Here is a 69,225-nt window from a genome sequence, read left to right as displayed (position 1 = left end):
AATACTACCTGACGAATAATGAAGATGGTATTTTAACAACTGAATATTTTGGAACTGTATTTTAGGAAGGTGAATATGTGTGCATTGAATTTTGAATGCTGGAATTTCGTTTTCAATCTAAATATACAAGCCCAATGAATTGCAGAGGAAACTAATTCAAGTGTTGTTATTGCGATACGTTTTTTATTCAATTTATGTAATTCAACATGCCATTTTGCCTTGAGGACATTTGGCACTGTTATAATTCCATACAAAGTTGATCGTGAAGGTAGGGCATTCCATGACAGGTGGGGGTTGGAATACTTATTTGTCGACCATAAAGAAAAACCTGTCTGTCTTGTTTGCCAGGAGAATCTGGCAAATTAAAGAATATAACAGAAGACATCATTATGAGACAAAACACCGTGACAAATATGAGGACTTGGATAGACAGAAGAAGCAACAGAAGTTGGTAGATATAAAGAAAGGCCTTGTACAACAGCAAACAATGTTTTCTTAAGCAAATGCACAGAGTGATGTAGCCATAAAAGCCACTTTTATCGTGGCTGAAGAAATAGCTCAATCAGGCTGACCATACACAGAGGGTGATTTTCTGAAGAAGTGTATGCTTAAAGTTCGCAATGTGCTCTGCCCTGATAAAAGGCAAGCATTTGCGAATGTCAACAAGTAGAAAAATCTGTAAAGGAAATTAAATTGCCTTGGGATACACATACTGGACTGACAATGGATGGGGTACCTGCAATGTGCGGTGAAAGGAGCAGATTGATATCGGAGAGCAGGTGCATCTCAAAAAATTTGAATATCGTGGAGAACTTCATATTTCAAGCCTTTTTTTTTAATCTTGATGTTTACATCTTACAGCTCATGGAAATCAAAAATCCAGTATGTCAAAATATTAGAATAAACAATTTATAATACTTTTCAGGTCGATATTTCTGTATGTTAATTTATGCACTCAATACTTGATCAGGGCTCTTTTTGCACGAATTTCTGCATCAATGTGGCATGGCATGGAGGCAATCAGCCTGTGGCACAGCTGAGGTGTTCTGGAAGCCCAGGTTGCTTTGATAGCCTTCAGCTTGTCTGTATTGTTGGGTCTGGTGTCTCTCATAGATTCTCTATGTGGTTCAGGTAGGATGAGTCGGCTGGCGAATCAAGCACAGTAATACCATGTTCAGCAAACCAGTTACTAGTAGTTTTGGCACTGGGGGCAGGAGACATGTCCTGCTGGAAAATGAAATCAGCATCTCCATAAAGCACTGGCACCCTGTCCAAGGTGTACCCCGCCTTGTGCCCGATGCTCACTGGGATAGGCTCCAGGTTCCCCGTGACCCTGAAAAGGAGTAAGCGGTAGAAGATGGATGGATCTCCGTAAAGCTTGTCAGCAGATGGAAGCATGAAGTGCTCCAAAATCTCCTGGTAGTCACTGCATTGACTCTCGACTTGAGAAAACACAGTAGACCAACACCAGCAGATGACATGGCACCCCAAATCATCACTGACTGTGGAAACTTCACAGTGGACTTCAAGCAACTTGGATTCTGATCCTCTCAACTCTTCCTTCAGACTCTGGGACCTTGATTTCCAAATGAAATGCAACATTTACTTTCATCTTCCCCGTGATTGTGGTTGTGTACTGAACCAGACTGAGAGATTAAAGGCTCAGGAAACCTTTGCAGGTGTTTTGAGTTAATTACCTGAGTCTTCTCAGGTCGACATTTCTGTATTATAAATTCTTTATTCTAATATTTTGAGATACTGGATTTTTGATTTCCATGAGCTGTAAGCCGTAATCATCGAGATTAAAACAAAAACAAAAAAAAGGCTTGAAATATTTCACTTTGTGTAATGAATCTAGAATATACTAAAGTTCCACTTTTTGAATTAAATTACTGAAAAAAAATTAACTTTTCCACAATATTCGAATTTTTTGAAACGCACCTGTATTTTCCCCAAAGGCTAAACCCGAGAAAATAGTACACATTTCCGAATTTAATTTTTTTTAATTGATGTTTTGAAACCTTGTAAACAAAATAAAAGTTTATTAACACAGAATGCATGATCATATGCTTAAATGCCACAGGGGTTAAATATTGCAGTTTGAATGGGTTTCAATGGGGACATTTTTGATCTTAAGGTCCTGAGTGTAACTACTTTGTGTACCTAGTTTAAAATAGATTTATGAAAGCAAATGAGGGTGAAATATTAAAAGTCCAATAAAAACACAACACTTTTGCAAAATTTATGCTGTTTGCATTAACACAGACAAAAAGATTTTTAAAGAATTAAAAAGAACAAAAATGTCCATAAGGACGCACAAGGGTTAAGATAGCCACTGTACCCTAAACTTACTATTCCATTCATTGTTTATTCATGAAGCATTTATACTGGAAAAAATACCTATAAGGCACTGTGACCTTGTTCTGTGCAATAACCTTCCCTTTGCGCATTTGTGCACAATGACAATTTCATAAATGCTTCAATGCCATAATAACAACGTTTTTTAACGCACGGTAAAGAAAGCATGAACAGGGAGGACATTTATACCAGTGATAGGCTATATGGAGTATTTCACCTACCTTCAGGTCCTGATGAGCGCCAATCACACAGCATTGTTAAAAAATACTCCGTGTTGCGAGGAAGACCTCAGAAAAGAAGTGACCATGCGCGAACCAACATATTAAATTAGCGCTTTTTAGACAGTATACGTTAAAAAGGTGACACATTAGTTCATTAAAAACCACAACTACCCACATAGCAATTTCAACGTAAGCTATAATTCTGAGCGCGGGTCAGCGGTGGCGTTAAGGACGCTTTACGCCCTTCGGTCTCAACCAAATGCGTGGAAACAAAGAGGGGGTCCGGGATGCTTGGTGTTTGTATTTCTTTCTATAATATCAAATTCCTGAGTACTGTAAAGAAAACAAAAGTGTAACATTAGCAGGTACCGTTCAATTAAGTCTAACACGATGCTGTAAGAGTGCAGACAACATAGATTTTCCTTTGTTGTGCACCCCTTCGCTTCTTCTATTATTGATCCGTCCGCTTCTCAGTGGAGAAACGTAAATATAAACAAATGCCTATAAGCGCTTGTGGTTATAATTTGTTTCTAAGACAAATGTAAATAGTAAGAATATAAAATGTATTTCTCAATCAAAATGATTTAAAAACAAGTGGAGATTTTGTTGTTTTGTTTGTTGTTTTTAAACAAAATTAATTTTATTTAGAACTTATGAGAGGCAGTTAATTCTGGGTGGCAAAGCTTCATTTGGAATACTGTTAAGAATTTAAAATAGTAAATGGTTTTTCTACACCTTACTTGGTCACTGCTTAATTCCTTATGTAGTATTTCATAGTGCAGTGTTTCTCAACTGGTGGGCAGGGTTGGGAGGATTATTTTAAAAATGTATTCCTTTGCAGTTACAAATTACTTCATAAAAAATTTAATCAGTAACGTAATCACAATGAAAGTAATGTAATCTAATTATTATTATTGGATAATGCTCACATATGTAAAAGTCAAAAGAAAAGCAATATGATCTAAAATACTTTTATTTGGAGCTTATTTTAGAGCTTAAAAACATATCAATGTTTGTATTTGTTTTAATAAAATAAATAAATAAAAGATCACTGACCCTGATAACATTAATGTTACTGTCTGGGTAACATTACATCACAAAAGCTAGGGTGACCATATTCTGGTTTTCCATATTGTCTATATTGTGTTATTGTCAAAAGATTAGTGTCTTTGATTTTAAATGAAAAAAACATTAATCCTCATAGTATTCCCATTTTTTATTTATTTTTTTGTTACAAAATATACCTGTAATCTGATTGCTTTGTTTTTTGACATATCTTTAACAGATTACAATTACCATTTTTTTTGTATCCTGATTAAGTAACGTCATTACCTGTATTCTGTTACTCCACAAGCTTGCTGGTGGGTCACATTCCCTTCATGTCTGGGTCATCTATGAGTTTTTTCCTGGGAGGAAAAAAAAAGTTGCTAAATGCAACTAAAATACAACAAAACAGAAAACAGTGGGAAAATAAAGCAAATTATTGGTTTAAAAAATAAAAATAGATAAATAAATAACATAAAATATAAAAGGGACACTCCCCATAGCTGTTGTTATAGCCAGTAAAAAAAAAAAAATCCAGATCTCCAATGACACCATTCAGATGAGAATACATGATATGCCCAAGGCCAAAAAACAGCAGACGGTAACAGGTATTAATGCACAACAACTAGACAAATCAACTGCTTCAGATCATGCCATACTGATTTTGAGACACATCAGAATAAAACCACACCCTCAGGTTTCCTATTAATTTGCACAAGCCATTATTTCAGCTCTGTTCTTACTAATCTCGTTGTTACATTCATGCATTTATTAGTAGCCTAGTGCATTTTTCATATCGAGTGCATCATTTCAGAGGTGGGTAGCAATGGGCTACATTTAGGCCTACTTCATTACATTTAGGCTACCTGAGTAACGTTTTGAAAAAAAAAAAAAAAAAAAAACTTTTAAGAGTAGGTTTAACTGGACATACTTTTACATACTCTTACTCAAGTAAATTTCTAATCACAGAAATTTACTTTTACTTCGCTACATTCAGTGGGGTTCCTCCATTACTCGTAACTGTTAATAAATATATGTAGTTTTAATAATTAGATTACATCACGTATAATGAGGTTGCGAGTCTCGCAATACACTGCAGTGGTCTGAATGCGGCCGCAATCACCGCTCACTTTTTTAGCGGCTCAGTCCTGGAAGATAATGATCGAAGAGAGGGAAGAAGAGGAGGCAGGACACCCACACCTGCACCCACACCCACACCTGCACCCACACCCACATACACACGCACACAGAAACACCTACTAACACACACACACACACACACACACACACACACACACTCTTTACACATATGCTTACTTTCTGTTCTGTTCCATCGTCTGTTGTCTTGTTTATATACAGATGCTGTGTTGTTAACATGTGAAAATAAACACAGTCAACTGTTTGGAAAATGTTTATTTTTGGGGGTGTGTGTGAGATTTTGTGTTGAAAATAACAGGTTCTGTGTTTTTGTTCCCAAGTGTCCAAGTGCAGATAAGAGCTTTTATTAAAGAGAGGCAGGCAGACAAAACCAAATCATTAGACAATAGCGTGGTCAAAAAACAGGCAATGGGTCAGGAGATTGGCAAACAGGCATAAACTAGGCAAGGCAAAAGCGCATAACAAGAAACAAGATCAAAGACTATGAAACAAAATGAGGAACAAGGTACAAATGCTTGGTACAGTGATAACACTCAATACTTTGCGAAGTGCAAAGAGGCTCGCGGGGTTTAAATGACAAACATAGAGTTTCCGAGCACGCTGCATGCTACAGCGCTAGCTCGAGCGGAAATCGTGACAGAACAACCCCCCCCCCACCCCCCTTCACCAAAGGTGCTCCGGGAGCACTCCCATCCCCTGGCGGTCCTGGCCCTGTGGGCAAAATGTCTTCAGCTGAACAGGGAGACTGAGTGGCGTCCTCAGCTGAGCAGGGATGATGAGCGGCATCCTCAGCTGAGCAGGAAGGCAGAGCAGCGTCCTCATCAGAGCAGGAAGGCAGAGCAACGTCCTCAGCTTTATAGGGATGCTGAGCGGCATCCTCAGTCATGCAGAGAGGCTGAGAGTCTTTCTCCATCGACTCTGTAGCCTCTCGGTTGGCTGTGTCACCAGACTCAGGTGTATGCAGAGCATAGTTGGCTCTGTTGTCAGTCTCAAGCATGAACATAACTTGGTTGGCCGTGTCACCAGACTCAGGTGTACGCAGAGCTTGGTTGGCTGTGTTGTCAGTCTCAAGCATGAGCATAACTTAGTTGGCCGTGTCACCAGACTCAGGTGTACGCAGAGCTTGGTTGGCTGTGTTGTCAGTCTCAAGCATGAGCATAACTTGGTTGGCTGTGTCAGCAGACTCGGGCATGAGCAGAACTTGGTTGGCCATGCCAGCAGACTCGGGCGTGAGAAGAACTTGGTTGGCCATGTCAGCAGACTCGAGCATGAGCAGAACTTGGTTGTCTGTGTCAGCATACTCGGGCATGAGCAGAACTTGGTTGTCCGTGCCAGCGACCTTGGACTGGAACTTGGCGTGGGAGGTCACCTCATCGACCTCTAGCTGGAACTTGGTGTGGGAGGTCACCTCGTTGACCTCTAGATGGAACTTGGCTTGGGAGGCCGCCTCATCGACCTTGGTCAGGAACATGGCTTGGGAGGCTGTCTCTTTGACCTCGGTCAGGAATGTGGCTTGGGAGGCCATCTCTTTGACCTCTGACAGGAACTTGGCTTGAGAGGCCGTCACTTCGACCTCGGACAGGAACGTTTCTTGGGAGGCCGTCTCTTCAACCTCGGACAGGAACTTGGCTTGAGAAGTCATCTCTTCGACCTCGGACAGGAACTTGGCTTGAGATGTCGTCTCTTCGACCTCGGACAGGAACTTGGCTTAAGAGGCTGTCTCATTGACCTTGGACAGGAACATGGCTTGGGAGGCCGTCTCTTTGACCTCAGACTGGAACTTGACTTTATGCTGGAGCTCTGGAGATGAGACAACCTCTTGGGTCTCATGCTAGGGCTCTGGGGAGAAGGTCGCCATGTTGACCTCCGACTAAGGCTCTGGAGTTCAGACTACCTCATGGGTCTCAGGTTGGAGCTCTGGAGATGAGGTCGCCATGTTGACCTCCAACTGGGGCTCTGGAGTTGAGACCACCTTGTGGCTCTCAGGTTGGAGCTCTGGCGATGAGGTCGTCACATTGATCTCTGGCTGGAGCTCTGTAGATGAGACCACCTCATGGATCTCATGCTGGAGCTCTGGGTGGAGGTCGCTATGTTGATTTCCGGCTGGAGCTCTGTAGGTGAGACCACCTCATGGGTCTCCAGTTTGAGCTCTGGAGATGAGGTCACCACGTTGATCTCCAGCTGGAGCTCTGCGGGTGAGACCACCTCGTGGGTCTCAGGTTGAAGCTCTGGGGAGGTCTCCATGTTGACCTCTGACTGGAGCTCTGCAGGTGAGACCACCTCGTGGGACCACATTAACTTGAGCCACTGCTTCTGCTCCAGCTTGGGGTCTGCTAGGCTAGAAAAATAAAACTGGCGGTCCACAAGAAATTTTCAAGATAGTGAAAAAATCCATCATAAGGATCTGGGAGCTCCATGGCAGTCCATTAAGGAAACTGGATCAAATCCAAAGTTGGCACAGTTTCCTTGGTTTCCCTGGCATGATGTGTCCTCTGTTTTCCTGCTGCATCCATGGTGAGGCGAAGTATTCTGTCACATAATTGAACTTAATGGAGGTTAGAACGGAAGCATTAACCGTTTTATTAACGAGAGACAGACAGACAAATCCAAATCATGAGACAATAGGGTGGTCAAAAAACAGGCAATGGGTCAGACGATTGTCAAACAGGCATAAATTAGGCAAGGCAAAAGCACATAACGAGAAACAAAAAACAAGATCAAAGACTATGAAACAAAACGAGGAACCTGGTACAAATGCTTGGTATGGTGATAACACTCAATACTTCACGAATTGCAAAGAGACATGAGGGGTTTAAATTACAAACGTAATCAAGGGTGAATACAAAACAGCTGAGACTAATGATGACACATACGGGAAACAACCAATGACAATACAGGGGCAGAGAAAGGACATAAACCATAACAAATGCACATGTCGAAAGTAAACAAAGTCAGTGTCACTGAAAACACCAAAACCCTCGCGCATTGAGAACGCGCTTCGGTTTTCCGAGCATGCTGCATGCTACAGCAATAGTCCGAGTAGTTTTTTTATTTACTTCCATATGATAAGCAATTTTAATGTAGTGTTGGATTACAACTTGATGTCCAACATAAACTTTGAGTCCTGAAACAAAACCAGTTGAGAACCACTCTCATAGACTGAACGTCTTATTATTCTAAACTATTATTATTTAGGCCAGTGGAAATTATTTTTTAAAAACCTTCTTTGCGCAGAGGTGTCCAAACTTTTAACCAGTCCCTACAAGATTTTGCAGAGTGTTTTGTGATTGTTATGACCAAAAATTCTTGATTTTGCTGCAGCTTTGTCCAAAATTTCCGAAGCAATATGCAGAGTTTTTTGTGCTTTTTTTTTGGTAAAAAATTACTTGAATTGGAGAAATTGCAATTGCACGAAATTGTTTTGTACAGACTTTTGCATTGATGTTTGTTGGTAAATAAGATCTTTTAGCTGTACTCATGTTCAATGCACACGAATCAAAGAGGGCTTTGGCTTAATGCGTGTTGTGATGATGTCACATGGTGGAAAATCTGTGGCTTTTGAAAAATTGCAAGCTACTATACTTGATACTTGAGTTTGCTTGCTTTTGTGTTAATTTCTGCAATTGCAAAATCACAAAATCCTGGAGGGACTATGTAACTGGTAGTGATGAGTGTATAAAATTGAAGTGGGAGATCAATATAAGGTGAATTCAGATATATTGGAACAGCTTTTGAATTTCCATATTGTCTAAGATTTCATGCCATTAATAAAACAAATATCCCAACACATGATACACTGCTGACATCTTCAAGGTGTTGACTATTTACATATAAATGAAAATGTTTATATAATGTACTAATTAAGCAATATTGCATGAATATCAGCATGGCTGTGATTCAGCCATAGGCACTGTCAGGTCAACGCACGCATCCACCAAGAACTACGTTTCCATGAACACACTGTGGCCTACAAACATGGCTGCCCAATAATCACAGACTTTGTCACAGTCACTGTCCCCTGATTACAAATCTCACACACCTGAACACAATCACTATATAAAGGACTCACAAACATTCACTTATTCATTAATGTGCAGTGTGTCTCTACATCAGGGGTCTCAGACTCAAATTGCCCTGGGGCCACTTTGGTACTGTCATCTCATAGGTGGGCCGCAAGAGCATTAAAGTACTCCAAGAAAGTGCAATATTCTTAAGATGTACTTTTTAAAATTACCATTACCAACATATTTTATTAAACAAATGTAGTAGTCATAAACATAACCATAACAATACCATAACAATAACTTGGTACCAATTTCAATATCAATGTAATAGTTCACACACACACTCACACACTACACACACACATTTTTGTTTTGTTTTAATTCTTGCCAGACACCTGACATCGCTTCTTCTTACACAATTGAGATACCTTTGCCCTGATGGAGGTTGTAGTCGAAACCCTAAGTACAGCTTCAAGATGGGCATCAGTAATCCGGGACCTGTACATGCATTTATTAAAGTTCATTGTTGAGAAAAGTTTTTCACACAGATATGTGCTTCCAAAAAGGCACATTAACCGATTGAACATTTTTAACAGTTCTGGGAAGGATGGAGGTAAGTCTCTCAGAAATTGTCCAATGAGATCTGCTTTTCCCTGTGCCTCCCTGAATTTAGTTTTTAGTTCACTGTTACACTGCCAGTCAATAAGTTCTATTTGCAACACACTTGGGACACTCTCCACATCAACTAAGAAGGGGTCTGCAAACAGCTGGAAAGTGTCACGGTGTGCCTTGAAATCAGCAAAGCGCTCATCAAATTCCTGCAGTAGGTTGTCAATAGCAGATATATATTTATCACCACTGAACGATGTGCCCTCCTCCACAAGAGATCTGCATGATGGGAAATGGCTAAGGTTTTTTGCAGAAAGCTGACATTTCCACAATCTCAGTTTTATGGAGAAGAATTTCACATTTTCAAAATATCTTTGGATGTGGTGTGGCCATGCATTGGACACAAAGTTAGCAACTCTTCTGTCACTTCGAACTTCTCATTAATACCCCTTATTAAAATTGCGAGCTGAGCATTATCAGTTTTATCTGTGCTTTCATCAAGTGCCACAGAGCATGCAGTGAAAGCTTTAACTTTATCACGTAACTGATCATAAATGTCACTTGTAACTCTCTGATCCGCTCCGCCACCGTGTTAGCCGATAGCGCTATATTGTTGAACAAGCTCTTTATTTCTGGACATAAAATATCTGCAACTTTCATCATGCAGTCCTTCAGAAACGGGCCTTCAGTGAATGGCTTTGCGGCTTTGGCGATTAATTCACTCACCACATAACTTGCCTCAACTGCAGTTTCAGCATCCTTTTTGGTTTTATGAAAAACACTTTGCTGAGATGTAAATCCTCTCTGAAGCGGCGTGGCTCGTGTTACCCTCTCATCTCCCTCGTACTTCTCGTACTGCTCTCCGTGTTTAGTCCAATAATGACGCTTGATATTATATTCCTTTAAAACTGCAACTTTTTCGTTGCATATCAGGCAGGTAGCATTTCTATTAAACTGCACAAAAAAATACTGGGTAGTCCATCTTCATTGAAACAGTCTGTGTTCATCATCCACCTTACGTTTTGATTTTGACAGCAACATCTTTGTTCTTCAGCACCTTGCATACATTTTGCGTGCACCTTGCGTACATGGAAACTTTGACCTTTGCCATAACAAACGAAATGCATTTAAAAAAACAGAATTGTGTTTTTATTTAAATTATTTCAAAAGGGTAGCTTGAATTGGCATGAAAACGCTATAAAATATCATTAGATTTGGCGGGCCAGATTATATTATTTTTTTTACATCCCGTCATGGGCCAGACTGAGGGGGAAGACGGGCCTGAAGTGGCCCGCGGGCCGGGAGTTTGAGACCCCTGCTCTAGGCAATGTGTTAGTGAGCAGTAGTCATCCTTGATGGATCCACACTCCACACATATTCCCATGGATAGACTGGAGTTAATAGAACTTTATTTTAACTTGGGCCTCATATATACAGACATCCTCCATATTTTGAGTGTTAAGCACAGGATTGTTCTCAGTCTGATAACCCTAAAACGAATCCTGAAGAAGAATGGACTGTTTCGCCGGAAAATATTTGACAATTTAGCAGAAACTGTTCAATTCATAAGGGAGGAGCTCCAAGGCTCAGGGGCTTTGCATGGTTACAGGTGGATGTACACTAAGTGCAAAGGAAGGGGACTGTCTGTACGGAAAGAGGATGTCTGCCTAATTCTATCCACTCTTGTTCCAGAGGCCACGGAAATCCAAAGACGTAGAAGATGGAACAGATGATTCTCAGCCATTTCCACAAAATATTAACATCCAGCTTGGTTCATCTTCATTGACCCCAACTAAAACTGCATGTGAATTGGGTGTTATAGTTGATGACTAATTTCATTTCTTTGTGCATGTAGCCTCTGTTTTGAGGTCTTGTTTTTTCTCACTTGATTCGGAAGGTCAGACCCTATCTCACGCAATATGCTACACAACTCCTAGTGCAGGCCCTGGTTGTTTTCAAACTAGACTATTGGAATGCAATTTTAACGGGCCTGCCAGCAGACCACTGCAGATGATTCATAATGTGACAGCGCATTTGGTCTTTGATACACCAAATTGGACATATGTAACTCCTATATATATATATATATATATATATATATATATATATATATATATATATATATATATATATAAGCGCGTCTGCCAAATACCTACCCGTAGCCGTAAATTTTATATGATTTCGTAATTTCTACTTTTGTTACCTATGCAGGATTCAACCAAGGAGGCCTGGAACAGCCACCTGATACGTCCATCAACGAATGAACGCATTCCCCATGGTCGGCCTGATGTCATGTATACTATTCCAGAATTATATGACACAGTGGAATATTTGTGCCAAGTGTCAGAGGAAGAATGTATCAGGTGTGAAGGTGACTGCATCCACCGCCGTGACATTGCTTGTGATGATGATGACCCTCTGCACGTACATAATGGCACAAAACAATCTCTGTGTTCCTTTGGATACATACACTGCCATTGACCTCTACTTTTCCCTGTGAAAGGAACTGACTACACTATTAAACACCCCCCTCCTATCCTCCCCAGAGGATGGACACGCAATACATAGTATAGACATAGTTTAATACCTATAGTTCCTTTTATAAACTTTTACACTGTCATTAGTACGCATTGCTTTGCCTGTTTGTTTTTGTGAGTACACTTAACAGCAGGGCCCCTACCCATTCCCTATTTGTACACAGTTAAATGTCTAGAGTTGCTTTTTCAAAGCTATACACTGTGACATTGGTACTCACTGCATTGCTTGTTTGTTTCAATAGTTCTTATGCCTGTAGTTACTTTTACAAGGTGGTAATACTCCCTGCATTTGCTTGCTTGTACGTGGGTCATGTGTGCATATTTAATTTAATTTATAAATCTATACAAAGCAGCAATGTTATTGACTGCCTTTACATACAGGGTCTGAATTTGCATGTTTGTTTTGCAAGAAGAAAGTAAACGTGATTCCTGCTGTGTCTCCAATACATACCATTACTTGCTTGTGAAATTGTACACCCATCTGTCCTTCTCAGTCAGGGCATTTTTAAATGTCATTGTTCGTGTCAGAGTCTGTCTTTATTACAGTAACTTGTGGGATAAGGTGTAAAGCACCTGATAAACAATGTTCAAAAATAATGGGAGTGTTTTTTATGAAAGCATATTAAATGTTGCCTGGTAATACACTCTTTTGCCTATAGTTTCATAGAGGTGGCTTCATAGACCTGCTGAAACCATTTGTGCTTTCAAACGGGTGTGAAGTGACTGTTGTTTTTTTTTAAACTGTCCTTGTAGTGGCAGATGAAGACATGAATGTTAATAACTTTGAAATCAGGAAGATTAAAATCCAAAATGACAGTTGCTTAGACTTCAACTTTATCTTGCAAATTTGGTTTGTGAAATAACTCCTCTGGTCTTTTATCAGTGGACAGCTTGAAAAAGAAAAGCATCTGCAAACACAGCAATATTTTATTTATTTTTTGCAAAAAAAAAAAAAAAAAAGCATGGAACAAGAACAAAGTGAGAACCATCACTCCTAAATATATAACTAATTTATCCCTTTTAACATTTACAAATATAAAAACACATAAAAATAGGAATAGTTTTCTTTTTGCAAAAAACATGAATAGGAAAAAAGTGAGAACCATCACTCTTAAATAACTAATTTATCCCTTTTAACATTTATAACATTTACAAACATAGAAAAACACAAATATAAATATGCTGTCCCTCAGAGATTCCCCAGGCAGCCAAGCATCAAACCACCTACAACAGACAAACAGGACATGGATATGAACACACTAGGGATGTCACAAGACCAAAAATCTAGTAGTCGGTACCGATACCACCAAAAGTACACAATACTCGATACCAAAGTCGATACCATGGTGTGGCATAAAAATAAAATAAAAAAAAATTAATTAAAAATTCTCCTGGAGGACATCCTCCTCTGCCTGATACTGGCAAAGAGAGAGAGAGAGAGAGAATTTTAGTTATCAAACACTGTCTGACAATGAGTGGAGGTGCACTCCTAAACGCGCACGCACACACATATACAGACGCACGCGTGCACACACATGCACACACACACACACACACACACCTTATACTCTGAATGCAAGCATTAGTTTAAATTCACTGATATGGTGGCAGGCCAAAAAGATTTATTAAAAGCATGAACATTTGAATAATTATTAGTGACATTAGGCTACATTTAGCTGTCAGGACACGGGCTGAATGGCAATGCATGGTGGCCCATTAGGAGGTAGTTTATAACATTGCAATGTGTTAGCATCGTTAACAAATAACAGGCTATCGCTAACATTACATAGAGCATAACATTAGCTGGTTTCTCGGCTACAATGCCAGCTGCCTCAAACAAACATAATATAGGACTGTCTTTCAGGTGCTTCGCCAAATTCCAGGTGTTTCCTTGCTTTGTTTGAAGTGAACGATAGCATCGGTTGCACACCGGAAACCAGTACTAGCTTTCCTCTCTTTTCCACTCAACGAATCGGGGTACTTGTTGTTAAACTTGTTAAGCTAAGTTAATCTTCTGTTTTTTTTTCCGTGTGCTTGTAGGCGTTCTTCTTTTTCTTCACCACTTGTGGACCGACCAAAACACTTGTGCGTATTTGCTGCCCCCATCAGGTCCGGAAGAATTGCAACCTCAGTACCTCCATTAGAATTGGTTCCAAAGCTAGCGCAGAAAAACAAGTACCAACACCTTTTAAGAATGTTGGTACCGATTTGGTACCGACGTATCGATTCTCGTGACATCCCTAGAACACACACATGCAAGTACAGATGTACGGACTGTCACAGCCCTGCCTAGTTCCTCCTCTTCTCTGTGTGCTACCTGTGTCTCCTGCAGGTGGAGTTTGTGCTGGTGTCCTGAGTAATAGATAAGCACTTCCTGGTTTGGAGTTTTGAAGAGGCTCTCCATACATGGCATGGAGTCTACTGTCACTGCTGATTGCTTTACACTTTTATTTTACAAATCCAATACTTATACTGACTTCACTTAACCTCAGTTGTTATACTACTCATTTCCCGGACATCCTCGTCGAGATCATCAATGTCCCTACTACCCCATTACTACTATTATGCACGCACTGCCCTTATAAAATGAAACAAATTAAAGGGCCCATTGTATGCTCATTTTCAATGTTTATAATTTTATTTGGGGCATCTACTAGAATAGATTTACATGCTTCAGTGTTCCCAAAACACAGTATGTTTCTTCATACTGCATACCTCTATCCGCCCTATGTCTGAAACACTGTTAGTGCTCCTTTTGCTCCGGTGTCTTTAAAACACCACCTCTGATGAGCCCAGTGTGCTCTGATTGGTCAGCTCACCCTAATAGTGTTATGAGATTACATCATCATGTCACGGAAGAAGTGGAAGGAAAGACGTTTCAGGCAACTGAGAAAAATAGTTTCTGCGGGAGAGAGCTACTCCCTCTGGAGTGTACTTTGGGCTTTGTAACTGTGGAGACCGTTTACACGCACAAGATCTATAACACACTAAAGGTAAGGGAAAAAGATGGAAAAGCTTACGATGAGCCCTTTAAAGTATTTAAAAATCCCAGATATGTACCACAATTGTCAAATATCAGTGATCAAACCATCTCTCAAAAAACCCAACCTCGATCCTTATAACCTGGCAAATTACAGGCTTATATCCAACCTCCCTTTTATATGTATCATACCATCTTTAATGTTTCATGGACTCATGCATGTCATCTATATATGCCGCATGCATGACAATATGTTTTATCCTGATATCCCCTCTATCTCTCTACCAAGATGGCCACAAGCAGATGGGTTTCTCAATCAAATTCACAAAATGTAATTTTGACTTAAACTCACACCAGTCACTTACCACTAAATAATGTCCATGAACCACATGTTTGCATCAAGAACATTAATGAACTCTTCAGCCAACTCTGGGTATGACACATAGTTGTTTGGGACTTCCAACACAGCCGCATGTGTGGGCCTGGGGTGTTCTAGTAAACATACTCTCCGGCTCCATGAATCGGACCTGGATATTCTGGGCAACTAGGAGGTCTGCACCTGTTGAAGACATGACAAAAATAATGTGGCTATTTAAATGGTAGGGATTTAGTCTCAGTCAGCTAAGACTTTTTAGTTTAAACTTTTTAGTTTTAAGTCATACCACTGCCAACCTCAGTTCACTTGGAACCCGAACAGAACTCCGACCAGGGGACTTATTAAGCCAAGTAACTCTTATGCATCAACTACATTACTGGCATTACTACAACATCAACTATAGTACTGCATTACTACAACATCAACTACATTACTGGCATTACTACAACATCAACTATATTACTGGCATTACTACAACATCACTACATTACTGGCATTACTACAAAATCAACTACATTACTACAACATCAACTACATTACTGGTGAGTATTTCTTACCACTTAAATGTACAAAAATCCAAACTATCCCTTTAAAAGGACAATAATATAACACATTTGAATTTGTTTGATTAAAAAAATCATTGATTAATTAACAAAATTCTGTATTGGTGAAGGGTATTTCTTTAGCTCTTAACTATGTTTCTGTTATCTGAAGCCATATGATCAAATATTTGTAACTAGTTAAAACAATTACCAGTACAAAACCTGAGAAATTTCCTCAGCTGAAGTTCACCACAATTCCTTATAAACTTCTTGAGAAAATCAAGAATATGATTTTCTCTCTTGTTGAGGAGCTCATGTTGTAGCATGGCAACAACCTTCCTGGGTGTAGGAGTGAGGCTGGCCAGCACTTCATCCAATCCTTCTGGGGGCAGTAGCTATCCGATCTCCAATTTTGGGCACGTATTTAATTAGCTGGTCATCTGTCATACCATGGACAGCATGGTAGTCAATCTGGAGAAAAAAAAAACATTAAATTACAACACACATGAAACATCTATTTGCCTCATTTACTCTGCTGCAATGTTAGTCGACTTTGATGCAACAAGGGGTACTAATGCAGATACAAATGCAGAAGTGTCCATTCACTGAGATCGCATGGGTTGTTATAACGGATTGTTTTCTAACAAGTGAGGATCCTATCAAAAGCTGCTGTGATTATAGAGTCAGGTTTAGATATAGAAGTATAATAGTGCCAAATGTCCTCAAGGCAAAATGGCATGTTGAATTAAATAAATTGAATAAAAACATATCGCTATGACAATACTTGAATTTTTCTTCCCAGCAATTTGACACAAATCGAAAAAAAAACCCCACAGCAATATCAGTGCTTGAATTAGTTTCCTCTGCAATTTATTGTGTTTGTATATTTTGACTGAAACCAAAATTCCAGCATTCAAAATACAATGCACACATATTCACCTTACTAAAATACGGTTCCAAAATATTCAGTTGTTAAAATACCATCTTCATTGTTCATCAGGTAATATTTCAACATCCTGCACTGCGGCCTACAAACATGGCCGCCATGGACTACACTTCCCACACACACACACGTTCACCTTCTCCGGAATTCTAATCACACACACCTGTTACCAATCTCACACTCACTCACTCCACGCTATAAAAGAGACTTTTTGAACACCATGACTCTGCGTATTATTGAGTGCATTCTTGTTACCAAGTGGATGTTCCATGTTTCTCATTTGGATTCATGTTTATTGACTTTATTTCTCATTTTGGATTCTAGCCTTGCCCAGTTTATGCCTGTTTGTAGATCGCTTGACCCATTTCCTGTCTTGACTATGCTCTTGTATCATGATTTGGATTTGTCTGCCTATCTCTCTCTTAAACGTCTTTTACTGCACTTGCATCCGTCCTATCCTCCCGTACGTTCCGGAATGTGACAGAATTCTACGCCTCCAACATGGATGCAGCAGGAGAACAAGAAGAGCATCACGGCAGTGTACATGGGAATGTCTGGCCACCTTTCATGTCAGTCCAGTTTCCCCAGTGGACTGCCATAGACTCCCGGAGACAAATTTTGGATTGTGTGACTACCTGAGCCAGTTCTTGTTCCATAGCCAGATGTACTTTTCAAGCCTGGCGAACTCCAAGCCAGACAAGAGACAGTGGCTTGGGTTCATTGTGTGAACTGTCAGAGCATCTGGCCAGTACAGGGTCCAGTGCACTCAATAATGTAACTCAGTTTGTGGAACTATTCTTGAAGGAGTTTGGGCATCCAAGGCAGAGCACCAACTTGGATTAACTTTTGAGGGGAATCAGTGTGACGAACAAGCCTGACCTACCATTCCACACCTACTATGAGTGGATTGACAGGGCAGCCTCCACAGCTCAGCTTCAGCCCCCGGCCGACAGGGCAATGGTGGAGGTAATGCCAACCTGCAAGATGAGGGCTGCAGTAGAGAGGCCCAGCTACAGTGCCCCACATACAGGAAACTTGGGATCCATGGATCATATTTCTGCTCTCTGGGATGTTTCAAGAGCAGTTGGCGTACTCCCAAATGGCTCCACAAGAGAGCACCAGCTGGAGGTCAACATGGCAACCTCATAACCAGAGCTCCAACCTGAAACCCACAAGGTGGTCTCACCTGCTGAGCTGAACGTAGCGACCTCGGCTCCAGAGCTCCACCTCGAGATCCATGAGGTGGTCTCACCTGCCGAGCTCTAGCCGGAGGTCAATGTGGCAACCTCATCACCAGAGCTACAGCTTGAAATCCATCAGGCGGTCTCATCCTCAGAGCTCCAGCATGAGACGCACGAGACGGTCTCATCCCCAGGGATCCAACCTGAGACGCATGAGGTGGTCTCACCCACAGAGTTCCTGTCAGAGGTCGAAAAGACGACCTCTCAAGCCAAGTTCCTGTCCGAGGTCAAAGAGGCGACCTCTCAAGCCAAGTTCCTGTCCGAGGTTGAAGAGACGCCCTCTCACGAGACATTCCTGTCTGAGCTTGACGATGTGACTTTACACGCCAAGTTCCAGTCTGAAACCAACATCACAACCAACCAGGCTCTGCTCACGCCTGAAGCAGACATCACGACCAACCAGGTTCTGCTCATGCCTGGGTCTGCTGACACAACCAACCAAGTTCTGCTCACGACTGAGTCTGTTGACACGGGCAACCAAGCTTTGCTCATGCCTGAGTCTGCTGACACAACCAACCACGTTCTGCTCACGCCTGAGTCTGTTAACACAGCCAACCAAGTTCAGCCTGCAGAGTCGATGGATGACATCGCTCCGCCTTCCTGCTCCGCTGAGGACGACACTCCGCCTTCCTGCTCCACTTAGGACACCGCTCAGTCTTCCGGTTCATGTGAAGACATTTTGCCCAGAGGGCCAGGACCGCCAAGGGAGGGAGTGTATTTTGGCGCTTCGGGACAAGCGCCCTTGTGCGGGGGGGAGGGGGGGGTTCTGTCATGTCGCAGCAAACCAGTAACTACAGTTCCCATCCTGCACTGTGGCCCACAAACATGGCCGCCATTGACTACACTTCCCACACATATACACGTTCACCTTCTCTGGAATTCTAATCACACACACCTGTTGCCAATCTCACACTCACTCACTCCACGCTATCCATCCATCCATCTATCTTCTATACCGCTTATCCTTCCTTCAGGGTCATGGGGAAACCTGGATCAAAAAGATTCATGTTTATTGACTTTGTTTCTCGTTTTGGATTCTAGCCTTGCCCAGTTTATGTCTGTTTGTAGATTGCTTGACCCATTGCCTGTTTTGATTACTCTCTGTATCATGATTTGGATTTTTCTGCCTGTCTCTCTCTATTAAATGTCTTTTACTGCACTTGCATCCGTCCTATCCTCCCTTACGTTCCGGAACGTGACAATAGCAAAATGAACAAAATGTTGTTTTTTCAATAAGTTTGAAAATATTTGTTATAAAACTCCTTCCCTTGGTAGTTTTTTGGGGACTCTACCTTCCATTACTCTCAGATATGTTGCTCATATCAACTAAATCAGCTTGCCAGTGTTCATAAATGTTCTTTACAAAAAAACTGTTTCTTTACAACTTTGCAGATACTGGTTTATGTAGACTGTATGTGTCCTGCTCTGCTAACCAGTTTTTTGTTTTAGTATTATTAACTGTTTTACCTATTTTCTCAACAATAGCTCTTTGCAAACTCTCAACACCACCATACGACCCTTGGTTTGATGTCGTATAATATACAGTATCTCACAAAAGTGAGTACACCCCTCACATTTTTGTAAATATTTGATTATATCTTTTAATGTGACAACACTGAAGAAATTACACTTTACTACAATGTAAAGTAGTGTGTACAGCTCGTGTAACAGTGTAAATTTGCTGTCCCCTCAAAATAACTCAACACATAGCCATTAATGTCTAAACCGCTGGCAACAAAAGTGTGTACACCCCTAAGTAAAAATGTCCAAATTGGGCCCAATTAGCCATTTTCCTTCCCTGGTGTCATGTGACTTGTTAGTGTTACAAGGTCTCAGGTGTGAATGGGGAGCAAGTGTGTTAAATTTGGTGTCATCGCTCTCACACTCCTCATACTGGTCACTGGAAGTTCAACATGGCACCTCATGGCAAAGAACTCTCTGAGGATCTGAAAAAAAGAATTGTTGCTCTACATAAAGACAGCCTAGGCTATAAGAAGATTGCCAAGACCCTGACACTGAGCTGCAGCACAGTGGCCAAGACCATACAGCAGTTTAACAGGACAGGTTCCACTCAGAACGGGCCTCGCCATGGTTGACCAAAGAAGTTGAGTGCAAATGCTCAGCGTCATATCCAGAGGTTGTGTTTGGGAAATAGACGTATGAGTGCTGCCAGCATTGCTGCAGAAGTTGAAGGGTTGGGGGACAGCCTGTCAGTGCTCAGACCATACGCCGCACACAGCATCAAATTGGTCTGTATGGCTGTCGTCCCAGAAGGAAGCCTCTTCTAAAGATGATGCACAAGAATGCCCACAAACAGTTTGGTGAAGACAAGCAGACTAAGGACATGGATTACTGAAACCATGTCCTGTGGTCTGATAAACTAAGATAAACTTATTTGGTTCAGATGGTGTCAAGTGTGTGTGGTGGCAACCAGGTGAGGAGTACAAAGACAAGTGTGTCTTGCCTACAGTCAAGCATGGTGGTGGGAGTGTCATGGTCTGGGGCTGCATGAGTGCTGCCGGCACTGGGGAGCTACAGTTCATTGAGTGAACCATGAATGCCAACATGTACTGTGACATACTGAAGCAGAGCATGATCCTCTCCCTTCGGAGACTGGGCCACAGGGCAGTATTCCAGCATGATAACGACCCCAAACACACCTCCAAGACAACCACTGCCTTGCTAAAGAAGCTGAGGGTGAAGGTGATGGACTGGCCAAGCATGTCTCCAGACCTAAACCCTATTGAGCATCTATGGGGCATCCTCAAACGGAAGGTGGAGGAGTACAAGGTCTCTAACATTCACCAGCCCCGTGATGTCGTCATGGATCAGTGGAAGAGGACTCCAGTGGCAACCTGTGAAGCTCTGGTGAACTCCATGCCCAAGAGGGTTAAGGCAGTGTTGGAAAATAATGGTGGCCACACAAAATATTGACACTTTGGGCCCAATTTGGACATTTTCACTTAGGGTGTACTCACTTTTGTTGCCAGTGGTTTAGACATTAATGGCTGTGTGTTGAGTTATTTTGAGGGGACAGCAAATTTACACTGTTACACAAGCTGTACACTCACTAATTTACATTGTAGCAAAGTGTCATTTCTTCAATGTTATTACATGAAAAGTTATAATCAAATATTTACAATAATGTGAGGGGTGTACTCACTTTTGTGAGATACTGTATATTCTTCATCAATCATTCAGTCATTTTGGAGGTTCAGGACAATAATGACCAAACACAGGTGTAGTTTAAATATTTTATCTCAGAAAAGTTACATTACATGAGTAAGGTTTAACTTTTTATGCATTAAATATTCAGGCGGTCAAAGATTTTAGCATCAACACTTTCCTTTCTAAGCACTTTTAAAACGCACATATTGGTTATGTAGGTTAAGATTCACATGATACATGACTAGTTTTGCATTCAAAAGGTTGAGCCAACATGAAAGATAAAACTTGTTGCATATAAGTGTGTAAAGGATACACAGTATTTACATTGAACAAAGAATACCAATTTTTAGTAAAATCTCACATGTTGTTCATGAACCTTTCTAGTTGATAAACCGCTTCTATATCAACAGGAAGATAATTAGTAAGAATACATTGGTTGTCTATGTACTTTATATGTTCCTTCCATTTTAGTTTTATGTCAAAGTATACTCCCAAGAATCTAAAACACTCTACTTTCTCTAACATGGTTCCATACATTTCCACCTTGAATTCCTTACCTTTCTTTTTATTTGTAAAGATCACTGCTTTTGTTTTTCTACTGAGAAATTAAATCCCCATTTTGTTCCACACTCTTCAACTTGATTAATTCCCTCTTGTAATCTCCCTCTTGTAATTTATAAATTCACCAGCTACTTCCTCTCTTCCATATAGCTCCATCATCTGCAAATAGGGACCTCCCCATATTCACTGGGAGCTCTGAGTATATATCATTAATCATAATGGAAAATAAATTTGGGCTGATTACACTCCCTTGTGGTGTCCCGTTTTCTACATTATCTTGATTTGATAAGACTAGCCCTATCTTTACCTGTATAGTCCTTCCATCTAAGAAATCCATTATGCAATTGAACATTTTCCCTCCGATTCCCATTAGATACAATTTAATTAAAAGTCCCTCCCTCCACATCATGTCATATGCCTTCTCCACATCAAAAACACTGCTCCCACTATCTCTTTATTTATTTGAGCTTTTCTTATGTCATCCTCCAATTTATTGCAGGATCCATGGTATTTCTTCCTTTTCTGAATCCACTTTTACAACTAGCCATTATATCTGTACTCTCCAAAAAATACGTCTTTCAATTATCATGCGCTCCATTAATTTACGTGTGACATAAATTTACGTGTGACACTTATACATGTGACGTGATGCAATTGGCCTATAATTCCCCGATCTACTTGGATCTTTACCAGGCTTCCTTATTGGGATAATTACTGCCTCTTTCCAACTTTTTGGTAATCTACTTTCTTCCCACACTCTGTTATATAACATCAATAATTTCTCCTGACTTTCTGGACTTAAATGTTTTAGCATACTGTAACATAGTTTGTCTTTCCCTGGTTCAGTTTTACCTGTCCTATTCAATGCCCATTGCAGCTCTCCCATGCTAAAAGGGGCATCTTGTTCTCCATTGCCACTATTTATCCTGCATAATGCATTCATGTCCTCTCCCTTTGTTCTTTCTCTACCTCTTTTTCCCTCCTCTGATAAATTATTTGGAACTGTTTATTTTTAAAAAAGCTTTGGTCATCATTTCTACCTTTTCCATGTTAGCTACTGCAGTTTAATTTCCTTCTATCATAACTGGATAACTCCATTCCCTTATAACCCCCCCCCCCCCCCCTTTAATCATACCCCATATTTCTTCTATCAGAGTGGTGTTTCCAATTGAATCACAATATGTTCTCCAAAATTTCCTATTTGCCTGTCTTACTGTCGTCCTTACTGCTTGAGCTTGTTTAGACTGAACCATGTGCTGAAAATTATGCATCCTTTTAACTAACCTGAATGCTTTATTCCTATCTTTAATTACTTCCTTGCATTTATCATCCCACCACATGTCCTGCTGAATATTTCTACTGAACATTTCTAGTGAACATTTCTGCTGATCATTTCTAGTGAACATTTCTAGTGAACATTTCTGCTGAACATTTCTACTGAACATTTCTAGTGAACATTTCTAGTGAACATTTCTGCTGAACATTTCTACTGAACATTTCTGCTGAGCATTTCTTCTGAACATTTCTGCTGATCATTTCTAGTGAACATTTCTGCTGAACATTTCTGCTGATCATTTCTAGTGAACATTTCTGCTGAACATTTCTGCTGAACATTTCTTTTTTTCCCCCAAATATTTTATTGAGAAGAAAAACAAACCTACTAACACACAGCAACAATCATTCACATTTTTTTTATTTTTATACTAACAAAGGAAAACAAACTTAAAAAGTACAAACACCGAAAACAAACCCACCCCCTGCCTCCCACCCCGGCTCATCATGGCTAACCAATAACTATCGCTGGTTATATAGATATTGTAAAACCGAACAACAGGCACAAAAATTTAAGTGGGAAGTGTCTGTAACTCCATAAAATATGCAATAAAGGGTTGCCATTTATATAAAAAAAAACTTGTCAGTACAACCCCTCATCGTATACCTTATTTTCTCGAGTTTTTAAAAAAACATCACGTCCTTTAGCCACTGGGAGATAGATGGGTATTTAGCAGACTTCCAATGCAACAGTAGGGAACGTCTTGCTATAAGGGATGTGAAAGCGATAACATCCTTTTGTATCGAGCTCAATGGAACTGAGGCATCAGGAATCCGAAATACAGCAATCATTGGGCAAGGTTTTAAATCTACCCTGAGAATTGTGGACATGATGGTGAAGAAACCAGACCAAAAACCATGGAGATCAGGGCAGAAGAAAAACATATGGCCAAGATGACAGGGAGAGCCATGGCATTTATCACACTTGTCCTCTACATCCGGATATATTACAGAAAGTCTCAACTTGGACAGATGGACTCTGTGTAAAACTTTGAACTGGATAAATCCCAGACGAGCATAAGAAGTGGTAGACTGTACCCTCCCTATAGCATTTTCCCAACACTCCTCACTTATCTGTACTCCTAACTCCGTTTCCCACGCATTCCTAATTTTGGTGCTCGCCTCACTACCTAGCGCCAGAATAAAATCATAAATCCTAGAAATCATTCCTCTCTGATGTGGATTGTTTGAAAACAAGCTTTCCCAAGCCTGTTCAGGAGGCGCAGAGGGGAAATTAGGAAAACATCTAGAAACGAAATTCCGAATTTGAAAATAACGAAAGAGATGCGTCACAGGGAGGTCATAAGTAGATGACAGATTGGCAAAACTATCAAAGACACTATTGACATACAGATTTCTATCTTGTTTAATGCCCTTGTCATACCACACTGAAAATGCAGAGTCCAAACATGATATAGGAAATAGATGGTTGTTGTCTAAAGGACCCAAAGAGGATGCACCTACAAATTTAAAGCACCATCTAAATTGATACCAAGTCTTAAGTGTGTTGAGAACTTGATTATCAGTATATAGGGAGAGTTTTGTAGGTAGAGAGGAATAAAGTAAAGCAGGTAAAGAGGATTCCCTTCAAGAAGATAGTTCCAATTTACACCAAGAAGATCCAGGAGATTTAACCAGTAGCAAAGTTTATGTATGTGCACAGCCCAGTAATAGAATTGAAAATTGGGTAATGCAAGTCCTCCACTAAGTTTACATTCTGCAATAAAGATTTACGAACCCTTGGTGGCTTCCCACCCCAAATAAAAGTACTAATTATCTTATCCAATGAATCAAAGAATGATTTTGGGAGAAAAAGAGGAACTTGCTGGAACAAGAAAAGAAACTTCAGTAATATATTCATTTTAACGATATTGATCCTGCCAATTAGAGAAAGGGGGAGGTTACCCCAACTCTGAATGTTGGATTTAACCTTTGAGATAAGGGGAGTGAAATTAGCTGATAAAAGATTAGATAAAGAACATGTCACATTGATACCTAGGTAATTAAACCCTGACTGACTAAATCGAAAAGGTAGATCTGACTGTTGGAGAGAAAATGCTTCAGTATTGACGGGAAAACAGTCGCTTTTATCCAAATTTACTTTATAACCAGAGACAACACTGAAGGTCTCCAGAACACCCAAGACAGCAGGCATAGAGGCAATAGGATCGGTTACATACAATAACAAATCATCAGCATATAGCGACAATTTGTATTCTACACCGTATTGAACTATTCCTTTAAACAATGGAGAAGATCTTAATGCGATAGACAGAGGATCGATAGCAACAGCAAAAAGCAGAGGTGATAAAGGACAGCCTTGGCGACACCCACGTTCGAGAGCAAAATAATCCGAATAAATATCGTTTGTCTGAACCCTGGATTTAGGGGATGAGTAAAGGAGGCTAATCCAAGAAATAAACTTATCTCCAAATCCGAACTTCCTCAAGACTGCAAACAAATACTCCCACTCAACCCTATCAAATGCTTTTTCAGCATCTAAAGAAATCACAATCTCAGGAAGCTCAGCCGAATGCTTTGAATAAATTATATTAAAGAGTGTATGGGTATTGAAAAACAATTGACGTCCCTTTATAAAACTGTTCTGCTCTTCAGATATAATATAAGGGAGTACATTCTCTAAACGGAATGCCATTACTTTCGCCAACACCTTTACATCTGCATTAAGCAGAGACAGCGGTCTATAAGAAACACAGGAGGTTGGATCCTTACCCTCCTTAAGAAGGAGAGCTATCGTGGCTTGTGTCAGAGCTGGAGGCAAAGACCCACATTCCAAGGATTCGTTGAACATAGCCAAAAGCAATGGAGCTAATTTTCCAATAAACATTTTAAAAAATTCAACTGGAAACCCGTCCGGGCCAGGAGCTTTGTTAGATTGCATAGTTTTAATTGAATTTAAAATTTCTTCAAGAGAAAGTGGGGAGTCCAGTTGCATTGCAGTATTCGAATCAATAACAGGGTTACAAAGGTTTTGAAGAAATGCATTCACTTTAGTATTGTCTGTAGGAAATTCGGATTTATAAAACGAAGAGTAAAACGTTTTAAAAGTAGCATTAATTTCCATGGGATCTGTAGTGACAATATTATAAGTGTTTTTAATATGAGGTATGAGACAGGAAGTGGCCTGTCGCTGTAGCTGATGTGCCAGTAAACGACTCGGCTTGTCACCATGTTCATAGTATGAACCACGAGTACGTAACAGCAAGCATTCCACCTCTTTAGTCGAAATAAGATTAAATTCTGCCTGTAAGGTGAGACGCTGTTTAAGAAGTTCTGGAGAGGGGTCCAATGCATATCTCTGATCGAGGTTAATGATCGCAGATATAAGTTCATTAACCCTAGCTGTGCGCTTTTTATTACAGAGAGCGGAGTAAGAAATAATCTGCCCCTGATATAGGATTTAAGTGTCTCCTATAACAATGAATAAGAGGTAGAGTCATTCTGATTGAAGAAAAGAAAGTCATCAATAGAAGTGGAAATGAACTAACAGAATTCACTGTCTGCCAAAAGAAGAGAATTAAATCTCCAAGGCGGTGGGCTATGTTTATAAATAGAAAGATGAATATCTAATTGTAGAGGCATGTGATCAGAAATTACAATACCCAGATAGTCAGAAGAAAGTACACAAGAATCAAGAGTGATGTCTATAAAAAAATAGTCAATCCTCGAATAGGAATGATTCACCTGGGAGAAGAAAGAAAACTTTTTAAGAGAGGGGTTACGGGATCTCCAGGGATCAACGACACCATTCTGGCACATAAAATCGGAAAATGTTTTAGACATAGAAGATTGATTCAGAGTACGGGGATTAGACCGATCTAAGTTTGGGTCAAAAACACAGTTTAAATCTCCCCCAAAAATTAACAGGTGAGTATTTAAGAAAGGGAGATTGCTCAACAATCTATTAGCAAATTCCACATCATCAAAGTTTGGAGCGTATACATTTTCCAACAACACCTGTCTTTGCATTAGAGTACCAGCAACTATAATATATCTACCGTTCACATCAGCAATAATGTTAGTGGAGGAAAACTGTGACCTTTTGCCAATTAAAATAGCGACCCCGCTTGCCTTCGAATTAAAGTTCGAGTGGAAGACTTGACTCACCCAAGGGCAGTGTAACCTATGATGATCTTTAATACGTAGGTGAGTCTCCTGTAAAAATACTATATCGGAGTTTAAACGTTTCAAATGTGTAAAAACCTTAGATCTCTTGACAGGATTACCCATACCTCTGACGTTCCAACTAATAAATCTTAAAGGCGTGCCTGTCCCAGCTATGCTGGGATCCATATTACTACTAACCATTTAAATAAAGTAAACCATAGGGATATAAATAGCCAATTAGAGCCGAAGTGGGACCTCCTCCCCCTCCCCCCAACAATCCTACAAACACACACACACCCAGAGTCTACATAAAACAAAGGAGACAGCAGTGTTTCCCACAATAACCAAAAGTTGTCCACAATGTGAAAACAACTCGGAGAGTAAGCTGAACTCACCAACAAAATTACCTAAACAAAAAGTTCTAGTAAGAGAACTTCCTTCAGCATCAGCTCTATGTCAAAGTAGAGAAGTGTGAGTTCCATCGGCACACCATCTCATTCTTGGGCTACATCATCAGCCTTGACGGAGTCACCATGGACCAAGGCAAGGCGCAGATACTGTTGGATTGGCCCACTCCACGACCTATCAAGGATTTACAGCAATTTCTGGGCGTCGCCAACTTCTACCAACGTTTTATCAGAGGGTTCAGCTCAATAACACACCCCTTAACATGCCTGCTACGAGGCAATCCTAAGCAGCTAACCTAGACTCCAGCCACCCAAGAAGTGCTAAATCAACTCAAGAAAGCATTCACCACCACTCCCATCCTCAAGTGCCCTGATCCTTCCAAGCCCTTTGTTGTGGAGATAGATGCCTCAGAGACAGGAGTGGGAGCCATCCTCTCACAGAGGTTCGGAGACAAGCCAAAGCTTCAGCCCGTGGCCTTCTTCTCCAATAAATTTTCCCCAGTAGAAGGAAACTATGATGTGGGGAACAGAGAACTCTTGTCGGTCAAAGTAGCCCTGGAGGAACGGCGACATTGGCTGGAGGTAGCTATGCATTCCCTCATCATTTTCACAGACCATAATCACCTCGAGTATCTCTGTACAACCAAGAGTCTGACACCTCGTCAAGCCCATTGGTCCCTCTTCTTCTCACGATTACAATTCAACTTGTCCTACAGACCCGGGTCCAAGAATACCAAAGCCAATGCCCTCTACTGTCTACACAGCACAGGAGTTCGAGACACCCATTACGAATACATTCTACCACCTTCCTGTGTGGTACCACCTGTTGCAAAAGAAGTACTGGTGACCCAACATGTTAAGGGAGGTGCATCGTGCAGTGTCTTCCTGCTCGACGTGTGCCCAGTCTAACCTTCTTCAAACAAAGCTCTACCCACACTGGAACGCCCATGGTCCCACCTCTCCATCGATTTCATCACTGACCTACCAGAGTCTCAAGGTAACACTACCATCTTAGTGGATGTTGATCGATTTTCAAAGTCCCTGCGTTTCATTCCACTGCCAACCATACCATCGGCCTTCGCAACTGCCGAACTGCTGTTCCAGTACGTATTCAGGTATTTTGGGATACCAGAGGAAATCATCAATGATCAAAGGCCACAATTGTCATCTCTGATCTGTCATATCACAGCAAACCAGCGACTCCATTTCCCAGAATGCGCCACCAACTACAAACATGGTCGAAGACGACTACATTTCCCACACACACACAAACACAAACACACGCACACATTCATCTTCCCCGGAGTTCTAATCACACACATGTGTTGCCAATCTCACACTCACTCACTCCACGCTATATAAGAGACCTTTTGAACACAAGGTATTTGCGAAGTATACGGTCAGCTGACCTGTTCTCTGTCTATACTAAGCCTTGACATCGTGTTTGTTTTCTGGTTTTGACTTTGCTCTTGTTTATGACCTAGTTTCTCTGCTTAGCCTTGTTTTGTCTGTTTGCCTGAACATCTCACCTCTGCCTGTTTAAAGTTGTGGGTTTTTACATTACCCTTTGGACTTGTTGTTTTTGTATTAAACTACCTAACCTGCACTTGCTTCTGTCCATGCCTCCTTTATGTGACAGGTATGTACCCCCTATTTTATAAATGTAGCAGACCCTACTCCCCTCTCTCTTCTATCATGTCTTACTGTCACATAATCAAGTTTTTAGTTTGAGATTTTAACCAAGTCTCTTGTACACATATGACTTCTGGTTTTTCTCTCCTACTAGCAACATATTGCTTAAAGTTTTGTCGTTAGCCAGTAAACTTCTTGCATTCCACTGCAAAATTAACATTACTATTATTACCCAACATGTGAATTCTCTTGAATTGCTTGCATTCTTATCTCATCATTTATTTCCTCCCACTTCAGTCCTATCATATCTAAATTATGTTCTGCCACTTTCACAATCACCTAAATCCTTTCTGTTTTTGATTTTAATTCAAATGTTGTATTTATTACTCCTGCAATAAAAGTGACCAGTTTCTTCTGGTCTTCTTATCTTGCTGTTCATTTACTTTTCCTTGCTCTTTATTCCCTATTCTCTCCATTCTGCTTTTTCTGTCCAGCCAACTTAACTGCACCAGCATATGATACCTTAACATTAATCTGTTGCACCTCCACTTCTTTCTTCTTCTTCTTCTTGTTTTATGGTTGTTGGCAAACCAGCTTTTGGTGCATTTCCACAACCTACTGGGTTGTAGTGTGAAGCATCAATGTGAAGGCAAAAAAGAAAAAAAAAAAAAAACGCCTATCGACTAAACGCTACTATACAACTTTGTTCCCTTATGATAGGTTAAGAGAACTTTGTACATTCTTGAGGAATTATTTTTGATTTTTAATTGACACATTATTAATACACATTGACATTAATTCTTCTATTAACAGAAATTTTTCTCTGTTATATGCAACACAATTTAACAGCACATGTTCGACTGTTTCAAATAGACCACATTTATTGCAGCAAACAGATTCAAGTTTACCAGTGTTATACAATGATTTATTGAGGGCAGAGTGAACAATCCGGTGTCTAGTTAATATTGTGCCATCCCTTCTATTTCCAGATACAATACTCTCACATCAACTTGACGTTGAATATTGTACAGATATTACAATTTCCTTAATTTCCTCAATTTCCTTATTCCATTTTTCTTACCACATCCATTTGACAATTTTACTGCCCCTTTAACTAATCCTTTTACTTCCAATTTACTCAATGGGACATTAATATCTATTCTTGAACCTCTACTCTTGTCTCAGAACCTGCTATGCCACCGACCTCCTCATTGTCCTCCACACCAACATGAACCGACAACACCAACAGTACCCAGAAAAAGAAACTAATATTTACAATTTATATATCCTGTATAGAATCTGGGGAATTTCAAATAAAATATCTTGCCTCGATGAGGACTTCCCACTAGTTAAACTATCCAAAGTGAGCAGCACAATGTCGATCATTTAAGAATGGACCACAGCGATGTTGTTTTATGACGTAACTGTATGAAGACTTTATTAAGAATAAGAAAGCGCAAGCTGAAGTAAGAAGAATAGTTCATGCAGCTAAAAGGAAGTACTGGAGAGATTCGTGTAGCACAACAGGAGGAGATACTGACATTATGGAGTCTGGAGTACCATAAAAAAATGGGTGGAATATATAAAAATCATACTTTATCTGTCTTAAAAAAATAATTAAAAAAAAGCTATATAAAGAATAGCTGTGACAGACAATGACAAAGCATAAATGTACATAGTGACGATAATGTATCAAAAGTTATAAAAAAAAAAAAAAGTATAGAGCGCAGAATAAGACCAGAATCCAGATGTGCTGGTCAAAATAAATTCTTCTGGAGACACTTTAGATATAGAATTTTCCTTGTTCAAAATGGAAACAGCTCTAGGAGGAGTTAAAGCGACATGAAACCTCCCTCTTTCAGCCCAAGTCTACCTCTCAATGTTTTTGAAAAATGCAGCTTAAATGGGTGTGGATGGCTGTGCAAAGAAGGGAGGGGGAGTGGGCGTGGCAGGGAAAGGCAGGAGAGGAAGAGGGGGGCGAGCCTTCAGAACACTCAAAAAAAAGATGGATGGAAGTTTGCAGATGAGGCAAAGGACTTCTCTCCTCCTGAATTCCCAGGGCTAAATGGAGACAGAATAGATAGCAGTACAGGTGCTAAGCCCTGTCTATTTGAATCATTAGCCCCTGACATGACTATGGAGGAAAACATAAAATAAAACCGGAGGCAGCATGGATGGGAGAAATGTCGGAATGGGAGTTAGCTAATAGGCTCGAGCTTATTAGCTATTTTATAGCATGAATAAAAAGGAGAAGGTTCTTCCCTTCAACACAGACTCTCGTTGCATAATTTTACACGTGATGGCCCACAGAGCTTTAATATTATATAATATATTGTATGTACAGTTTTTATTATATATTTCATTATTGTTTTCCTCGAGCCGGAGGCAGCGCGGATGGGAGGAGTGTCGGAATGGTAGTTATCTAATAGCCTTGAGCATTTCACGAATAAAGGTGAAGGCTCTTCCTTCAATGTGGACTCTCGATGCATAGTTTTGCATGCGATGGCCTGCGGAGATTTAAGCGGTTTAATTAGCTCACAAGGTAAGCAAAATGGTCATGGTGAAAAATTAGACACATACCTCATTTGAAGAGATGGAAAAGTCCTCGGGACTGAGTACCGCATCATTGTGTAGACAGAAACTGCTTTCATGAGCAAGTCCGAAGTCCACCTATCTCAAATTCTCTGTCCCGAATAAACACACTTGAACTCTTACACCACTGAAACAAACACCTGTAACACATTTGAATGCCTCTCTCATCTACTACATCTGTAGGAAAGCACCACGTGCTGTCATGAATAATTATGAGACACCGACACATCATCTGTGATGTGTGACAGGACGAGATTTTAAACCAGGAAGATGAAAATAGCGGAAAAAAAGCTCAAAATTAACTAGTTTTCTCCTACAATTAAAATTAACAGATGCTAAGATTGTTTTTTATGATGTGTGAACACCTCTGTTAAAATCTCAGAAAATGTAGTTTAGTGTTTCATGACGCTTTACGTATACATCTAATGGCAAAGATGATACAGTGTCCTCTACTAATATTACCACCCTTGGTAAATATGAGCAAAGATGGCTGTGAAAATTTGTCTTTATTGTTGAAACTTTTGATCTTTTGTTTTCTAAAAAAAAATCACAAAAATACTCCGCTTTCATGGATATCAAACAATTGCCAAAACAACACAGGTTTATAAAAAAAACAACAACAATATCTTCTTTAAATATAGGTATGCAACAATTATTGGCAGCCCTATGAATTCATATGAGAACAATATATTTGAAGTATATTCCCATTGATATTTTAGAATTTTTTAGTACACCTAGGTGACTAGGAACAGGAAATTGTTCAACCATGACTTCCTGTTTCACAGGGGTATACATATGAGGTAACAACACATAGGCCAAATTCCCCTAGTTATTCATAACATTGGGTACGACCAAGGAATATTGCTGTGATGTGCGGCAAAAGGTTGTTGAGCTTCACAAAATTGGAAGTGGCTATGGAAAAATAGCACAAGCATTGAAAATGCCCATTTCCACCATCAGGGCAAGAATTAAAGAGCACCTATTATGCTTTTTTAGATATTAACTTTCATGTAGTGTGTTATATAGTTTGTGAATGTAAAAAGTCTGCAAAGTTTCAAAAATCAAAGTGCATGACAAATGGAGTTATTGACTCCAAAAAGAAGGAACCGATTCTGAACAGCTGAAATGAGTCGTTAGTAATTCCAGACTTACTTCCTGTACTAACCTACATAGGTTGGTAACAAAAATCCCGCCTCTGGTCCTCATTGGGTGCTCGCAAACAACGTGTACTTTGATCCGCCCTCAAACACTACAGTTGAGGTTGTGTCCTGAAAGAGTTGGTTAATGTCTAGAATACGTTTTTTTTCTGTGCTGCAAAAGCAAAACCTATTTGCATGGACTCTAAAGGATGATGATGTAACATGTCAGTGGTTAGAATTCATTTTAAAACAATACCACAGCAGTTCAACTCCAACTTTGTTTGTGTTCCTGTCATTTCACTAACAACTGCTTCTCATATCTAGCTGAAGTCAACGCGGGATTTGCGAAACGATTATTCAAGATGAGGCCATACCCACTTTATTTGGACCATCTTGTGTCTCTGGATCATTGATTCAGGTTGATCTTCCGATATATCATTATAAGACTCGGGCTCAAACTGATATTGTTGTATACAGCCAGTGCACAGCTGTTAGCCTGTTAGATGTTAGCCTGAGCTAACAGGTTAACTCGCGTTATTATTGATAAACTTACCACTGAGAAACATCCTATTCTCGTTGTGCTTGCGATGATGGTTCGGGTTTATCTTCCAATGCATCATTATCAGACTCTGGCTCAAATTGTTAAGGTAAAATGGACATTATTATGGATATGCTAAACTCAGATATGGTAGTTGGCATTTCCTTTCCGTCACATGCTGTAACAACAGACTGGGACATCTGCTCAATCAGAGAAGAGTAGGCTCTCTGAATGGAGAAGCTTAGTGTGAACAGATCCTTGAATGAGTCGTTTGTGACACTGAAAAAAAAAATTCTGCAATGTAAATTATGAGAAAATTAAAGTGTGTTTTGACCTTGGATGCATGTAAACCTATTGTATGAGACCTTTAAAACAAAATTAGGCATGTTTAAAAAGCATAATAGGTGCTCTTTAAGAAGTTTCAGCCAACTGGAAATTTTATGAATCAACCTGGAAGAGGACGTGTGTTTATATTGTCTCAACGCACTGTGAAGAGGATGGTTAGAGTGGCCAAAAAATCTCCAAGGAACACAGCTGGAGAACTGCAGAACACAATTGCGTCACAATTGCAAAACAATTGTGTCTTGGGGTCAGAAAGTCTCCAAAACTTTAATCCAAAGTCACCTACATCACCACAAGTTGTTTGGAAGGGTTTAAAGATAAAAGTCTCTACTCTCATCCAAAAACAAACTCAACCATCTTCAGGCCAGACAGTACTGGAACTTCAAATGGGATCAGGTTCTATGGTCAGATGTTCAGACCAAAATAGAGCTTTTTGGCAAATAACACCAGAGAGGTAGCCATATGAAAAAGTACCTCATGCCCACGGTTAAATATGATGGTGGCTATTTAATGTTTTGGGGCTGTTTTTCTGCCAGAAAACCTGGACTTTTTGTTAGGATACATGGCATCATGGACTCTTTCAAATATCAACAGATATTAAATGAAAACCTGACTGCCTCTGCCAGAAAGCTTAAAATGGTCCATGGTTGGATCTTCCAGCAGGACAATGACCCAATCCATACATCAAAATCAACACAAGCTCAAGGTCCTGCCATGGCCATCCCAGTCCCCTGACTTGAAACCAATAGAAAACCTGTGGGGTGAACTGAATAGGAGAGTCCACAAGCATGGACCACAAAATTTGAAGGACGTGGATAGATTCTGTATGGAGGAATGGTCTCGGATCCCTTTCCATTCTTTGGGTAGTTGTGGCTTGGTGGTTAAGAAGGTCAGAGGTTTGGGCCCCGGCACTGCCAGGCTGCCACTGTTGGGCTCTTGAGCAAGGCCCTTAATCCTCTCTGCTCTAGGGGTGCTGTATCATGTCTGACCCCAGCTTCCTGACATGCTGAGGTATGAAAAGAATTTCACTGTGCATCTGTATATGTGATAAATAAAGATTCATTATCTTGGCAAAGTAAGGTAGAGGTAGCACAAAGTATTGACTAAAAGGCTGGAAATAATATTTAGCACAGATATTTTTTTTTGATAAACCTCTGTTTTATTTGCAATTGTTTGATATCCATGAGAGCAGAGTACGTTTGTGAATTTTTAGAACAAAAGATAAAAAGGTTAAGCAATAAAGACAATTTTTCAAGCCTTCTTTGCTCATATTTACCAAGATGCCAAGATTAGTGGAGGGCACTGTATATGTTACAAAATAATTCAACATCTGTCAGATAGACCTTTAAATACAGTCTTAAGTCTGTTTTTACAAGATATGGAATGCAAGAAAGATCCCTGCTTCATGGAAGTATGGGAATATTGTGACAGTAAGGACACCTAGAAAGGATAAATCCAATCCAAATAATTACCAACCCACTGCATCCATCCATCCATCCCTCCATTCTCTATACCGTTTATTTTACAGGGTCACAGGGAACCTGGAGCCTATCCCAGGGAGCATGAGGCACAAGGCGAGGTACACCCTGGAGGGGGTGCCAATCCATCACAGTGCAGACCCATTGCATTATCCGCTAATTTATGTAAACTGATGGACAGAATGAATATTTATAGAATAAGTTATATAATGGAACTAAAAGTAATTATCTCTCCATATCAGAGTGGATTTTGAGCAGGTCAGAGTACTGTCAATGCTGTTTTATGTCTTGAAACAGATATTAGGAAAGCACAAGCAAATAAAGAAGTAATGATAGGGGTATTTTTCTGTATGTTCCCTCCAGCCGAACGGTGTGGGATTTTGTCAGGGAGCTAGGACAAGCGGCGATTGTTGCTGGAGCGAAAACTTAATTATCAACAATCAAGAATATAATACAATAAGTTTATTGATTTAGAACCTCATCATGGAAGATACTTCAGATGGTGGCAATGATATTGATATGGAATATAAGGAAGTGAAGTACAATAAAAATAAAAAAAACATCTATCACAAGGGACGAGTCTGAATGAACGAACATTACATGATACGAGCAGGAGTACCAGAAATGAAAGTATGGGGAGGATGGAAAAGAGATTAAAGTAGTGATTACTTTTGTCAAACAGGCAGAGCAGTTTATGCATCCCGTGAAGTTATCAAAGGCAACTGAAAAAGAAATAGCAGTGGTGAAAATGGCTTCATGTCTTAGCAATGGTAGATTGCTAATTAAATACAAGGATGAAAAACAGAAAACAATAATTATGAAAATGAAAGCACTAGCAGGTGGCAAGGTTCTTTGTGCTGAAATTGGCAATAAAAAAGAGGAAATTTGACACCTCTTATTGTGTCAGTGGATGAAATTAAAGGAAATGTGGTACACAGCAAAATCACCAGTGTTGATTTAACACACACAGTGTTGAATTTTCCCCCTACAGTATTTATATAAGTCCATTGGACCAAATAAACACTCTGGGTGTTAATTCAACACTAGGGTTTTTACTGTGTAGAAGGAAAAGTTATCACAGCTAGAAGACTGATGATATGGAAAAATAATGAAAGATGTGACATGTAATGATACAGTTTGATGGACCCTCCTTACCCCCAAGTGTGAGGGTAGGCCTCATCAGCTATCCAGTAAGGGAGTATGAACCTGGGGTTAGGGTTAACCCCCCATTACGTTGTTTTAAATGTCAACATATGGGTCATACTGCTCTACATGCAAAGGGAAGGTGCGTTGTGCGAAATGCAGAGGGGAACATGAGTATGGAAACTGTTATGAGGGAGCTGGTAGGATGTGCTGTAACTGTGGTGGAGATATAGTGCTGCATATATAGGATGCCCAGTGCAGCAGCAAGCACAAGAAATTCAAAAGATTAAAACATCCCTGAACATAACTTATGCAGAAGCCCTTTGTAGAGTTAAAGATGTTCCTGGGTCGACAAAGAGATAAGGTAAAAGTATCAGGTAATCGAACATCTCTACCAAGTGTAGAATCAGCAGATATCCTAACAATAAAGAAACTTAACTTTGTAGCTTTTATATGTGCAGTAATCAATGGTACAGCTCAAACTGAAAGGAAATTGGATAAACTGAAAATAGTAGCTGCTATATAGCCGTATAATGTCTTCCCTTGTACATCATTGGAATGCCAAGAGTCTTGTTGCAAATGGTAAGAATTTAAGAAATTTATTTCTGATATGGGAAAATCTCCAGATGTAATATGTGTGCAAGAAATATGGTTATGCCATAAAATAAGTTTTAAAATGCCTGGCTATAAGGTAGTAAGGAAAGACAGGAAAGAGAAGACAGGAAAGAGAAGGAGGATGTGCAATTTTTTATCAAAGAGAACTTAATATATAAAAAGTTATACAGCAAAAATTAAACTGAGAGTATAAATATTGAGATAATGATGTTTCAGGAGAAAATCAAGATAGTTAATTTGTACAATCTGTGTAAGAAGCTAAGAATGGATATTTTAAAAAAGGCTACTGGAGAAATGTCAAATAGGGTTCTCATATGTGGTGATTTCAATTCCCATAATCACCTATGGGGTAATAAAAGTACAGACTATAATAGGGAAGTAATAGAAGACTTTATGTAAGAATACTCTTTAGTATGTCTGAATAATGGAAAAGCCACAAGAATGGATATAATAAAAGGAACTGAATCATATTTAGATCTAACGTTGGTATCCTCTGTGTTAGATGGGAAATGCATGTGGACAGTTATAGATAATTGTCACGTATCAAGAAACTCTGGACTCCACTTCCCATCAGCCACTGCACTGCTCTAGTTGTCACATGACCACTTGCACCTGATTCACGTTTTGGTTAATGAGCACTCATGTGTATATATAGTCCTGGCCTGCACTATGTGCTTGTCTTTCGTTGTCTTAGACCGCTGTGTTCCATGTTTCTTGATCTTGTTAGTTTATGTTTAGTTTTGCCACAGTATTATGTTAAGTTGTCTTAGACTCATGTTGTTTATGTCTCAGTGTTTTGTTTCACGCCACAGTGTTGTTTCAAGTTGTCTTAGTGTCTTTGCTTCTTAGTACGTTTGCTTCAATAAAAGTCATTATCTGCACCTGCTTCTGGCTCGACCACGACTCGTGACAGAATGAAAGACCAGCACATAGTGCAGACCAGGACTATATATACACATGAGTGCTCATTAACCAAAATGTGAATCAGGTGCAGGTGGTCATGTGACAACTAGAGCAGTGTAGTGGCTGATGGGAAGTGGAGTCCAGAGTTTCTTGATACGCGACAATAATAATTTGGGAATTGATCATTGCCCAGTGTTATGCAGTCATCAGATTCTGACATAGTATCGAAATTTTTATCAAAGTAATAAATGGAATTATTGTTACGGTCCCACCGACAGATGGAACTGCGGCGTCGACATGCACGGGACTTCAGTATAGACCGTGCTCCCTGTGTTTCGTTTGCTTGTTTATTAATAAAGACATTGCTCCTGCGCTTACTTCCTGTCTCCAAGTCCTGATACGTTACAGAATACTGCGCCAAAACATGGAAGCAGCAGGACAGCACAGTGTTGGGAAATTTCGGTATTACTGGGACTTCCCGCGGCCGGAGGAGTACTACGCTTGGCAGTGGAAGCAGCAGGAGGAGTACCAAGCTGCGCTAAGGAAGCAGCAGGAGGAGTACCAAGCTGCGCTAAGGAGGCAGCGGGAGGAGTTGCAGTGGAAGCAGTGGGAGGATGAGATGGATCAGATACTTCGCAACCTGGAGGCACTTCGCCCCCATCCCATGGCGCCGAACTGTGCCTCACCTTCCAACATGGAGGGGAACAGTGCTCCACCTTCCTGCTCTGCTGAGAACCCACTCACGCTGCCCAGTCCGGAGACGAAGGCTGGCCTAGAACATTTTTTTGGGGGGGTAACCGCCACCTCAGTGCTCCAGCTTGAGACCTACGGGGAGGTCTCAGCTGTGGAGCCTCCGCCTGAGATCAAAATGGCAGCCTCAGAGCTCCAGCTTGAGACCTACGGGGAGGTCTCAGCTGTGGAGCTCCTGCCTGAGGTCAACATGGCGGCCTCAGAGCTCAAGCTTGAGACCTACGGGAGGTCTCAGCTGTGGAGCCCCGTCTGAGGTCAACTTGGCGGCCTCAGAGCTCCAGTCCGAGACCTATGGGGAGGTCTCAGCTTCGGAGCTCCAGCTCACCGAGGAAGCTGTCCCGTTGTCCAGTCCTGCTGGGGGCATCGTCCAGCATTCCAGTCCTGCTGGGGGTGTAGTCCAGCGTTCCAGTCCTGCTAGGGGTGTCGTCCAGCATTCCATCCCCGCTGGGGGTAGTGCAGGCCGCCCTGATACAACGAGAGACAGATCACACAAGGGCCCTGGACCGTCGTTGGAGGGGGGTTCTGTTACGCTCCCGCTGACAGATGGCACTGCAGCGTCAACATGCGCATGCGGCTTTAGAGAGCGCGCGTACACGGGACTTTTGTATATGGACATATATATATATATATATATATATATATATATATATATATATATATATATATATATATATTTATATTTATATATAAATTTGTATATGCCCTGGTTTGTTTTGGTTTTCCCTTTATTTTAGAATTGGTTCATGATCGAGGGTGTGTCTTGATTTACTCCAGGTGTCTATGATTTAGTATTGATTGTGTTAGTCATTTAAACCCCTCATATTGCCGTACACGTCGCGCAGTATTATCGGTCACTGAGTGTTTGCCTGGTGAATAAGTTACGTTCGCGAAGCGGTCTTATTTCCATGTACTGATCTCGAGCAATGCCTAGACTTTAGTCTCATGTCTAATCCAGTTAATCTTGTTCAGTATAGACCGCACTCCCTGTGTTTCGTTTGCTTGTTTATTAATAAAGACATTGCTCCTGCACTTACTTCCTGTCTCTAAGTCCTGATACGTTACAATTATAAGAAGGCAGATTGGAAAAAGTTTAAAATATTGTGTGAAGAGCTATTCAACAGTATATCTTTGAAAGGAAATATTGAAGAAAACTATGGTAAAATTGTAAGTATGATATCCTTCGCAGCAAATGAGTCTAACCCTATAGTGGAGGTTAGGAAGAAAAAGAAGAGGTGGGATGAGGAATGTAATCTAGCAATAAAAGAAAGGAAAAAGGCATTTCAAGTGGTAAGGAAAACACTTTCTTTTGAGGTAGTTTTAGATTATCAAAGGAAAAGAGCAGTTGTCCATCCATCTTCTACCACTTACTCCTTCTTCAGGGTCACAGGGGGAACCTGGAGCCTATCCCAGGGTACACCCTGTACAGGTTGCCAGTCCATCGCAGGGCACAATCACATACACACTCACACTGCGGACACTTTAGACACACCAATCAGCCTACCATGCATGTCTTTGGACTGGGGGAGGAAACTGGAGTATCCGGAGGAAATCCCGGCAGCACGGGGAGAACATGCAAACTCCGCACACACACGGCCCCGGCAGGAATCAAACCCCGGACCCTGGAGGTGTGAGGTAAACGTGCTAACCACTAAGCCACCATGCGCCCTAAGAGTTGTTGTAAAGCAATTAAAGATGCAAAAAAGAAAACATGGGAGAGTTTTTGCAGCACAATTGGAAGAGAGACAGGAATGGATGTTGTTTAGCAAATGATAATTCGAATTAATCAAACAAACGATGAATGGATTAATTGCTTTTTAAAAAAATCCCTGTCCTTGAAGGTAATGACATGATAGCTAATACTAATAAGGAGAAAGCGGAGTTATTAGCTCAAAGCTTTGCTAAAGTTCACAATGTTGAAAGTCTAAGTGATACATTTCTAATAAGGATACAGCAGCTCCAGAATGCTTATAGAAAGGTATGTCAGAAAAGTAAAACTTCTGACAGCACAATGGATGAAGAATTTACTTTATTTGAGCTAAAAATAACAAGTAAACAACCAAGAAATACAACACCAGGAAGAGACATAACTTACTATATATATATATATATATATATATATATATATATATATATATATATATATATATATTTTAAATCTACCGACAACAGCCTTAAATCTGTTGCTGAGAATATATAATAAAATATGGAATGAAGGAAATATACCTGGACTTGAAAAGTAATGAAAAAGCAGGGAAAGATATAACGAAACCTAATAATTATAGACCAATTGCGTTTACTTCTACCATTTGTAAAGTAATGGAAAAATTATAGTGTGAAGGCTCAAGTATATGCTGGAGAAGACACAAATTATCTCAACACATCAGAGTGGTTTTAGAAGAGGAAGAGCTACAATAGATGCTTTAATATTGTTTGAGAATCAAGTTACGAAAGCATTAGTGATGAAAGAATATCTAGTTGTCGTATTCTTTGTTAAAGAAAAGGCTTATGACTATCACGTATAGGAGGCGCAGACAGAAGCAAGTGCAGGTTAGGTATTTTAATCCAGAAATAACAAGTCTAAAAGATAAGGCAGAAGACAATAATCATGAACATTGCAGAGGTCAGGAGATCAGGCAAACAGTCCAAACAAGGCAAGGCAAAAAGGCGAGGTCGAAAACAAGAACAAGGTCAAAACCAGAATAAACAAACACAATATAAGGCTTGTTAACAACAGAAACAGGGCAACTGAGTGTATACTTTGCAAAGAGTGAATGCATAGAAAGTCCTTATAACCTGCGGTTGTGATTGTATGTGAATTGGATGCAGGTGTGCGTGATTAGAATGAAGGCAAGTGTTCTGGGAATTGCGGTCCACAGAGGCTATGTTTGTAGGCCACAATGCAGGATGGGAAATGTAGTCACTGGTTTGCTGTGATATGACAGAACCCTCCCCCAACGGCACTTCTACCGAAGCGCCAAAATACACTCCCTCCCCCAGTGGTCCTGGCCCTCTGGGCAAAATGTTCACACAGCCCCTCAGGTTCCAATGCAGGCATTGTCCCACAAGTAGGACAGGTTCCTCAAGGAGCTGAGGAGCAGATATGGGGCTGGGGCTGGTTTCCCGGGGTCATTAGGCAAGACCCAGGCTTGGGAAGTTGTGTTGTCAGCTTTAGACGGGGGCTTGACTTGGTGGGCCATCTCATCTGCCTTTCTTGAGTGTGGAGCAACGTCCTCAGCGGGGCACAGAGGCGGAGCGACATCCTCAGCGGGGCACGGAGGCGGAGCGACATCCTCGGCGGGGCACGGAGGCAGTGCGACGTCCTCGGCGGGGAACGGAGGCAGAGCGACATCCTCGGCTGAGCAGGGAGGCAGAGCGACGTCCTCGGCTGAGCAGGGAAGCAGAGCGATGTACTCGGCGGAGCAGGGAAGCAGAGCTACGTCCTCGGCGGAGCAGGGAGGCAGAGCGACGTCCTCAGGGGAGCAGTGAAGCAGAGCGACGTCCTCGGCGGAGCAGAGAGGCAGAGTGACATCCTCTGTAGAGCAGGGAGGCAGAGAGTCATCCTCGGCTGAGCAGGGAGGCAGGGAGTTGTACTCGGCTGAGCAGGAAGGCAGAGCAGCGTCCTCAGCTGTATAGGGATGCTGAGCATTGTCCTCAGTCACGCAAAAAGGCTGAGTGTTGTTCTTCACCAACTCTGCTGGCTAAACTCGGTTGGCTGTGTCAGCAGACTCAGGTGTATGCAGAGCTTGGTTGTACGTGTCAGCAGACTCGGGCGTGAGCCGAACTTGGTTGTCCGTGTCAGTAGACTTGGGCGTGAGCCGAACTTGGTTGTCCGTGTCAGCAGACTTGGGCGTGAGCCGAACTTGGTTGTCCGTCTGTTCGACCTCGGACTGGAACGCAGCCTGGGAGCCCGTCCCTTCGACCTCGGACGGAAACGCGTCTTGGGAGGCTGTCCCGTTGTCCTCAGATGGGAACGCGTCTTGGGAGGCCATCCCTTCGACCACGGACAGCAACCCGTCTTGGGAGGCCGTCCCTTCGACCTCGGACAGGAATGCGTCTTGGGAGAACGCGTCCATGGCAGCCATGTTCATAGGCCGCAGTGCAGGACGGGAAATGTGGTGACTGGTTTGCTGTGATATGAACGTGACACTTTATGGAGGGAAGGACTTTTGATTAAACTACAGAAGATGAGATTGAATGGAAAATTTTATAACTGGTACTAGACTTTCTGTTTAAATGTACCTTTCAGGTGAGAGTTGGAGAAGATCTCTCAGCTTCACATGTAATTATCAGTGGGACACCACAGGGTAGTGTAATAAGTCCAGTATTTTTAATGTAATGATTAATGATGTATTTGATAATGTAAAATCAGATATGGGAATGGCTTTGTATGCAGATGATGGAGCTATATGGAGAAAAGTTTGCAATTTTAAGTTTGTATTCAAACAAGTACAGGAAGCAATCAGAATAGTTGAAGAATAGTTCTTAGATTGGGGACTAAAATGCTCTGTAACAAAGACAGATTACATGATTTTCACAAAGAAAAATATGAAAAATCGTAATACCTTGAAATCATATGGTCAAATGTTGGAAAAAGTATCAGTGTTCAAATATCTTGGCTTGTGGTTTGATGAGACGTTGAATTGGAAAAATCATATTAGTAAAATAGAAACAAAATGCAAACAAATTATTAACTGTATGTGTGCAGTAACTGGATGTTCTGAGGTGCTAGTAGTGATGCATTATTATGCAAATATCGAGGTTTTATTCAAGCTTATACTTGGCTATGTGTGTGTTATATTCAATTCAGCATCTAAGTCATTATTGTAGAAATTAGATTTGATACAGGCTAGGACTTTAAGAATATGTTGTGGAGCAATTAGAACATCTTCAGTAAATGCAGTTAGAATATTGATGGGTGAAATGCCATGGATTTGAGAAGGAGGAAACTAGCCATAACATACCGGGGGAGTCTACAAGGTGCGGTAGACAAACATCCTACCCGCAGAGTTTTGGAGGACTGTTGGGAATATAAATGTAATGGAGGCAATAACTTTGGATGGAAATGTGGACAGTGGACCAAAGATACAAGAATTGATTATATGTCATTTTGTCCGGTGGTTCCTTTAGGTAGTAACCCATTTCAAAAAATTCCTGAGCCATTCCTGGTTCAGGAATTTTATAATAAGCCTATTAGAACAAAGGAATTTAGAAGAGATATGTAATTATGGAAATATGGTGAGTTCACTATTGAGTGAGAAATTTCACTCATTCACACAAATTTATACAGATGGTTCCAAAGATCCAATAAAACAAAATGTTGGTATAGGAGTGTTTATTCCAAAATTTAAAATTAGGATGAGTCAAAAGTTTAAAAAGGGTTTGTCAGTGAATACTGCAGAAATAATGTGGTTCTATGGTCTTGGCAGAGCATCATTATTGTAGGATATTGTACGGTAGGTGGCAGTAATGCTCTTAGAAGTGAACGGCCATTAACAAAAAGAAGAGGAGAAGAAAGCAATTGATGAAGTGGAGAAATGGGAAATTAAATGGAGTTTCAAATTATCAGTAGCTAAACCCATGTATCACATATCATGTATCACAAAAAATAAAAATGTACCAGATGTTAAATTGAAGTTATATAAACAGGCACTGGAACAAGTTTCAATAGAAAAACATCTTGGTGTATAGATGGAACCTAGATTGACATCTGGAATACATGCTAAAAAGCTGATTGAGGAGTATAAAACAGGAGTAAATATACTACAGTGTTAATCAGGAGTGGAATGGGGAGCTTTTAGATTGTCACTGAATAGAATATACTATATATTAATCAGATCAAGTTTGGACTATGGTAGTATAATTTGCATCTGCAACCATAATTAAAAAGATAGAAGCAGTACAGGCTCAAGTCCTAAGAATATGCTGTGGTGCATATTCTTTTGGAGATTTAGAACATCTCCAATCTCATGCATTGCAGGTTGAAGTCGAGGAATCTCCTTTATACCTTAGTAGGTACAAATTGAGAATTAATTATTGGGCTAATGTGAAAGGTGATAAAGAGAGTCCTCCAGTAAAGAGCATGTTGGAGGAGTGTTGGAAACATGGAAATAATATCAAAATATTTGGATGGACTGGTAACAGGGAAGCACAGATAGTTGGTATTGCAGAATGTGCAGTCAGCCCTATAAATATCCAAAGATCCATTCTGGTCACACAGCTGCTGCAGTTTATTTAAAAAATAATAATAATAATAATAATAATAATAATAATAATAACAAAACAGTACTAAGAAAAGAATAACTGATCACATATCTGTGTAAACAACAGAATTAATTGCTGTGATGTTAGCTCTTCAGTGGGTGGAAGATGTAAAACAAAAGACCAAAGGGAGAATAGTATATAATAACAGGAAGGAAGATTCAATTATTACTTGCATCTGAATATGGCATTCTACTCTAAATTATTAATTATTCATAATAGTAAAACATGAAACAGAACAATCTAATAGTTGTGGCCAAGCAGAGAGAATAGGGCATGCACTAAAAAACTGTACAGTGCTAAAAAAAATAAAATAAAATAAAAAGAAAGGACAGTGCTAATTAAAGTAGTAAGAAATATGGGTGAAGAAACATTTAACTTAAAAAATTACAAGAATCACAAGGGGGAAAATACAGTGTAATATTAAGCTATCTTAAAATAATATGGATCGAATTTAAAATAATTTTTTTAACGGCCTAGTAATGCTCCACACTCCAGTCCAGTCGGTGGTGCTAATGCCCTGAAGGCTGGTTTGCCAACCGTCGTAAACTCTCATATGAAGAAGAAGTAGCAGAAGACGAGACCAGTGGAGTTCGTGTGGGTGAGCACTTACTATTCAGTATAAAGAATGGTAGGTATGTTGTTTAAGTAATTTGGTCAGTTGTTTCATATATGTATGGATAGTTTTGTGCTCTCTAGGTTGTCAGGTTGGGTTTAACAGTTGTGTGCTCCTGATGTAACATGGTAGAACTCGGGTACCTAATTGTCCGAAGCTAGGCATATTGAGGCCATTGCTGTAATTAACTGTTGAGAACACGGAAAAATAACCTCAAAGAATCCATGAAATCTCGAACTATACTGCATACTTGAGTTGTTAATTTCGCTGTTGGTATTGTAGAGGTTGGTTTGCAGTTAGCCAACTAGCTAATAATAACCTGGTAAACTGTTTCGATTCCGCAATCTAATCAGTGAAACATTACACAATAACTATGTTTATTTTAATCTCTGGTGTTTATATATAAACATATATAATATATTCCAGCCAAGATTGCTAGGTTAGCTATTGACACTTAACTTGTTTAATGGTTTAGCTGTTGGAAAGATAAACGTCCAGGTTGCTTGCTAACTAGCTAGCAAGTTAACGTAAATGCAAGGCCAGTGGCTAAATATAGCACGATGTAGGGTATTTTCTTAAAATACACACTGTAGTACACGTACACATTCTGTGTATTAACGACTAAAACACTGTTTGCTAAATCGCTAACTAACAGATGCCGTTTTGAGAACGATGCTGAAGTCGGTTTTCGTTCCACTTTTCGGTGCAGCACTTTCCAGCATTAAGTTAGAAGTTTTCTTTCTGTTTCATAACAGACAAAAACAATGTATAGGGTTTTTTTTTTTTTAATGGATTTGTTGTTACTGGTTTTGCACAAACTGTGCATATGCTTCGATGCGCTCTGAATGGCCAACCATAATCCTTCAATACAGTGAGTATGCAAAAACATTTAAGCAAATATATATGGTACTTTCACTTGTTATATTGTGCTATCATATCTGAGTAGGGCTTCCCTATCCAGTAAATGTTGACATTGTGCACACATTGTAGAAAAATCTATGAGTCAACCACTACATGTTTATGTATAAAGAGAGTGTGTAAAACGTTTACGTTATATTTATGCGTTTTTATTTAAATAGACCTGCCAATCTTAACACACATTAACACTTTATCCACATTAACAATGGAGTATAGTAATAATTTGTATGAGTTATCACATGAAAAATATGCCAAAAGGAGCAGTCTTTTATTTATTTATTTTTCTTTTAATAAAAATGGCAGATGAGGCAGTTGAAACACAAATAGAATGATTACCAGCCACATAGGTGTTTTGAAGTCTCCAATAGTCTTTGAAGTGTTTAACAGTGAAAATGTCCATCACCATGGAATCAGCTCATGGTTTCAGTATAAATTTTGTAAAATAATTATAATGAAAATGTACTGTTAGGTTATTTACTTTTTACTTTAACAATGACCATCCACCTGATCCCCCCACCCACCCCAAAAAAAAAAAAATTAAAAGGAGATGTCATTAATTGTAGGCCTTGGTCCGGTGCAAGGAGCGCCATTTTTTATACACACCCTCACATTTTGCTTTGGTTATGTTGCATAGCGTACATACAGTTGGAGATTACTACATTGTGCCTGTGTATGTATAGGCTACAACATTTATATTTATCTTTAGTAAACTGCAAACCTATGTGTATGACTGCACTGTAACATTCAGTTTTTTATTAGATCATTAAAAAGGGGACTAGTGTAAAATTCATATTATAAACCATGTTCAACCATACCTTTTTAAAGTCATGTTAGGAACTCTAATGCTGCTCATTAGAGTTTGGTTTTTACCACTGGGCTGCTGTCACAGTTTCATTTATGTAGACCTACCGAGTAGGCTACACTGTCACTTATTTATTAACATGCTGTGTAAATGTGATGAATTTCCCTCTGTTGAGGAACCACTCTGGACTGGAATGTGTCCTCTGAACTAAGGTCCGTTTACACAACAATAAAACAATAAAAAAAATGTTTATGCGGTTTGGCTGTTCCTTTACATGACAACAGTGTTTTGGGACCTGAAAACGCAAACTTTTAAAAACGGGTTTCAAAGTGCAAGTTTTTGCAAATGATGCCGTTATTGTCTCCGTGTAAACGTACAAAACCGAGAATTTCTGAAACCGATCACGTCGTGTACACACGTATTACATGTTCAGTCTATAGGCATGCGCGTGAGTACTTCGAAAAAAACGTGTGAGACATTCAAAACTACAGTGGCGGAGTACAGGACTGTTTGTGCTGCTCAAGATTTTGAATTTATTAACTGTTCTCTGGCAAAGTGTAGATTTACTGCATCGCTACTCTGACCAGCGGAAACGCATTTGTTACATACGCCAAATTATCCTACATCTACGCCGATGAAGGGTACTCAGAATCCTACAATTATCTTTGTAATTGTCTGTTTTGGAGTATATCTGTATCCTTTTCTTGCTAATAAAATATAGAAAGGAAACTGACTGCCAGTGTCTCACTATTTGATTTGTATTTGCCGATTTTGTTCCATTTTGGTGCAATCGTGGTCAATTATTAGTATTTTTAAGATTTAATTTTTTTTTTCAGTATTTAAAAACGAATGAGCTTTGTTAACAGAATTCTGACCTGGAGCTAAGAAAAGCTAAAAGATGGGGTTGAAGGCAATGGAAAAAAAAAAACTTTACACACTTTTCATGTACATTAAATTATATTACATTAGGGACATCTCAGCATTTATTAACGAAGAAAACAAGCCAAAAATATGCTTGACAAGCGTGAGTTTTCACAATTCCTTATAACGATGAATGATTTTAACTATCGAGAATTGTACACCACGTAGTTCATAAACCACTGAAATCATTTGAGAAATGTTAGTTATTGTGCTTTTTATCCAGAAAAACCACATCTATTTGAACAGGGATTGTTTTGACAACGTTGTCGTCTGTGGCAGAACTTTTCAAAAACGCAAAGGAAAAACTTTTATGTTGTTAGTACATCATTGTCATGTAAAAGAAGACAATTTAAGATTTTCCATCTATTACACTGAATACAATGAAGTATGCATTCAGACGTCTCATTAACACACCCCCATAGCATGCTCATAAAACGCTATTTAAATGCTAGATGTGCCTATTGGAGACAATTCAGTCTTCTAAACCTGGGTTGAGCAAGTTACAAGCCAAGTCCCTGAAGTGCTTTATAGCTATGGCTATCAAAACATTTAAATCTTGCAGAATTCAAAGGGAATAGGATCCACCTTACTTTGCAGAAGAATTTTACATGCTGCATCTATATACTGCTTTATCAAGGTAAAAATTTAATGTGTCCCTTTTGGAATATCCAAAAACTTTTATACTTATTAAGTTTCTAGTTAATGCTAGTAAATTCACCAATTAAAGATAAAATTTTGTGCCATGGGAAATAAGCAGATAATGCAGTTGGTCCACTGTCAACAGTCCCAAATGCCAGATTCACAGGGTCATTAAAAAAAATAAACTAATTTTGATTAGTGTGTTGCACATGTATCATATGCAGTTGTCAAATATGCGAGATTGAGATTTGAGAATGAGGAAATTATGGTATAGGAAGTGATTAGAAGTAAAATAAAATAAAATAAAAAATTGTTAATGTGTATTTTGATAGTATCTTGCACTCTGGCTCATATGTGATAGTCAAATTTGTGAGACCATCTGAGCATGATGAGGTAATAGAATAGGAAATAAGCAGAAAATGCAATTTTTTTTTTTTTTAGCCTATTTTAAAAATTGTATTACATTTTGTTTTATTTATTTATTTAATTATTTTAGCCATGTTCTTATTTAAATTAACAGTAGAATTACAGTTGTCATATTACCAGAATTTTGACTTTCATACAAATGAAGCTTTACCAGTTATCAAGTCTGAATGTCCAAGACTATCTGTGCGAGGTGGTATCAGCCTGTTTCCAGTTGAACTCTAGCGCAGTTCAATTGCAGTGAAAATGTGAGGCAAAGGAGAGATCAGTGAAAAGTGAACAAAAAGAATATAAATATCAATGAAAAAATAAGAATATAATATAAATATGGATAAAAAAATGTATTAAACTAGTCATTTCTATAATTATCTAATTATATATTGAGTAAGGTTCTCCGTGCTCAGTTGATTTTTATATCATCTAGACACACTAGGTAAATGTTGGTTTACTTTTTTTGAACGTCATATTTCTGACCATAGACTATCATATTTAAGCATGTATATTATATTTACGTTGAAAATTTATTTATTTAAGATCAAATTAAGTTTTGGTGACGGCAATGTTTACTCTCAATAATGCAGCATTTTAGAAGTAGTGTTAGAAAAGCTAGGCTAAAATATAGGGCCTGTCCTTCTAAACAGTTTCATCATAATGAAACTTATACAAGATAATCAGCTGACCTGATTAAGCTCTTGGTGAAGGTGGGGGATGCTTTTCAGCAAGATGTTTTTAAAACGTTTGAAGTGTTCTATTTTCCCTAGTCATCTGCAAGGTAGGCAAATTATTCCCATACCTCACTCTTTCACTCTTGTCTTTTTTAGAAACTGCAGGAATGACCGGAGTCCTGGTGTATTTATCTCAGCCATGATTTTATCGCTTCATACTGTGTGATTTGTGTTGCTGCACACTGTTGATAGTAGAATGTAATGTGATTCACCATAGAAAATGACATCACTGTATTGAAATAAGCATCAAATGTATTGACAGTTCTGGAATCTTTTTCATGTTTTAAACGAAAAAAAAAAAAGTACTGAAGTTGCAATGCATTGTGCAACCCTAAGTAGCACTAGTTGAGATTTTATTGTATACTGTCTTTGGTATTTTATAATAGCCATGGCTAGTAAATAATAATAATAATTTTTTTTTTTTTTAAAGTGTATTCTTATTTTTTCAAGGCCTGACGTAATATCTGGACTACAAAGCTGAGCTCCACCAGCAGTTGGAGGTTGTACAACACAACCACCCATCACTCTGGATATCTGTTTTGAAACTTGACCACCTCCAGCAACTATAAAGAGATAATGTACTGCCTCCAGTGGTTACTTCCCGTCCTGCTGATCCCAAAGCCGCTGAACCCAGCTCTGTGGTTTAACCATTCAATGTTCATGGGTTTCTACTTGCTTAGCTTCCTGTTGGAAAGGAAGCCATGCACCATTTGTGCCTTAGTGTTCCTTGCAGCATTGTTCCTCATCTGTTACAGCTGCTGGGGGAATTGCTTCCTTTACCACTGCCATGACTCTCCACTGCCAGACTCAGCACATGATCCCAACATTGTGGGTACCTAGACTCCAGAGCCTCAAGAAATCCTCCTCAATGCATCTTGGACAAACCCTGGACAGTGTCTGACTGTGAACGATCAAATATCTAATGAGAAATGCTGAGAAATTTGCAGAAGAGAGCCTCACTGAAGTCATACTTTAATCACAAACTAACTTGCTGTCAATTTATTTTTCATTCTGTAAGGCAAAGCAGTTTCAAATCTTGGTCCAACTTGGTTGTTTGTATGGTTCTTCTGTTTAAAATTTTCAGCCCAAATTTCCTTTAATTAATTGGATGCTGAAAGATTCTGATGTGTGAGCATGTATGAGTTTTATCATATAACTTTCTGTTCTTGTCAGTCAGTTTAAGTCCCAGGGTCTGTGATGACTTCAGTGGTGGTGAATGTCCAAACTGTGCTTATTAGGGCTCAGTAATGAGTTGTACTTGTGTGCAGCCGAGTTTGTTCAAAGGCCGCTGCAGCTTTTAATTCAATAAAGTTCATAATGTGCATAAATTGACTGCAATATCAAACTTTTTGAGTTCTATAGATGCTGGATCAATGGCAGGAGTGGCACAGAAAGGGGATATGTGGAGTTTGGGTTTGACTATGTTTGATTATGTATGTATGTTCACGGTCACTGAAATCTTAATCTGTCAACACCCCAAAACAAAAATGTCAACATAGATATTTTTTGTTTTGTTTGTTTGACAAATTAGGACGATGATAAGCCATCCCCTGGCTTTCTGAAACATCACAGTTCTTGTATAACAAATCAGTTATCAAAATATTATGCCCAAGCAGAGCGCTCATAATCGTTGATGCTTTTGAGTACAGAATATCGGGAATCAGGGGAGGCGTTGCATGCTATTGGGTTGTGATTCAAGCAATTTAATTGTCACTGCTGTATCAAAAGTCCAGCTTGCTACAGATTCATATCTGTGGGAGGTGTTTGTGGATAATTGAGCTCTCGTAGACTTTTTAAGGCATCTAATAAAATATTTGCGTGACTATGAAGAAAGATTTAAGAATTTAGAGTTGTTGTCACTTACAGTTTATACAGTATATAACATGCAGTGAAATGAAAACCTGGGCTGCTCCTCCTTGACTGTGAAAAAAGGTATGGTTTGTATAAAGATAAAGGGTAAAGTTAAATAATGTGTGTTGCTACATATAAATAAGTCCAGTATGTTGTGTTCCCACATACCTGTTCCCATAACGCTGATGAAATACGGTCATAGGTAAATGATTACTATTGATAATTCTTCACCAATATCAGTACATTCAGGTACATTCCCACACACATACATAAGTCTGATGAAATAAGTAAATAAATAATAATGATTTTCCATACACATCCACCGAAAAATATGACTCGGACAGAAGATGCTCCCTGATCAATCGGACTAAAATCTAAAATTTTAAATGCTCCATCCAGTAGGTGGCGGTATATACACCAAAAATTTTTAGAAGGCCACCACACCCCCACACTTCATTTTATATACTCTGTATGTGGAACAATGTGTACGAACTAAGGCTGTATGTCCTAATGCACCAAAAAAGGTTCACTCTACAGTGGAAAGATTAGAAAAGTTTTTTTTTTTTCCCCGATACAGAAAAAGGAGACATGCTTTTCAAGTTCTTGGTCTGTAACTTTTGACGAGTGTGACAGGAAAAAGTTCAGAAAATGGTGTAAGGATTTTGACTACATGGTTAGAATGGATTTTTTTCACCAGAGGCCTATAGGTGTAAATGGAGCAGTACAGCTCCGCAACGCAAATATCACATCAGAGCAAAAAATTTCTCCAAGAACCAGGTGTCACTGCACTGTCTTACTGTTGTAACTGGTGACAACGCATCTGATAAAGATAACTGTGAATTGATGTATGAATGAACCAGCTGGCATAATCTACAATGCTACTTTAAACAAATCGATGAATTATTCCAAAAATTTTGAAGAAACAGGAAATAAAAGTAAGGCTAGATGATATCTTCTGAGATCGTCAATATACTAGTCTTTCAAGGTTAAGCAGAAACCCCACCTTCCCCAAGACTCTTCCCGCATGATGTACAAATGAGTCTGACTACATAGAGTCAAAGCCTTCTGAGCATCAGCAAGCATTAAGTCTCGTGAATTCAGACCCGTTTTTTACAACTCTGATGCTACCCTGAATGATGTGACCAGTTCAGGTTTTGAAGACGGTAAAACCATCGGCAAAAACCTAAGAAAAAGAAATCTGAACTATCTGTCAACAAATGATGAAACTGACAGTTGTATAACCAGCACCATGCTAGGCATCATACGTGCGGTTACGGGAGAACTGTTGGACAGAATTATTGATTAAGATCTGAAAGACAACTGCCAAGGGTGTCTGATTGATCATTTGAATGAACTCATACACTTGTGTTTGTTCGATCCTGACGAGTACTATCTACACCTAAAAGCCTAAAGATTGTTGAAAAAACCGTTTAAACCATGGTTCAAATACTCGTTGGCAAGAGGTCTGAAATTGTGTGGTATCAAACACACTCCATCCCTGGAAAAAATTGTAGGTATTGCCAAAGCTATCGTGTGCGAATGGCGAGACAAGGCTAACATCAAAACTGTTCTGAACGAGGTCAAAGAGAAAACTAAAGACATTTTCAGTGAATGGGTATATGATGACGTTGTGACTACTGGACGTTTCACTCATCTCTGGAACCCACTGACCAGCCACATACATGGGAAACTTCAAAACACGCCACATCTATTCTGACAGCAAGAAAATCGTGAAGACCTCTGCTCTCCAAAAACTACTGAAGAAATGTTCATGTTTTGCTAAAAAATTAGCTTTGCTGTAAATTCTGTGTCCTTTACAAACTTATAATGAGGGAAATAATTATTGGACGCGTCAACATTTTTTCAGTAAATGTATTTCCAATGAGGCTATTCACATGAAATTCTCACCAGACATCAGTATTAACTCAAGAAATCCGAAAATATAAAGAATTCACAACATTAAAGTCCATAAATGAAGTTATGTGTAATAAAGTAGAATGACACAGGAAAAAAGTATTGAACACGCTAACTGAAATTTATTTAATACTTAGTGGAGAAACCTTTGTTTGTAATGACAGCTTCAAGACTTCATCAGCTGCAGTATTCAGGTGTGATTTTGGAAGAGGTGCATGATTATTGACAAAATGATAATCACGATTATTTTGATCAATATTGAGATCAAGATTATTCATTGTTTTTAGGGACAACATATTTTTATTGCAATTTCACATTTAAATAAACAGACCACTTCTTTCACCTCCATGTTGTGCTACATTCCTGCTAATGTACAAATCTTTACATCAAATTAGACTGATCCTTAAAGTGCATCATCTCGTAGAAGCAAAATACAAATAAAATTGTACCCAAAATATAGGATAAGTAAAAATAAAAATACCATCAACCAAATGAAAATATGCATCAAATATAACAATATGCAACCAAATCAACAAATCAGGCCTATGCAGAAAAGGCAATAACGGTGTTTACAGGAGGAGAGACGCAGCCAAACCACCCAATAGAGTGGTGCAGGGATGACATAATTTTGTACTGGAACCCGGAAGTTAGCATCACACTGGTTCCCTCGACAAAAACCCAATCGGATTTTCCCATAGACTTTTGGATTATTGCAAAAAATAAGCTCTGTGATCAACAAAAGTTTACAATACTAACACGTTTTGTCCATCAGGATAATTTTCACAAATGAACACAACTTTTATCTTAATAAAAGTCTAAATACAATCCCCAGAAATAAACAGCTAACCGTATGCTATAAACGAACTACATCATGGTCGCTTGACTTCAACGTCACCATCACCAAGCTTCAAACTTTTCCAAACTTGATTTAAAACATTTTCCTTACTACAGATTTACTCTGTGGATGAATCTTCATCCAGGTTTTTAGGAGAATTGTGCACAGCATACCTGAACCAGTTTATCTGCAAAGTTTTTTTCTTGTTCGGCGTGATGAAGTTTAATGTTCCCGACAGCGTCTGTAGTCCCATTTAGCAACATGTTAGTATCACGATTTCCCCTTGCACAATCGTTAGAGCTCACAGCACACTTCCGGGTTTTTTAGTGACATTCTACATGAGCATTTGTTATGATTTCTGTCTTGTCTCTGCCCCTGTATTGTCATTGGTTGTTCCCAAATGTGTCATCATTAGTCTCAACTGTTTTGTGTTCATGTTTGTCATTTAAATCCCTCGTGTCTCTGTTCGACGCAAAGTATTGTGTGAGTTTTCCATGTACCAAGCTTTTGTTCATAGTTTTGATCCTGTTCTCGTCCTCATTGTTTGATTCTTGTTTAGTCTTGTTTATGTCCGTTTGCCGATCGCCTGACCTTTTGCCTGTTTCTGACCACGCTATTGTCTCACATTTTGGATTTGTCTGCCTCTCTTCAATAAACCTCTTATCTGCACCTGCAGCCGTCCTAAACCCTCATTACGTGACAGTTAGCAAGTACCTTTTTCAATACACAATACAAAAGCTTTTTAAAAAAATCACGAGTGGGGTTTTACTGTTGTATTTTATGTTGTAGAATAAAACATGAAAAATATGGAGTGCCATTTCTTCTCCAAACATGGTGTGTAGTATAACAGCCAAAAAGTTAAATTTTGCGCTCGTCTGACCAGACTACTCTCTCCCAGTATTTCATAGGCTTGTTCAAATGAGTTGTAACAAACTTTAAATCTTATCTAAATGTTAAAGCTTTGACGTGCCTTTTCTTTAGTAATGGAGTCTTGGATATGAGCATGAGCAGTGGCGTGCATTGCCTATTGTTTTCTCTGTGACGATGGCACCTGCTGCCTCCAAGTGTTTCTGGAGTTCTTTCTGAGTGGTCCTTGGGCTACTCTTCGGACTATTCTTCTGACTCCTTAGTCAGAAATTTTGCAAGGAACTCCTGTGCATGGCTGGTTGATGACGGAGTGATGTTGCTTCCACTTGTGGTTAATGGTCCCAATGGTACTTACTGGCAGATTCAGAAGTTTTGAAATGCATTTGTATCTGATTCCATCAATATGTTTCACAACAATAAGGTTGCGAAGGTCTTGGGAGAGCTCTTTGCTTTTACCAATTATGAGATGTTTGTGTGACACCTTGATACCAAAAAGCCTTTTTATAGACCATTAATTTACTAACCTAGATGATATTAATTTGCACAGATAAGGGGTATAATTACTTACGGATTTTAACTGGTTCCTTGCCTTACCTTGCCTGAGAGCACTGCTTTTTCTTAGCGTGTTCAGTACTTTTTTATTGTGTCATTCCACTTTATTACACATAACTTTATTTATGTACTTTAATGTTGTGAATTCTTTATATTTCCAGACTTCTTGAGTTAATACTGATGTCTGGTGAAAATTTCATGTGAATATCCTCATTGGAAATATATTTACTGAAAAAAATTTTTGACGCGTCCACTACTTATTTCCCTCACTATATGTGTATCAAGTTTTATCTTATATGTTTTGCTCAAATTTTTAAAGGAAAACTAGTCATGTATTATGTATCTAAACCTATAGATATACGTATAAAGATAGTTTATCCAAATATGCCTGGATACATGTGTTATGAATTAAGACCAGACTTGAGGTAGCTAAAGCCTTTGATTCCAATCTAAAGGAAGGTAGAGTCCCCAAGAAACTACTAACTGACCAAGGGAAGGAGTTTTTTATCAAAATTTTCAAACATTAATGAAAAACATGACATTGTTCCCTTTTCTATGGGTACGGGACTAAAAACATCGGACTGTGAAAGGTTCAACAGAAAGCTAAAGACCAGGATGTAGAGATATTTTATTGCTTTTAACATGAGAAAATACACTGTCATAGTACAGGATTTGATTCAAGCGTACAATCACAATCACAATTACCATTCCAGTATCAAAATGAAACCCGTTGAGGTCAAAGAAGCCAATTCCTTCAGAGTATTTAAAGCCCTCTACGGACTGTTCTCACCTAAATTAAAGAAACTAAAATTCAAGTTTAAAGTCAGTGATCTTGTTAGAATTTCCCATTTAAAAAGACAGTTTAAGGCTATAAGCAAAGCTTTACAGGTGAATATTTTACAATTTCCTGAGAAGTTGTAAAATTTCTCAATTTTACAAATGATACCGAGAGATTCCCTGGTATATAAATTACAAGACTATGATGGTGAAAATATTGAGGAAACCTTTAATGAACCTGAGTTAAGAAAGAATTATTGGGAAGGACAAGGCATTTAAAATTGAGAAAATCTTGTCTGAAAAGACCCAAAACTGGAAAAAAATGTTTGCCTGGTGAAATGGGTGGGGTGGCCTGATAAATATAATCCCTGGGTTCCAGTCGAAGACGTGGTTAACATAAAAAGAGGATTGTCCTGAACAAAACTGAAATCTATAATCATTAAACCATGGAAGAGTGTGGATTCTTTGTGATCCTTACAAGCAATGTGTCGTTGGACATTTACCCTAACAATAAGATTGTGCACTATACGACTAAATTTTCCAAACCAATCGATTTGAACGGATTATGGGAAGTTTCACTCAGAGGTTCAATATATCCAGAGTTGGCACTCGTTAACAGAGCAAGACTGTCTATGTCATATTATCCTGAGGGATGGAAAGAACTAGGAGTCGGGACTAGGAGGTCTGTTCAAGGGTCTTTTTAGAATGGCAGTTACGTTCCTAAAAATAGGGTTTGCTATTTCAAAACCTCACTTAAAAACTGCGGCCAAACGTATTGTAAGTGATGTAGTAAGCAGCATTATCAATAAGACACAAACTCAGAATCAAGACGGATCAGGCCTTGCATTGATTGCACGTAAAAAATCTAAAGGGCCCCCAGGGCATCAACATGTGATTCCGAATAAAAGACGTAAGGTTATTAAAATAACCTTTTTTTTAAAAAAAAACAAAAACTAAAACAACAAAAAAAAAAGACCAGTGTGAAATGTCTCACAAAAGAAAGCACTGAACATTTCCTAACATCATGGATTTCTTTCATAGTCTATCCTCAGCGTGCACTAAGACAGAATTGGATATTTTCACATTACTTTATACTCAAAGGTATATCGAAAAGTACACTTATGTCGAAATGCCTCCACTTTCTGCTCTTACGGACAACGGGCAACTGGAGTTCTATGTGGCTGGAAACGGGTAGGATTACTTTGACTTGAACAAGACTTTTTTACATCTAGTGTGTAAAATCATGAACCCTGATGGTTCTAACATAGCTAATGATGCAAAGGTTGGGGTCGTTAACTATCCTATAGCATCACTTTTTTCACAAGTGAATGTCATGCTCGGGGATCGTCTTATTTCTAAATCTAGCAGTATATACCCATACCATGCTACCTTTTAAAGTCTTCAACTATGGAAAAGATACCCTGGAAACACAATTTTGCACCGGGCTATTCTACAAAGACACAGCAGGGCATATGGATGCCACAGATCCGGACAGTCAAAACGAAGGTCTTAAAAAAGGGCCAGATTCAGTGCTGAAAGCAACACCTTTGACATGATTGGACACATTCAATCAGATAAATTTTTTCAGGATAAACTTTTACTGAATGGCATCGATTTGAGGATTAAAATGGTTTGCAGTAAACATGAATTTTGCTTGATGAAGGAAGGAAATGCAAACTTCATTCTGAAAATACTGAAAAATTCTCTTCTGGTAACAACCCTAACTGGAGACAAAGTTCTTCTGGTGTTTGTGCTTTCAGGTCAACAAATAAATATCCATAAGGTCTAGCGACGGCATCTTGAAAGCATTCCAAAAACTACTTGAATACATTCCAAAAAAATATGGATACATCTGACGAGCTAGTATGCTGATCTGTAAAAAAAAAAAAAAAAAAAAAAATTCTTTAAAATTTTTTTTATCATTATTATTATTATTTTTTTTAAAGAATCATGTAGTTGGTGTTCAGGTTAATTGTTCTGCTAGTCTTGCCTTGTAAAAACAAGTTTTGAAAAAGACAGATGATGCTCAGATTTCTGTGGTGGGTGTATTTTTTAAAAGCCTTTTCTACTTCATTTTTACTGGCAGATTCCATCAAGTCATTGATTACCAATAATCTATTGAATCTATTGAATACCAATAAACTATTGATTACCAATAGTTTTGCTGGGAGGAAATAATTCATCATCACACAAAGAATTCCTTGAAGAAAATGTATATTTATTCTGGTCATCGATTCATCATACAGAGGTTGCCAAGCTTGGTAGCTTAGCTTGGTTGGTTTTAGTTCGAAGGTCAAAAGTTGGTTATTAGATAGGTTGGTTTACTGATGAATTTGTAATGTGTATTGTGTGGGTGTTAAATTGTGATTGTAAATTTTGCAAATGTAGAAACTTATTGTAATTTTGTATTTTACTAAGCAATGCCCAAGTAACCTGTCACTAGGAATGAAGGATGTTCTTTACATCAAGGACCGCAATGGAAAAAAGTTTTTAACTTTATTGCGCTATCCAGAGTTTGCATTTGGAATCAGAGCACTTTCTTTACCGCAAAAGAAAACTGTTTTACACATAGAATATTCGCCTTTGCGCGATTGAAGCTTTTTACTTTATGCTTTTTAAAACAGTATTGTGATCTACATAATCTCCGACACTCTGGACATTTAGTTACATTTTTAGGGTATTTGTGACAATCAAGATTGCAACAAACGTTGCAGATATAATCGCATTTATGTTTCCATAAAACGTCAAACCCTGAGTGACAGAAATGGCAAACATGACCCGATCCTACAAGACCTGTGATACTTTTAACCCCATAATAAGTAAAAGTGTCATGCAAAAACAAGTAAATAGTTTTCTCATGGGGAGTCTTGCTAGTTTGAAAAAAAGAGTATCCGGCTTTGTTGGCAGAACAGTAAACGATTATGATTTTACAGTTCAAATGTCTCTCAGATCTTGATACATCAGTGAAGCTGACTGCTGTGCGTGGGATAATCCCACATCATGTTGTATTTGTCTAGCGATTTACAGTGCATCCGGAAAGTATTCACAGCGCTTCACTTTCCCCACATTTTGTTATGTTACAGCCTTTATTCAAAATGGATTAAATTAATTATTTTCCTCAAAATTCTACAAACAATACCTCATAATGACCAGTGAAACAAGTTTGTTTGAAATCTTTGCAAATTTATTAAAAATAAAAAACAAAAAAGAGAACATGTACATAAGTGTTCACAGCCTTTGCTCAATACTTTGTTGAAGCACCTTTGGCACCAATTACAGCCTCAAGTCTTTTTAAGTATGATGCTTCAAGCTTGGCACACCTATTTTTGGGCAGTTTGTGGAATATTGGCAGGGGATTCGATTAAGTTCACCAGACTGTAGGGCTGCACAATTAATCGAATATCGATCGCAATTTTGACTGCCCACGATTAAATGAGCACGATCGACTTCGATATTGACGTTTAAAATTCGTTCTCCGCTCATAGAAAACTCAGCTGTTTTCTCCACTCAAATCAAGTGCTTCCTACACACAGCCAATCACAGAGCGGCGCAGGGATGACGTAATTCTGTAGTGCCAAAACCCCGAAACGAAGTTAGGATTTTAGCCCTCATGCTGCCAGCTTTGCTTCGAGCTCCAGCACTTTGCGCGAGGGGAAATTAGAGAGGTTGTCGGGGACATTAAACGGGAAAAAACTTCGCAGAAAACTCAGGGCTCTACAGTGCAACCAGTTCACTTGCATTTGTGACTGAAAAGTATTTTGTGCGACTGTAAATAAATATTTATTCGCACCGGTGCGAGTGACCTGTTCGGAGTTGTATAATACAATCAGAATAAAAACTACAGGAAGTACAAAATACATCTTCACCACGCAACAGTTACTTTCACACTGCTTTTCATCTCCTCAGTCAACTGAACAAGTGTGGAAATACTGCAGAGAAGCCATTATGAGGGCAATTATCTCTGTACATCATCTGCTTCAACTTGACGATCTCACAACTGCCATCTTTTTTTGATCCCGCAAAATGACCTGAACTTTCACCTGCTCGTGTAGACACAGCGGCTTCGGGTAGAGTAAATTAATAATAATGCTAACGCTACAAGGCGGGTTTAATTCAAACTTCTTTATTAAAAAATTCCTCACCAATCATAATCAAGAGTAGCAACTGTTCGGTCTGTAAACATACAGTACACTGCCGCTTTCCTTCACCAACTCTAATTCACTTCATTTAAACTCACAGTTGCCAGATATCACTAGAAAAGTCAACTCCTGTTTCCATGTTTTGATTTATCTCCCCGAAAACACAATATTATCAGCAGACATGGACACTGTACTGGGGAAACCATCTAAAACTGATAAACAAAAATAAAACTACTAAAATGTAAAGACAGAAAATGTGCTTAGTTATAAATAAATCATTTAATATAAAAAATAGATATTATAATTTCATAAAATATAAACAAAATGAGAAATTAAATAATGTTTAATTACTATGGGTTGCATTTAATATCAATTTGACATTGATCTTAGTTCGCTATTTCCATAGAAAGCTATTAGCCTTTTTACTAATATGGATCATTTTGTTATAGTCTACTTTTAATTAGGACTCTCTATTGTTTTTAAGATATTTAAAAATAAATATTTTATGCTTGTTTATTTATCAATTAACCAACAGTATTTCTCATTGCTATTATTTTAATTCAATTAACAGTGACCATGAGCAGAGAGCTTACATTTAACTGTTTATGACAGACCTCCTGATTAAAGTTTAAATAAAAAAAGATTGGTATCTGGATCATATCGGCTGTAAAAATCCTTATCGGTGCATCACTAATGAACACCATAAAACTAAAGCGCTTTGCATCTGACGGATAAATGAACTCACCCAATCACATCCTATATGAAATTATTCAGATATATACACAATATACACAGAGCGGTTCGAGAACTGACTCCAGCCCAGAACCATGACAGTGGAAAATGTCTAATAGTGCAGTTTTAAATATATTTAAGAGTAAGAGACTTCAAACACTGAACATTGATGTTTATTGTATTTGTTTACAAGGTAAACAGGTTAACGGTTGTTTTTTGCATACAGTCTGTAAAATTAACTGAAAATATTACATTTAGTTTATCAGAAGGTAAATTACTTTGTCATGGCTCACAGTATGTTCTTAAATTCTGTCATAATTGACCAGCTCAAGTTCTCTCATTCCTACTTGTGTTATATTGTGGCATGAGCAAACTTAATAAATGTGAAAGTGCAATAAAAATATGTTGTCACTAAAATCAATTAATAATTGTGATAAATAATCGAGATCACCATTTTGGCCATAATCGTGCAGCCCTACTAGACTGTCATTTAACCTCATAAGACTTTGAATAAGTTTGTATAACATATCATGAGAAGATAACGGTCTATGTTCCTGAGCAATTTCTGGAGTTGAGATTATATTGTGATCGGGAGATAAAGCCATGCTTTCATTGAGTCGATTCACTGCATCTATTAAACAAGGATTTATCTGCATAGATTGTCTTTGTTCATTTAGGTTATTTTCTAACTCTAACAAACATTGATTTAATTAGCAAAATATGTCACATGGCATCACAAGTGTGTTTGATGCAATTTGCCTGGAAATTTGGCTGGGATTTTCATTTTGAGTATTGCTCTGGTCTGACGATCTTAAATGTTCATTCAATTGGTTGACTGCTTCGATTAGACCAGGATTTAATTGTACTAAATGACTGTTCATTTAGGTTATTTTGTAACTCTAACAGACACTGATTTAATTAGAAAAATATGTCATATGGTGTCACGGTGTATTTGATACATTGTAATTGGGACTCCGACAGGTCTCTGACTAACGACCTGGTGTGATGGAACTAAACTTTCATTCAGCCGGTTGATCGCATCAGTTTAATATAGGTTCAGAGTTGTGCATGGAACATGATGCAACAGACCATTTGAAGAACTCTTGTTTCCATCATAATAGAAATCATGGGGTGATGTCAGAGTATTTTTGGTTCTAATTTTTTTAGCTTCTGTATCCGAATTGCATTTCGGTCGTTTCTGTGCCATATCTAACATACAATTTTCTTATCAGTTTTATGTTCACTGTGATGCATCTATCCAAGCTTTCCAGTGTGTTGTACAGTAAAGGGACAAATTCCCTACCTGGACCATATTCAATTGTATTATCAAGATGTCCAATGCTTTCCAATAAAGCAGTCTTTAGTTGGAAGAATTCTTTCTACGTTGCTCCTCTAATTTGTGATCGATTTGAACAGCTGCTTCTGAGTTAAATTCCGCTTGTTCTTCTATATTACCACCATTTTCAAAATCACTTGTATCTATAAGTCACAGAAAATGTGAGAGAGCTTTTTGCACTGGGGGAGAATAGAAAGCAAAATATACATCTCACCTGAAGCGCTTGAATCATCACCACCACCACTGATGGTCACGGTGTCAACTTCTGAATATGAAACAAACAAAATATAAATGCATATGAAAAATTAAAGACATTACAGTATAAGACGTTCATAATTTTAAGTTATGATTTATGTCTAGTTGATCTCAGATTCAAATGGCCATGCTTGGATGTCTCAGGAAAGTTGTCTCCAAAAATAATCATAACGCTGTTGTCTAAAAACACTAAAACAAATAAAATATTTGTTACGGTACAATAATTCGGTCTTGCTCTGTAATATGTGTATTGAAGCTTAAACTTTAGGTATAGTCCCGTACCAGATTGCATAAATTTTCGTATAAGTAGGATAATCTCTATTGTAATCAAAAATGTTCTGAATATTGCATACACTAATTATTGTGTAGGTTAATATCAAATTGGAAAATTTATAATTAACGATTTGAATTGTTTTAAATACATCATCTTACCTGCTGAGAAATCCATGGTGTCTACAAGTTTTGAAGGAGAGCTTGGAAGTTCTATCCTTTTACTGGGTTTCCAAAAATGTGAAACTCCCAGGAGTATTAGCCTTTTATAGAGAGGGCATATGCATGTATGCAATTATGGGAAAGCACCTGAATGTATTGATCTACGTGAAGGACTATCATTATTAATCATTTACCTATGACCTATTTATTTAACAGCGTTATGGGAACAGGTGTGTGGGAACGCACCAGATTCGGTTCTAACGTATACGTGAATTATTAACCTATGACCTTATTTATCAGCATTATGGGAACAGGTGTGTGGGAACACAACAGATTCGGTTTTAAAGTATACGTGTACTATTGACAATCATTTACCAGCTTTACAGGAAAAGGTGTGGGGGAAAATAGATTCGGAGTTAAAGTATACGTGCGCCATAGACAATCATTTGGATGGATGGATGGATGGATGGATGGATGGATGGAGGGAGGAAATCTGTATCTACCGTGGATGCGTAGAAAAAAAACACAACACCATACATATAAACCATCATAAACAATCACAGGCATAGAGGGGAGAAGGGAACAAAAAGAAAAACATGAGGATCATACAACAAATGCCAGAGTATAAGATGGCATCACAGTGGCTGATTACGTATCCGATTACAACCTAGATCGTCATGTAAACTTTTTAAAACAACAGCTCGAAGCTCTTCTGGCAGGACTAATTGATAAGTGAAGTTTTCTTTGTCCTGTCGCCTCCTGTAGAGGACTCCATTCCTCAACTCTAGGCGTGTCCACTCCCGCAAGAGGAAAGGAAGATCGGGAAGCTGACATTTCACTGTGGGAGGAGGCTTTTCTCCTAACTGCATGTGGTAGATTACTTCTCTCAGTACTGGATCGGCTCTTTGCTTTTTAGCTAGGTCTGTATCTGTTAGTCGAGGTATTACTGTTAATCCGCCAAACTCCTCTTCTTGCTTGAAGCAGTCAGGTACAGCATCTGGATCCAGTGCAAGAGATTCAACTAAGGTCACTTAAATGTCCAAGTCCAAGTGAACTAAAATTCACTTGGACACTCTTGTGTGTGTTGGTGGACAAGATATTTTTCACAGATAGCTTTGACCACTTAATCACTGTAGTGAGGACACTCATCATCTACTAAATGACGTTGCACAAATCGGTCAATGCGCTCATGTTTTTTCTTGGATATGTGTTCGTTTATCAGCTCTGTTTGAGGATGTCTAAAGAGAGCATCCGCATCTAGATTTTGTCTTCCTGCTCTGTATTGTAACTTAAATGAGAAAGTAGAAAGAGCAGCCAACCACCTATAACTAGTGACATCAAGTTTAGCTGTTGTGAGGAGGTAGGTCAAAGGATTACTAGCTGTTAAAACAGTGAACTGACTGCCATACAGGTAATCGTTAAACTTTTCTGTCACACTCCATTTAAGTGCTAAAAATTCAAGCTTATGGGCCGGATATCGGGACTCACTGTGCGACAACCCCCTGCTAGCAAATGCAATGACACGCATCTGTCCCCCCTGCTCTTGGTATAATGCAGCACCTAACCGTGTGGTACTAGCAACTGTATGCAGAATATATGGTGGTTTAGGATTAGCAAAGCCCAGGACAGGAGCAGTGGTTAGCTTGTCAATGATTGAGTTAAATGCTTGTTGGCAGGTAGGTGTCCAGAGGTTGTTAAAGGGCTCTTTTGGGTGGAAGTAGCACTTGCTTTTCTCTTTCACTTTGGCACCTTTGCGAAGTGGTGGGTATCCTGCAGTCAGATCGTTGAGTGGTTTAACAATCTGGGAATAGTCTTTAACGAATCTCCGGTAATAGCCGGAAAATCTGAGGAATGATCTTAAATCTTTGAGATTATTTGGACTTGGCCAGGTTTTTAAAGCTTGGATCTTTTCGGGATCTGTTGCTACACCATCCTCTGACACTATATGTCCCAAGTAGCGGACAGATTTCTGGAAGCACTTCACTTTTCAGGCGAAAGTTTCAATCTGTACTGCTTGAGACGCTCGAGAACATGTAGCAAGCGGCTCTCGTGTTCTTCTAATGTGTCAGAAAATATTATCAAGTCATCCAGGAAGACGAGTACTTCCTTGAGATTAATGTCCCCCATACACTTCTCTATTAATCTCTGGAATGTGCCTGGGGCATTTGTCACTCCTTGTGGCATACGGTTAAATTCCCAAAACCCCAAGGGACATGTGAACGCAGTTTTGGGCTTGTCTGCTTCTTCGACTTCTATCTGATAATAACCAGATTTAAGATCTAGCACAGAAAACCATTTTGAGCCACTTAAAGCTGAAAATGTCTCCTCAAAATTTGGTAAGGCATACAGTGAGGGAAAGAAGTATTTGATCCCCTGCTGATTTTGTACGTTTGCCCACTGACAAAGAAATGATCAGTCTATAATTTTAATGGTAGGTTTATTTGAACAGTGAGAGACAAAATAACAACAAGAAATTCCAGAAAAACACATGTCAAAAATGTTATAAATTGATTTGCATTTTAATGAGGGAAATAAGTATTTGACCCCCTCTCAATCAGAAAGATTTCTGGCTCCCAGGTGTCTTTTATACAGGTAACGAGCTGAGATTAGGGGCACACTCTTAAAGGGAGTGCTCCTAATTTCAGCTTGTTACCTGTATAAAAGACACCTGTCCACAGAAGCAATCAATCAATCAGATTTCAAACTCTCCACCATGGCCAAGACCAAAGAGCTCTCCAAGGATGTCAGGGACTAGATTGTAGACCTACACAAGTCTGGAATGGGCTACAAGACCATTGCCAAGCAGCTTGGTGAGAAGGTGACAACAGTTGGTGCGATTATTCGCAAATGGAAGAAACACAAAAGAACTGTCAATCTCCCTCAGCCTGGGGCTCCATGCAAGATCTCACCTCGTGGAGTTGCAATGATCATGAGAACAGTGAGGAATCAGCCCAGAACTACACGGGAGGATCTTGTCAATGATCTCAAGGCAGCTGGGACCATAGTCACCAAGAAAACAATTGGTAACACACTATGCCGTGAAGGACTGAAATCCTGCAGCGCCCGCAAGGTCCCCCTGCTCAAGAAAGCACATATACATGCCCGTCTGAAGTTTGCCAATGAACATCTGAATGATTCAGAGGACAACTGGGTGAAAGTGTTGTGGTCAGATGAGACCAAAATGGAGCTCTTTGGCATCAACTCAACTCGCCGTGTTTGGAGGAGGAGGAATGCTGCCTATGACCCCAAGAACACCATCCCCACTGTCAAACATGGAGGTGGAAACATTATGCTTTGGGGGTGTTTTTCTGCTAAGGGGACAGGACAACTTCACCACATCGAAGGGACAATGGACAGGACCATGTACCGTCAAATCTTGGATGAGAACCTCCTTCCCTCAGCCAGGGCATTGAAAATGGGTCGTGGATGGGTATTCCAGCATGACAATGACCCAAAACACACGGCCAAGGCAACAAAGGAGTGGCTCAAGAAGAAGCACATTAAGGTCCTAGAGTGGCCTAGTCTCCAGACCTTAATCCCATAGGAAATCTGTGGAGGGAGCTGAAGGTTCAAGTTGCCAAACGTCAGCCTAAAAACCTTAATGACTTGGAGAGGATCTGCAAAGAGGAGTGGGACAAAATCCCTCCTGAGATGTGTGCAAACCTGGTGGCCAACTACAAGAAACGTCTGACCTCTGTGATTGCCAACAAGGGTTTTGCCACCAAGTACTGAGTCATGTTTTGCAGAGGGGTCAAATACATATTTCCCTCATGAAAATGCAAATCAATTTACAACATTTTTGACATGCGTTTTTCTGGATTTTTTTGTTGTTATTCTGTCTCTCACTGTTCAAATAAATCTACCATTAAAATTATAGACTGATCATTTCTTTGTCAGTGGGCAAACGTACAAAATCAGCAGGGGATCAAATACTTTTTTCCCCCCTCACTGTATGTATCTTTCACCATCTGGAGATTCATCTTCCGGTAGTCGATGCAAAGTCGGACATTGCCATCTTTCTTTCTTACAACCACTATGGGTGAAGAAAAAGAAGATTCTGACTGATTACTCAACTTCCCAGGAGCTCTTGGAGATGTTTTCAAACAGCATCTAGGTCTTTGGGATGTATCAGTCGAGCCTTGTTTTTAAACGGGGTTTCATTGCTCAGGTTGATGCAATGTTTCACTTTTTGAGTGTGTCCGAAACCTAATTCATGTTGAGCAAAGACCTCTGGCATGCTCTCAAGCTTTTCTGTGATGCGTTCCTTCCACACTTGGGGTAGTGGAGAATCACTAAAGTTGAAAACAGGTCTTGACTGTCAATCAGGTAAGTGTTCACTTATTGTTGAACCAGAACTTGATACACTTTGTTCTTTTGAAATGTATGCTCTGTACAGCATGTAATTCAGCAATTACACATTTGGGTGGTATTGTCACATTATGCTCAGTCTCATTTGTAAGCACAACTGGTAGATGGCAGGGCTGATGTGTTGATAAGGTAGACAGCTTTTAACTACTATCCCACCAGGTAAGTATGATGTAGCTGGATGTTGCACTACAACCCATTTATCTGAATGAAGCCCATGTGAGGTAACTGACCCTTCTAATTGATTCTCTAACTGATTGCCCTGCAGAAATAACCGCATGTTCTTTGCTTTGAGATCTCACCAACCCAAGATGACCATCAGTGGTTTGTTTTTGTATTAGTTCTAAGGTTTTTAAAACTGCCCTGTAACCAAACGGAGAAGGCTGATGGTTAGAGGATTTAGACTTTGAGTACTGCTTATAGAGCACATCAAGAGTATTTGTTCCTATTAACACTAGGGATTCTGTGTGTACCTTAACATCTGGCACAACCAGTGCAAGAATTGGCACTTCAAAATCGTTCTCAGAAAAACACTTCTGGAAAGGTAACATTGATTTCAACGTAGCCCTCGTGAGGCACAGAGTGACCGTTTGCCCCTTCGACTCCTAGTAAATCGTCAAGGGAAAGAACAGGCTGTTCTGATAAGTGTTTGCTGGCTCAAATTTAGCCTATTACCCAAAAACACTTAAAATTCAACATAGAAGCCAATACTCACATTTACCTCTGAGCCCAGTTGGAGATAGAAAAAAAAGACACCAGCCGTGAGTGAGAAGAAGCAAGGGTCCAGATTTATTGTTCCGTTCCACCACACGAGATCCACACCGATGAGAATTCTCAGAAGTGATCTGATACCCTGAGCTTAAGCTCCAGTATTTATACTGTATTTACACAGTAAATAACCAATATGTTTCAAGAAGACTATGATATCAATACCAATAGGGTTAAAAAAAAGAGCTATTCAACTTACCATTACCTCAAAAAACAGGGCTTTTCAACTTACCATTAGCTCAAAAAACAGGGCTTTTCAACTTACACATAGAATCAAAACCAGGGATTTTCAAATTACACATAGAATCAGAACCAGGGGTTTTCAAATTACACATAGAATCAAAAGTGGAGAGACAAAA

The 69,225-nt window shown here is 39.3% G+C and overlaps 1 protein-coding gene across 2 annotated transcripts; it reads left to right on the top strand.

The window, feature by feature from the left end:
* Positions 1-45,074: 45,074 nt before the first annotated feature.
* On the top strand, positions 45,075-51,362 carry blcap (bladder cancer associated protein). 2 transcript variants are annotated; one of them, XM_053636908.1, is made up of 2 exons: positions 45,075-45,600; positions 50,494-51,362. In XM_053636908.1, exon 2 carries the CDS (start codon positions 50,620-50,622, stop codon positions 50,881-50,883), a length of 264 nt encoding a protein of 87 aa, XP_053492883.1. In that variant the 5' UTR covers positions 45,075-45,600; positions 50,494-50,619; the 3' UTR covers positions 50,884-51,362. The 2 variants fall into 2 exon arrangements, with proteins under 2 accessions (XP_053492883.1, XP_053492882.1); XM_053636907.1 differs by having other exon boundaries at positions 45,076-45,630.
* The last annotated feature ends 17,863 nt before the right edge of the window (positions 51,363-69,225 follow it).

Source organism: Ictalurus furcatus, chromosome 11 (genome assembly GCF_023375685.1).
Source record: "Ictalurus furcatus strain D&B chromosome 11, Billie_1.0, whole genome shotgun sequence".
Taxonomy (NCBI): Eukaryota; Metazoa; Chordata; class Actinopteri; order Siluriformes; family Ictaluridae; genus Ictalurus; species Ictalurus furcatus.
Note: the sequence above shows the minus strand (reverse complement) of the source record. Positions and strands in the feature narration are given on the sequence as shown.

Excerpts from the sequence above, each read along its gene's own strand:
- blcap (XM_053636908.1), top strand. The coding sequence starts at position 50,620 with ATGTACTGCCTCCAGTGGTTACTTCCCGTCCTGCTGATCCCAAAGCCG.